This window comes from Dipteris shenzhenensis, chromosome 33 (assembly GCF_047967505.1).
Source record: "Dipteris shenzhenensis isolate YYH24624 ecotype China chromosome 33, Dip_SZ_1.0, whole genome shotgun sequence".
Classification (NCBI taxonomy): Eukaryota; Viridiplantae; Streptophyta; class Polypodiopsida; order Gleicheniales; family Dipteridaceae; genus Dipteris; species Dipteris shenzhenensis.
In genome coordinates this window covers 21,719,578-21,791,666 of record NC_141628.1, presented here as the reverse complement: position 1 = coordinate 21,791,666, position 72,089 = coordinate 21,719,578, and the positions used below count along the sequence as shown (strand labels likewise).

Sequence of the window (72,089 nt, the reverse complement as noted above, 5' to 3'; positions counted from 1 at the left end):
CCAAGGGAGTACCAAAAAGGGGAGGGGGGTTGACCATGGGCTCATGCCCTCAACCAACGCTAAGAGAGCAAAAAGTGGCTAAAGCCAGGTATGCATCTCTTTTACTGGGGACCTCTTCGCCCAAAGGTAGTTTCCTTCCTCTATGCTCCCTTCTTGCTAGACTTCACGTGGTTTGGTGGATCAAGAGTATCTTTGGAGACAAGGATCATCACTTTGGTAGAGGCAACATGTGAAGATAGTGGGAGAGAGGGAAGGAGTCTCACTTGAGGCTTTCTCACATGCACAATGGGGGAATACACACAAAGGTGAAGGCTGAAAATAGTTTTCCTCTTCTTAGTTGTGAAAGCCAAAAGAACTCTAGTACAAAGAAATAGAAGAACCCTATATGTGGGTCTCAAACCAAACTCAACTAACTAAGGTGGCTTACTAACTGAGCCACAAACTAGAGTAGATAAGGATAGCTGTCATCCAGCTATTATTTGTGGGCGGTGTACCAACCGCATCTCCAGCTAACAAGTCGGTGACATAAATACACAACGGTCACCCTGGCATATCGCGAGTGGAGCTCGATATCTCAACACTCCCCGTCGAGCTCAATCCCAATTCCTGCACACCAAGCAGGTCTCTGAACTTGCGCAACTTCTCTGCGCCCAATGCTTTCGTGAATATGTCAGCTACCTGTCAATCCTCTGTGCTGACATAAACTAGATCAATAAGACCTAGTAAAACCTTCTCCCGCACATAGTGATAATGCACCTCAATGTGCTTTGTTCTAGCATGAAAGACTAGGTCCTTTGCTAAGTGTATGCTGCTCATGTTGTCACAATAAATGACAACCGGCCCATCTGTAGATTGATGCATATCATAGAGTAGCTTATGCAACCAAGATACCTCACATGTAGCCATTGCTACACCCCTGTACTCAGCCTCTGTGCTTGACAAGGCAACTGTAGGTTGTTTCTTGCTGCTCCAAGTGACTGCAGCACTCCCAAAAGAGAACACATATCCACTGGTAGATCGTCTATCAGAAATACTACCAGCCCAATCAGCATCAGTGTATCCATGCAACTGTATCTGAACCCCAGCCTCATAAAATAGTCCATACTACAATGTGGACTTCACATACTTGAGTATGCGTCTAGCTGCATCCAAATGCGGTTTCCTTGGAGCCTGCATAAACTGACTTACCAACCCAACAGCATAGCTCAAATCTGGCCTGGTAATAGTCATGTAAATCAAACTTCCTACTATGCGTCTGTACATAGTAGGGTCTTCCAGAAGCTCACCTGCATCTACACTCAGCTTCACATTCTGCTCCAAAGGAACTGAAATAGGCTTACAGCCTGTCATCCCATATTTGGACAGCATGTCCAGTCCATACTGCCTCTACAAGAGCTGTATCCCACTTGGTGATCTAATCACCTCAATGCCCAAGAAATAACGCAGCTCTCCCAAATCCTTCATCTCAAACTTCTGCCTCAATAGCATTTTCACATGAAGGATATCTTCATCACTATCACCTGTGATGATCAAATCATCAACATAAATGACAAGCAGCATAATCCCTTTCTCTATTTTTCTCACATAGAGTGAGAAATCTGCCTTGGAAATCTGAAAGCCAATAGTGAGAAGATACTGTCCTATCTTGTCAGACCATGCTCTAGGTGGTTGCTTCAAGCCATACAAGGCTTTCTTCAACCTGCAAACAAACTAATATGAATAGCATGAACATAATCTGCTGGCTGCTCCATAAAGACCTCTTCTTGCAAATCACCATGCAAGAAGGCATTCTTTACATCCATCTGATGTAAAGACCATCCCTTTGATGCAGCCATAGCAATGGCTGCTCTTACAGTTGCCATCCTTGCAACCGGGCTGAAAGTTTCTTCATAATCAATGCCATATGTCTGTGCATACCCCTTGACAACTAATCTTGCCTTGTATCTATTCACAGAACCATCTGCATTGTGCTTGATCTTATAAACCCACTTATAGCCAATTGCATTCTTGTTTTTAGGCAAAGGTACCAATTCCCATGTAGCATTTGCATCCAAGGCATCATTTCTTCATCCATGGCTTTCTCCCATTTTTCATTTCCCATGGCTTGCTCAAAAGAAGTGGGTTCTGGTTCCTATATCACTTTGACCATATAGGCATAGTGAATGGCTGTAAATCCATCATATTTCAGCCTATCCACAGGATACCTAACCCTGGTAGACCTGCACAAAATAGGCTCACTTCCAGGTGCTCTCAAAACATCCCTGGTCTTCCTTACTCCAGGTGTAACAACAGAAGGAATACCCAACTCATCATCAATGCTCTGCTCTGAGCCACTGGATTCACCATCCACATAAGAGTGACCTGCATTCACATAAAACATGGGCTGATCTACCTTCTCTTTTCCTTTTCATGATACCTGCGTACCACTGTCTCAATTGCTTTGAGGAGATTCTCCTGATCTCAATCTACCTGTCCATGGCGAAGTATGTGAACCACTGCTAGAGGACACTGCAGGTCCACTGATATTTTGTGATTGCTGCTGTGAATGTTGTGCAGCATTACCATTTTGTGCATCTACATCAATCATCACATTTACTGGTTTATACCAGCTGCTCATCTCATCAAAAACAACATCTCTGCTCAGTGTGAACTTACGTGTAGAAGGGTTATAGCATCTATACCCTTTCTGCTGTAGAGAATAACCAATATAGACGCACTTCTCAGCCTTTGGATCCAACTTGGACCTCAACTCATCTGGCACATGAACATAGGCAATGCAACCAAAAATTTTCAAATGAGAAATGTCTGGTTTCCTACCAGTATACATCTCCTCTGGCGTCATGCCATGTATTGCTGCATTGGGAGTCCTGTTCATTATATAAACTGCTGTAGCAACTGCTTCAGCCCAATAATAATCTGGTAGATCTTTTTCATTTAGCATGGCCCGAGATACCTCTCCAATATGCCTGTTTTTCCTTTTTGCAATTCCATTTTGCTGTGGGGTATGGCTGCCTGAATATTGCTGCTTTATGCCATGCTCCTGCAGGAACCTTGCAAACTCATTTGAGAGATACTCTCCCCCTCCATCTGACCTTAGACATTTTATTTGCAGGCCTGTTTCTTTTTCAACCATAGCTTTAAAAGCTTTGAAGTGCCCAAACACTTCACTTTTCTTTTTCATAAAATACACCCAAAGTTTTCTACTAAAGTCATCAATAAATGTGACAAAATAGTGACACCCTCCAATAGATGCAGCTTTAGTAGTCCACACATCAGAGTGGATTAATTCCAATGGCTTTTTACTCTCTTGAACATGCTTAGGAAATGGTTTCCTTGCCTGTTTTCCAAATTGACGGGCTTCACACACCTTATGCGTTTCTGCAACCTTGAATTTAGGCAATCCTGCAACAATATTTTGGGCCTGCATTGATTTAAGTCGTTGTACATTAACATGACCAATGCGTTTATGCCAGATAGCAATATCTGCAACTACATCCGTCCCATGTGCAAACATTGCTGCACTCAATTCAGGCATGTCCGCATCCAGCATAAACATTCTGCCTTTCTTCTTTCCTTTTGCTATCAAGCGACCGTTATTTTTCATATCCTCAACAAAGCATCCATGAGGATTGAATCTGACCTGCAAGCCCTGCTCAACCATTTGACTAATAGAAACCAGGTTCTTGGTGATGTTCGGGACATGAAATACATCAGACAAGTATTTCTTTTTCCCATCCTGCATAGACAAAGGAATTTTGCCAATCTGCACAATAGGATGTGTAGTATCATCACCAGTCTCCACAAATCCTGGTTTTTCAATTTTCCTTGCATCCTGCATCCATTCAACATGACCTGTCATGTGCTTTGATGCACCTGAGTCAACATACCACACATCATTGCTTTCTTCTGCACTTGTCACAGAATTTGTCATATGCTGTACCATAAACAAATGCTCATTTCTGTCATCACCCTGTCTACTAGAGGATGCATAATTGCCTTGCTGCAATTTTCCATTCATAATGTCATTCTGCTTTTTGTAGCAGTCTTTAGCCATATGCCCCACTTTACCACAGTAGTAGCATTCAACATTGCTATTTGCATTTTGGCCGCTCTGCCATCCACCACGACCTCTTTGGCTCCCCTTACCTCTAGAGTTACCATGTCCTCCTACATAGGACTGGTTTTCTTGAGTTTGCTGCATATTCTGATTTCTACCACGGCCTCCAGATCGGCCTCCTCTACCTCTGCCTCTACCCCTTCCAGCATTTGAGTAGAAGACAGTTTCTTTTGAAGTTCCTCCTGAAGAAGATGCACCACCATCATTTCTCTACTCTTCAGAAATTAGAAGAGCAATCAACTTCTCAAAATCAGGAAATTTTTCACGGACGGCAATGGATGTCCGGAACTGTGCATAATCCTTTCCTAGACCATTGAAGGTCACAGAAACTAAATCGTCATCATCCACTGGCGACCCAATGGAAGCAAGTGCATCTGCAATTTTCTTCACCTTCATGTGGTAGTCATTGATGCTCATATTTTCTCTCTGCACATTGTGCAGCTCTTGCTTGAGTTGCATTTTCCTGGCTTGCGTATTTGTGCTGTACATTTTTGCCAAAGTATCCCATGCCTCCTTTGACGTACTTGCATCCTGAATATGCACAATCATGGAGTCCGAAATACTGATAGACAGCCAGTACATAACTTTCCTGGCTCTCTCATGCCATCCTTTAAATGCCTGTATTTCCTATTGATTGGGAACATTAGGAAGAACAGGTTCTTCTTCATTTCCTGTAATGAACTCCCAATAGCCTTTTCCCATAAGGAAATTCGTCATTCTAAACTTCCGTGCCTGGAAGTTGTTCTTGTCAAGCTTTTCAGTGACAATCTATGAAAGAGAATAAGATGCCATTTCAGAACACCGCAAAATATTCTGTCACCGCAAAAAACACAGCTTTTGCCTCACACGGGCAGATCTGCAAAACTGACGAAAGTGGTATTTCACCACACAGTCACTTCCTAGTGACGATTTTGCATCAACAGGCAACAAGCATGAATTTGCAACTCCCAATATCTCTGCACACAGGCATACGATGCAATTTCTGCGATAACTTTTCACCGACTAGCCGAGCAGTGGTCGCACAGCCAAAACAGGGCCTTTTTTTGAGTGCCTGCGAAGAACTTCCGCCTTCAAAACGGGCCCCGAGATGGCCTCGAATCAAAAAAATAAAGTCACTGAGGGCTTCGGCCTCTCCCGCAGCATATACTGCGCTCTCGCCACACCGCGAAGGGCGTCTCAATCTGAGACAATGCACTTCTGAGATTTGCTCCCAAACTCGAAATAGGAAAGCAACACTGGTCCTCTTACCAGGACACCGCGAACTTGGTTTGCTTTCTTGAGCTCCTTACCACGAACAAGGCTCTGATACCATGTGAAGATAGTGGGAGAGAGGGAAGGAGTCTCACTTGAGGCTTTCTCACATGCACAATGGGGAAATACACGCAAAGGTGGAGGCTGAAAACAATTTTCCTCTTCTTAGTTGTGAAAGCCAAAAGAACTCTAGTACAAAGAAATAGAAGAACCCTATATGTGGGTCTCAAACCAAACTCAACTAACTAAGGTGGCTTACTAACTGAGCCACAAACTAGAGTAGATAAGGATAGCTGTCATCTAGCTATTATTTGTGGGTGGTGTACCAACCGCATCTCCAGCTAACAAGTCGGTGACATAAATACACAACGGTCACCCTGGCATATCGCGAGTGGAGCTCGATATCTCAACACAACATAGCTATGCAACTGTGTCCTATCCAAAAGACATGTTCCAAAAGCTTGTTGATTGTGTGGCATTGGGTTCACAAACTCCATAGCTCATTCAAGCCCATCTAGGAGAGAAAAAGGAGCATGCATACATGGCAGGAGGTGGAGATTCTATATCTTGTTGCATGGAGAGTAAGGCCCCCATGGTGGGGAGAGGCCTTTCACTGCATGCATTCATGTAGAGTGTGACCGCTCACCTAAACAGTATCCACTCGCCTAGGTCCGCTCGCCTAAACTGTGGCTGCTCGCCTAAAAATTTTACCCATGATCTTGACAAGTACCTTAAAGGAGTAGGAAAAAAAATAGCCAGGGGAATTAATATTCACCTTCTGTGCCGACTCCAAGTAATACTCCCACACTAAAGCATATCCTCCTTGTAACTATTTTCCATTGAGCCCGACCTTCTCATTCTTCAGTCTCACATTAGTTGTCTAATCGAAATCTTTCGTCTCACATTAGTTGTCTAATCAAAATCTTCCAGTCTCACATTAGTTATCTAATTGAAATCTTTCGTCTCACATTATGGTCCTTGGCATGTCAAAGGACACTTTCTAGTCACATAGACGAGAAAACATTACCCAATTAAACTTTGGAGAAGATTAACAATTCAATAGATTACACACAAATTACATAGATTACATCTGAAAGCTCCTTTCCTTTAGATTTCATCTCAAGGTTCTCTATTTCATGATATTATAGAAGTTCAAGATAGGGAGGAGAAAACTCAAGGGGGTAACTCATAAATATGTGAGCGTAGCTCATGGGTTTAACATAAGGTAATTTTAAAATCCCCTTTTTACACATTTTTCACATAGAAAAGGGTAAAGGGGTATTCATAGATTGAATAGAAAAGGGTGTATTTTATTTATTATAAATTTATAGATAAGGGGTTTTACAAATAGGCCTTGAATGCACGTGAAATATAGGGTTTATACATAGTGACCCCCCTCGAGGGAGCAAACGATATGTTCGTACAAAAAATTAAAGGAAATGTATTTGCAAAAAATCAATAGTATAAAGAGTTGCCCACAATAGCAGACCTCATATTTCAAAGCTCCATTAAACCTTGCTTTTTTTAAAAGTTGCTTAAAATCTTTAGGACATATATAGTTTACTAACCTAATAATAGTGATATCCTCTCCTAGAGCTTGTAATCCACACAATAAAGAATGCTAAGCTATTCAGACATACATAGTCCAAGGAAGCTGGTGATGAAATTATGGCTCTGTAGCACAAGAGGCATGTTGCTGATGGAACTACAAATGAAGATTTGAACCAAAAACAAATGTAGATTAATGATCCCCCTCATAAAATATGTGCAATCTTTCTAAGGCACATAAAATTTTAGCCCACTTTTTTTCATTTCTTTCTTTTTGATGGCATGTTCAAGCAAACAACCAAATAGCATTGTCTAGTACTTACAAGTGGATGCCAACAAAAGCAAGGGGTTTTGACTACAAGTTGATTTGAGCAAAGCCCTAAAGAAATATTGTATTTTTTTCGAGCTCTAAAAGGAGAGTCATCACGGGAAAAGAAACGCCCATATCATGAGCAACCAAAGATCTTTATTGCTTGGGTTTCGTTTAAATTACAAGCACAAAATCTAAACAGACTTTATAATTACTCACACGCAAACAAGCAACATCATCCTAGGGAAACAGAATCACTTTGAAGTTTGTTACTCACATGAAGCGCACATGAACACAGACGTCACAGACAGAAGCTAGTAGGAACATCGTCCTAGGACGACAGAATCACATCGATAGACAGCACAAAGTATTGCGGGGGACGGAGTGCAGTTGTGGACAAGGTAGCCACGCCCCGGGCATTAGCGAAAGCGCCGGTACCGCCCACAATGGGGATGTCCCGGGTTGGCTGCGCCAGAGGCTCTGCACCCATGAAGCTGATGGAGGAGCCTTGGTGCTCGCCGGCATGGAAGAAGGCAGTGATCGCCCAGAAAGCGGTCACGCGGGTTCTGCCGCAATAGACGTAGAGGCCTTGAGCTGATCCAAGGCGAGGGGAGCTGATTGTAGGCCCGGTAGTGATGGGATCGTCGAAGACGAAGAGCTTGCCGAAAATGTTGGAGGTGCCCACGGTGGGGGAAGCAGGCGCGTCGACTGTGGCAGTGTCTATGGTGAAGTTATGGTTTTGGGAAACTTCGTGCAGATAGAAGCGGAAGGAGGGAGGAAGCTTTGCTGAGGATGAGGAGATGAAGAGCACACAGAGTGTGGCTACTGCTGCCACCGCCAGTGTAGTGCTGGGGGTAGAGTTCCTCATCGTTACAGTGAATGTATGTGCGGCTGCCTCTTAGCAAGTGAACAAGTGCTGCACTGGAGTTTTGTTAGCACTAAGAGGCAAGTGAACAAAGGCTGCAAACTCCCACATGTATATATAGAGCTTTGTTAGCAGTTCCTCCTTGGAGATAGTGCTATAGAAAGTCTTTTCTAAATTTGTAAAGTTTTTAAAAAATAATTAAGTCAAATTGCCATTTATGGAAATCATTCTACAAAAATAAAATCCATTGCCCAACTTCTTTAAAAATTCATTTGCTTTCTCTTTTACACTCAAAGGTGCTTGCTTCATCTTTATATTAGAGTTAGTGCCTACGCGCACTTGTGCACTCTTGTTTCCTCTTTATGCCATACAAATGCAAAGGCGATAGCTTCATTATGGGAAAAATAAAAAGCCTTTCTTTATTTGGAAGTGAAGCATGCCTCCCATGCTTTGATTTTGAAGAAAATATTCCTCTTTTGTAAGATCATCTCTCCTTCAACTCTAAACCAAAAGCATGGGTACATTCATGTTTCCTCTCCTAAGAAGTACAAGGTAAATTCCTTTTTGGTTTACTCTAATACCTTGTACTTCCTAGGAAGGAAGTACAAGGTAAATTCCTTTTTGGTTTAAGACAATATCTTTATACAATGAGCTTTTCATGAAGCACATAGATGTTGGATTTTAAAAACTGTAGATTTTCCAGAAGTTGGCATCAATATGGGAACATTCTAAAGATTCTTTTATCAATACTTTTATGAGCATATAGACAACCACATTCTAGGAAAATTGAAGGTGCACATGAATAAATTATCCTCCTAACATCTTCACCAAACTCAATTAAGAAAAAGTGTCTCGATCAACCTTAAGAGCATGTGATGGATAGATGTCATATAGGTTCCTAGTCTGAACATATAGTCATTCATAGGACACATTCTGAAAACTTACACGAATACTCTAGAGTTGTGATTCCATTATACTAAGCATGACAAATTTACTATAATCTCATTCAATTCTTTTAAGCATGATTTTAAGTTGATAATATGATTAATTGATCTAGTAAGCATTAATGATAATAAATCTTGATTTACAAGCATAAGTATGTGATGACTATTTGAGAATAAGCCTATATTTACAATATAATTTAGACATCGATAATTGATAATAAACCTCATGTTTTAGATAGATAAAAATACTTGAAATTCATAAGATGGAAGTACAAAAATCACAAAATTTGAAAAGTAAAAAAAAAAGGCTTAAATGTTAGTGGAGAATTGGTAGTTGAACCTACCAAGTGCACATAAAATAGCTCTAAAAGAAGAAATTCATAAAAACCTCTCCCACCCACCATGAGCCCAAAAATAAAGAGTATAGTGCTTTCATATTTTACACTTTCTAACATTATCAATGTCTATGGTTCCCACTAGCTACATGATCTCATCTATGACATGCATAGCTCCCACTAGCTACATGATCTCATCTATGACATCTATGATTCTAGCCCACTATTCCAACCATAGCTATTAATTATAAATTCACAATAGGACCTATAACCACTAATATGTCATACTAGGATATGTCACCATGGCCATTTATGACATATCTAAGACATAATTTTTATGAATCCCTTGTGCGATCTTCCATGAGTAATTATGTGATATCTAAGGCATAGATTTTATGAATCACTTGTGCAATGTTCCATGAGTAATTGTGGGATCAATTGAAACCTATCAAACATCCCCATGAATTTCTGTTTATGTTAAAATACAAAATGGTGTTACCTAGCTCTTCCACTATCATTAACATTTCAAATAAACAAAATGTAATGAATTGAGATTGCAATCATCCTAACACTAGGTATTAGCTAGTTTTTTATGCATATTTTGATGAAAATTATGTTGGAATTTTTGTCATTGCGTGGTGAAACATTGATGTGGCCATTGGAATGTCCGTCACATAAAAATCATGTTGGTATAGGCATCGGGTCTCGAGAGTATTGACAATATTTGGTAGTGTCAATATAGGCATCGACGGGCCCCAGGGTCATTGTTTGCTTAGGTGTAGCCATTTTTGGTGAGGTTCAGGGACTTTTCTATATATGGGTATCTTGCATGACCCATAACTCATGCATTGCTCAACGGAATTCGAAAAACTTTGCCTTCGAGTTGTAGTACACATTCCAAACTTAAACATGAGAGCAAAAAATTATGGAATAAGGATTTGAAACAAGACCGTTAAAGCATTACAAGTCCTATGTTGCATGTGAAGCATACATCCTAAAGACTATATGATATAACAATTTATTCAAAAACATCAAAATTTTGCTCTATGCATACATGCAACAAATGAATCATTCTAAAGTACACTATGTGAGCTTCTTCTCAACCCACAGACGCACCTAAATGAGATCATTATGCATGGGTTAATGGGCCTCCAATGTTGTGCTAAAGTGATACATATCCATTTGATAGCATGCTCCATAACTTTCTTTTGATTTGTTGAAAACCAAAACAGATTGAAAACTTGGAATCCAAACTATTGGGACTAGTGCATGGTGGTCTTAAAACATTGATAGTTGTTGGTATTGGTATTGGTGCAAAGATAATTTAATAAATCCAACACTATTTACAATTTTGAATTGTTTCTTTTCCATGCACTTGCTTGCTATATGGCTCATAAGCATGCTAAAGGTCATTACATTTAATAATACATAGCATCAAACTCGATAGCATGCCCTTTGGCCTATTTGTATTTTGAAGCATTTTAGGCCACATTGCACTTGTTTGGGATATCCAAGTCTACTGACGTGTATCGCCAGAGGGGGAAAAACCGATGGCTGAAATTTTGCTACTCCCACGCACCTCGATGTGACCTTGCACAGACTTTGGTTTGCTATTGTCTTCTTTTGGGTAAATTGTCTTCTATTCTTTGCTTGCCTCACCAGCTAGCTTCTCTGGGTCGATTTTGACTCATCTTGGCCATGGTATCAATTATAACATGCACCTTGCCATGGCTTGCAAGAGAAGAAGACAGAGGCTACGAGACAAAAAAGTCAAAAAGCCATGTCAAGGAATAAGGAATCGAGTGCGGGTCGAGGAAAGCATTGGCACTGTATCGAATCGACAATGGAATACACTTTTGCAACATCTGTGAAGGGAGAAACAACAAGAATAAAGAAGACTCTTTGCAGAGCAATAGCAAGAAGCAGTTGCAAATGCACACATTTGATCATTGCCATCGGAGCGAAGAACATGAGCTGTGGTGTCCCGATTGGTGGGAGCATTCGAGGCAACAACATCAAGCCATTCAGGTGATTACCAGAGTCTTGAGTCTTCACAAGCTTTAGCCTGCACCCTAAAGTTTGTAGAGTAACAACCCTACCAACACCTCGGGAGATGCACGCCCAAGAGGTGATGCTCTCTAACCTAAGAAATGGCCTACCGAAAGTGAAAGGGGTGCAGAGCTTAGATCAACTAGTTGCAAAGAGGGAGACATTAGCTATCATGTTGGTGTCCCTTGAAACAAAGGAGAAATGACTTGGGTGCACAACGCTTGAATGTAGAGCAAAAGCAATGCACGATCATCCCGATCTGAGAAGTTTGTGGGCTTCAACAGAATGCAAGAAAGGAGAGATAGCTTAAGTATGGAAGTCATTGCTATAGTGACGATGTTTTGGCACAAAAATACGAGAGTTTCTCCAAATAGAAAGGACATTTGTAAAAAGTAGACAAGACGCAAGGTGTTTCAGAAGCACATCATAGACACGCTGGATACAATGCATGTCAGTGGTGGTGCCTAAATTGGTCCCGTGGTTGTTTGTGATTGAGCTTTGGGATAGTTTACTTGTTTCATTTCTTAAACTAGGCTTGGACTAAATGTGATTGTCCTAAACCAGCCTGGTAGTTGGAACATCGTGCAATCATGGCTCGGTCAGTTCAATTGCCAGTTATGTGATTGTCCTGAACCAGTGTGGTTGAACATACATTAGTTATTGTCCAGCCTAGTGGCAAGGTTTAACATTTTGCAATTTACTAAACCAGCCCGGTGGTTGGAACATCATGCAACCATGGCTGCTTCACCTCAATCACTAGTTATGTGATTGTCCTGAACCAGTGTGTTTGAACAAACATTAGTTATTGACCAGTCCCGTGGTTGAAATTATTGTGTTTCTTAGTACTTAAATTCGTTAAATTTAATTTCCTGCTATTCGGGTCATATACCACTGTTAAATTGTGGAATTCAGAAATGAAAAGCAATATATTATAATTTTCTAATGGTGAAATTCAGAAATGAAAAACAATATACTTTTATTATCTAATATGTGAAGTTAAGACCGTCAATTTAAACCATCCCAGTGGTTGAAATTATGACCATCCTACTAAACTAGCCCGGTGGTTGACTATCCTAAACCAACCTAGTGATTGAAATCGTGACTGTCCTAAACCAACGCGGTGGTTGAAAATTATTTTTCTTCATTATATACTTTAATTAGACCTGTGCTTTGTATTCTTTTAGTAGTAGCAAAAAGGGGGCTCATTGTTTTGTTGTTTCCTCATGTTGGGTCACTAGACAGTTGTATCTCAAGTTTGTGGATCAAAATCTAGACATTTCAATTGGGCAGGGGAGCTTTGAGCACTGTAAGCCTTGGTACATCAAGAAACTCAAAGATAGGAATGTTTGTTCTTGTAAAACACACATAGAATTTAACCTGGCATGGAGAGCTATGAATGATTTGAGATCTGGTCATGTTGGAGCATTGCTCCATGGGGATCGATGCCCTTGCCTCCCTAATGAATGCATAGTCTGTAGGCCACCTAGATCCTCATCATGTGTTGTAAGGGAGGGCAGGTTTTGTAGCCTAAGGCCTCTGTGGGGGCCAGTGGTTTGTCTAAAGGGAGACCGTGAGTGGCACAGGATTGAATGCTCAATACATGCAAGCATTGCACTTTGAAGCTGAAGAAGAAGACATTCAATCTCTATCCAAATGCAATGAGGGAAGACAACCACGTTGCTCTAAAATGGAGGAGATTTGAAAATGTCAATGTAGAAGGATCCGATAAAAAGAGATGGTTACTGTCATATAAGAGCACCCAACCAAGGGAGCTTGTAGGTCATGTGGTTCAATCCATCCCAAAATATGTGCTTCACGATTTCAAGGCCAACTAGCAAGATAAGCAGTTCACAACGTGCCTTGCCAGTTTTCCATGTGACACTATTGTATTTGTAACGGTGATAGATTTTGTAGAAAATTATTCTTTTGAAGAACAAAATTGGATACAAAGTGCTCACTGGTACAACAAGAAAATAACAGTTCTGTGAAGATAATGGGAGAGAAGAAAGGAGTCTCACTTGCGGCTTTCTCACATACACAATGGGGGAATGCACACAAAGGTGGAGGCTGAAAATAGTTTTCCTCTTCTTAGTTGTGAAAGCCAAAAGAACTCTAGTATAAAGAAATAGAAGAACCCTATATATGGGTCTCAAACCAAACTCAGCTAACTAAGGTGGCATACTAACTGAGCCACGAACTAGAGTACATAAGGATAGCTGTCATCTAGCTATTATTCATGGGCAGTGTACCAATCGCATCTGCAGCTAACAAGTCGGTGACATAAATGCACAACAGTCACCCTGGCATATCACGAGTGGAGCTCGATATCTCAACACTCCCCCTCAAGCTCAATCCTAATTCCTGCACACCAAGCAGGTCTCTGAACTTGCGCAGCTTCTTTGTGCCCAATGCCTTCGTGAATATGTCAGCTACCTGATCCTCTGTGCTGACATAAACTAGATCAATAAGACCTAGTAAAACCTTCTCCCATACATAGTGATAATGCACGTCAATGTGCTTTGTTCTAGCATGATAGACTGGGTTATTTGCCAAGTGTATACTGCTCATGTTGTCACAATAAATGACAACTGGCCCATCTGTAGACTAATGCATATCATAAAGTGTTATTTGCCAAGTGTATACTGCTCATGTTGTCACAATAAATGACAACTGGCCCATCTGTAGACTAATGCATATCATAAAGTAGCTTATGCAACCAAGCTACCTCACATGCAGCCATTGATGCGCCCCTGCTGTGCTCGACAAGGCAACTGTAGGCTATTTCTTGTTGCTCCAAGTGAGTGCAGCACTCCCAAAAGAGAACACATATCCACTGGTAGATCATCTATCAGAAATACTACCAGCCCAATCAGCATCAGTGTATCCATGCAATTGTATCTCAACCCCAGTCTCATAAAATAGTCCATACTGCAATGTGGACTTCACATACCTGAGTATGCGTCTAGCCACATCCAAATGCAGTTTCCTTGGAGCCTGCAAAAACTGACTTACCAATCCAATGGCATAGCTCAAATCTGGCCTGGTAATAGTTATATAAATCAAACTTCCTACTATGCCTCTGTACATAGTAGGATCTTCCAGAAGCTCAACTGCATCTGCACTCAGCTTCATATTCTGCTCCAAAGGAACTGAAATAGACTTATAGCCTGCCATCCCATATTTGGACAGCATGTCCAATCCATACTGCCTCTACAAGAGCCGTATCCCACTTGGTGATCTAATCACCTCAATTCCCAAGAAATAACGCAGCTCTCCCAAATCCTTCATCTCAAACTTCTGCTTCAATAGCATTTTCACATGAAGGATATCTTCATCACTATCACCTGTGATGATCAAATCATCAACATAAATGACAAGCAGCATAATACCTTTCTCTGTTTTTCTCACATAAAGTGAGAAATCTGCCTTGGAAATCTGAAAGCCAACAGTGACAAGATATTGTCCTATCTTGTCAGGGACCATGCTCTAGGTGCTTGCTTCAAGCCATACAAGGCTTTCTTCAACCTGCAAACAAACTCAGGATGAACAACATGAACATAACCTGGTGGCTACTCCATAAAGACCTCTTCTTGCAAATCACCATGCAAGAAGGCATTATTTACATCCATCTGATGTAAAGACCGTCCCTTTGATGCAGCCATAGCAATGACTACTCTTACAATTGCCATCCTTGCAACCGGACTGAATGTTTCTTCATAATCAATGCCATATGTCTGTGCATACCCCTTGACAACTAATCTTGCCTTGTATCTATTCACAAAACCATCTGCATTGTGCTTCACCTTATAAACCCACTTACAGCCAATTGCATTCTTGTCTTTAGGCAAAGGCACCAATTCCCATGTAGCATTTGCTTCCAAGGCATCCATTTCTTCATCCATGGCTTTCTCCCATTTTTCTTTTCCCATGGCTTGCTCAAAAGAAGTGGGTTCTGGTTCCTGTATCACTTTGACCATATAGGCATAGTGAATGGCTGTAAATCCATCATATTTCAGCCTATCCACAGGATACCTAGCTTTGGTAGACTTGTGCAAAATAGGCTCACTTCTAGGTGCTCTCAAAACATCCCTGGTCTTCCTTACTCCAGGTGTAACAACAGAAGGAATACCCAACTCATCATCAATGCTCTGTTCTGAAAAAGTGGATTCACCATCCACATAAGAGTGACCTGCATTCACATCAAACATGGGCTGATCTACCTTCTCTTTTCTGCATACCACTATCTAGATTGCTTTGAGGAGATTCTCCTAATCTCAACCTGCCTGTCCATGGCGAAGTACGTGAACCACTGCTAGAGGACACTACAGGTCCACTAATATTTTTTGATTGCTGCTGTGAATTCTGTGTAGCATTACCATTTTGTGCATCTACATCATCAATCACATTTACTGGTTTATACCAGCTACTCATCTCATCAAAAACAACATCTCTGCTCATTGTAAACTTACAAGTAGAAGGGTTATAGCATCTATACCCTTTCTGCTATAGAGAATAACCAATAAAGATGCATTTCTCAGCTTTTGGATCCAACTTGGACCTCAACTCATCTGGCACATGAACATAGGCAATGCAACCAAAAATTTTCAAATGAGAAATATCTAGTTTCCTACCAGTATGCATCTCCTCTGGTGTCATGCCATGTATTGCTGCAGTGGGAGTCCTATTCATTATGTAAACTGTTGTAGCAACTGCTTCAGCCCAATAATAATCTGATAGGTCTTTTTCATTTAGCATGGCTCGAGATACCTCTCCAATATGCCTGTTTTTCCTTTCTGCAAGTCCATTTTGATGTGGGGTATGACTACATGAATATTGCTGCTTTATGCCATGCTCCTGTAGGAACCTTGCAAACGCATTTGAGAGGTACTCTCCCCCTCCATCTGACCTTAAGCATTTTATTTGCAGGCCTGTTTCTTTTTCAACCAAACACTTCACTTTCCTTTTTCATAAAATACACCCAAACTTTTCTGCTATAGTCATCAATAAAAGTGACAAAATAATGATAGCCTCCAATAGATGCATCTTTAGCAGTCCACACGTCAGAGTGGATTAATTCCAATGGCTTCTTACTCTCTTGAACATGTCTAGGAAATGGTTTCCTTGCCTGTTTTCCAAATTGACAGGCTTCACATACCTTATGCATTTCTGCAACCTTGAATTCAGGCAATCTTGCAACAAGATTTTGGGCCTGCATTGATTTAAGTCACTGTACATTAACATGACCAATGCGTTTATGCCAAATATCAATATCTGCGACTACACTGATCCCATGTGCAAACATAGCTGTACTCAATTCAGGCATGTCTGCATCCAATGTAAACATCCTGGCCTTCTTCTTTCCTTTTGCTATCAAGCGACCGTTATTTTTCATATCCTCAACAAAGCATCCATGAGGATTAAATCTGACCTGCAAGCCCTACTCAACCATTTGACCAACAGAAACTAGGTTCTTGGTGATATTCGGGACATGAAATACATCAGACAGGTATTTCTTTGTCCCATCCTGCATAGACAAAGGAATTTTACCAATCTGCACAACAGGATTTGCAGTATCATCACAGTCTCCACAAATCCTGGTCTTTCCATTTTCCTTGCATCCTGCATCCATTCTGCATGACCTGTCATGTGGTTTGATGCACTCGAGTCAATATACCACACATCATTGCTTTCTTCTGCACTTGTCACAGAATTGGTCATGTGTTGCACCATAAACAGATGCTCATTTCTGTCATCACCCTATCTACTAGAAGATGCATAATTCCCTTGCTGCAATTTTCCATTCATGATGTCATTCTGCTTTTTATAGCAATCTTTAGCCATATGACCCATTTTACCACAGTATTGGAATTCAACATTGCTGTTTGCATTTTGGCCTCTCTGCCATCAACCACGACCTCTTTGGCTCCCCCTGCCTCTAGAGTTACCACGTCCTCCTCCATAGGACTGGTTTTCTTGAGTTTGCTGCATATTTTGATTTCTGCCATGGCCTCCAGATCGGCCTGCTCTACCTCTGCCTCTACCTCTTCCAGCATTTGAGTAGAAGATAGTTTCTTTTGAAGTTCCTCCTGAAGAAGATGCACCACCATTTCTCTGCTCTTCAGAAATTAGAAGAGCAAACAACTCCTCAAAATTAGGAAATTTTTCACGGACGGCAATGGATGTCCGGAACTGTGCATAATCCTTTCCTAGACCATTCAAGGTCATAGAAACTAAATCATCATCTTCCACTGGCTACCCAATGGAAGCAAGTGCATCTGCAATTTTCTTCACCTTCATGTGGTAGTCATTCATCTAGGCTATTTCCCACATTTATTGCCATATGAAGCCTTGTAAAGCCTTTTGGGCTTTTTCCCACATTTATCGTATCAAGCGTTGTATATTGTACTTTACTTGTATGTATCTAAATTCTTCATTATCTTTTCTTGTAGGATTATGGAGCAATCAATTAATGTGGGGGCTATCTTAAATGACTCTGAGATCAGAGCATGGGTCTCTGATGTCACTTTGAATTTGAAAGGAAAGGAATATAGCCCCAATGGCTTTAGTAGGTGGACTCGATATCACATGGGCAGAAGAGCTTGGTTTCTTCATCAAAAGGAAAAGAGACTCTTTCTACTTATGTCAAAAAGGGAGTTCAATGATGTTGAAGATCCATGGGATGCTACTCTCTTCAAAAAAGATATGACTTCAAGCCTTGTAGTAGGCATAATGATAGAGCCAAAAGAGACTTTTATGGATATTTTTACAAAGAGTTCAGATCCTGAAGTTGGCGGTCTTCATTTTGTTGTGTCAAGGAGAGACTCAAAGACCTTTGTGATGCCTCCTCCTCAACCATCAAAGTTTCTAGAGCTACAAAGTGCATTGGAGGCTCTTGCATATACTTGGGAGCAATTTCCTAGTGTGGTGGCAAAAAGGATGCATGCAAAGATAATGTTTGAGTACTTTCAGGATGCACAATATGCTCCTCATATTCAAGGATCTTCACATGAAGGAGATCAAAAAGCTCAGACTTCGATGCGAGGACAAGAAGAACAGGCACACTATCACAAACATGTAGAACATGAGCGCAAACTTTTAGAGCAAGAAATGGTGGATGTAACTAAGGATGATGAAACACAAGCCTTGAGTGCATGGGAATTTAAAAAAATTGAAGAAGATCAAGGTCGATCCATTGTAGTTATGCTAGAAGCTCTTGCTAGCAAACCACGATGTGAAATGCAAAAGGCTAGTACTGCAAGAGCCACGGTTCCAAGCAGTAAAAAAAGGCATCGTCACACTGTAGAGAGATAATGTGGATGAAAAATGGTTAAAAGAAGAGAAAGATGAAGAAGACTTAGAACCCGAGGCTGAAGATGATCAGGATGAACTCACATCAATCAAAAATCTTAATCTGCGTCTTAATGAAGCAGTTACAGATGATGATGTGGGATATATCTGGGGCCAAAGGACGTGGTTTGTGAATGCCAAAGATGTGGAAGCTACAGCTGTCTTTACTAATAGCCGAAGCCTTGATATATCCTATGCACTACAAATATACGAGGCTTTGAGAGATGGTAAGAAACCTATGGCAAGCAATGTGGTCCTGCGCCCAATAATGTTTTGTCCAATCAAAAATAGTTTTCTGAATCAAATAACATTTACAGGGCCTACACATTTCGAGGAAACCTTCAGTCGATTCTTTAAAGACACTCTTAAAAATATTCCACATGAACAAGGCGTAGAGGCACAAGGTGAGAATATGCTAAAGGAAGCAAAGAAGGAATTCCTCCTTCATTGCAGATTCCAGCCCATTGATGGTCAACATTGGGCTTATGCTTGTAATCAGATCGCAAAGGAGGCAAAGGAGGCTCGGCGGGGTCACTCATCATATGTAACCCTATCACGTGAGTTCAACAGAAGGATATTTTTTATTTCTAAAATTTACAGAAATAAATATACATAAGGGACTATTTAAAATAGTTTTGAAAAAAATTTACAGATTTGTATAGAAAAGAGGTACATTTTATTAATGAAAAAATTTACAGATAAGGGATTTTAAATATAGGTCTTGAAGGCACGTGATATAGAGGGTTTATACATAGTGACCCCCCTGAGAAAGGAGGTCAAAAGACTCACTTCAAAACAATTTGCAAAGATAAGTTTATTCCATTATTATCCTGCAACAATCTGTATATTCAAGCATGAGATCAAGTATTTGATTGAGTTCGAAAGACTTAATCATTATGTCCATGGAAAGCGTAAGATATCCTCAACATCAGAGGTCTTACAGAAGGCAAGGGTTATATGGACAACATTTGGTTCTCCAAATCCTAATTTGAAGCGAAAGGTCACAAAAGCAGATGCCGACACACTCACGAACTTCTATACTTCTTTGAGTGCAGTTGTGCCTAGGGAAACTCAAGAGCGAGAAGAAAATATGACAAGCCTCAAGGTGGTGAGGGATAGATATGCCGACTACACTTCTATCATATTTCGTCCTATTGAAGTGTTCAATGAGATGCTTGAAACATGCATTGCTTGTGAGCATGGACAGTTGACCTATGAAGCTCCTTTGTTTATCTCTGGAAATTCAAAGGTAATGGATAAGAAGGAGTTGACGGCAAGGATGTGGAGGCCTATAAAGTACGTACCTGACAAGTATGCATCCATAGCAGCACAAAAAATTTTAAAGAAAGAATGGTTTTTTGGAAAAAAAGACAAAGACCACTACATGGAAGAAGCATCAATGTACAAGTGAGGCGTGATGCAGTGCATAGTGCCATTAAGTATTTGCTATCAGAGAAACAAATTCCACTTACTCATTGTAACATTGACTATAATGTGGTGAAGCATATAGCTTCTTTGTCAACACCCAAGGTAAAGCTATGGGCAAACAGGTGGATTAAAAAGGATGAAGATGGGTCAGAAATAGTAACCTCTTACATGAGAAAAGAAATCCCACAACAGGTGGTTGCATATGTGGAAAGATTAATCAGCGAGATAAGGATGCCGACAGATATGCACCAAAGCTTTCAACTCAATGTAGAGGTTATGGCAGAGTCTAGAAAGCTTGTGAACTTCAGGGGAGTCTCAGAAGATGACTTCATCAAGAATGAGTAAGTATCAACTCTAACCTTATTTTTACTATTTCTTTGGCAAGTTTGTGTAAAACAATAATCATTTTTATTCTGGTCATGTAGCTCACATTGGAGTCTGATCACCTGGGACCTTGAATTCAACCATTTGTGGTTTGTGAATTCAATGGAAGGCTATCATGCCAACTCCCCAAGGTAATTATTCTCTTAATATTTTTGTTACTTTCTTATTTTGTATCTTATGATCATGACATATTAATATATTTAATATGTCATGATGGACAGTGCTACATATCGGCTAGTATTTGCTATCTGAACAACCACGGAGCAACAAGACCAAGTAGAATTCAAAAGACATTTGCTAGTGGAGCAAAAAGATGGGCACAGCTGTGGGTGGAGAGTTGCCTACAACTGCATGTTGTTTCTTAGAGATATTTTTGATTTGGAGTTACCAATGAAAATGGAATCATATACAGAAGCCAATCTACTAGCATTTCGGGTTGAGAGTATTCAGCATCTAATTGCTACCATTGGGAAACAACCTGAAAATATGACTACATTGCAGCATGTATAAAACCTTATCTTTATACTTGTATTCTTGTTCAAGCCTTTAATTGGGATGTGTAAATCTCATAACTTTTTTATATTTTCCTCCAAGAGGAGAAGAGACTGAGTCTAGTGAAAGCATGCTATCTTTATACTTCTATGATTATTTAAACCTTTATTTTTATTTGGGATGTGTAAATCTCATAACTTTTAAAATTTTTCCTCCAAGAGGAGGAGAGACTCTCTAATGAAAGCATGTATGAAACCTTACTTTTTAAATTTTTGCTCCAAGAGGAGGAGAGACTCACTCTAATGAAAGCATGTATGAAACCTTATCTACTTGTTTAAGCCTTTATTTGGGATGTGTACATCGCATAACTTTTTTATATTTTTATAGCAGAAGGAGGATGTAGAAGACATAGCAAGTGAAGAAGAATACGATGTAGACTACTCTCTCAATAAGATGAGTCATGAAAATATGAATCTATTGGAGCAGATTGGAAGTTCATTCACCGCTATGTTGTTAATTCGACAACAACCTCATTTTTTTGAATTTGGTGAAGAAGAGATTTCAATCCTCTTGAATCCTAAGAAAGAGGTTAATGTCAAAGTCATTACAACCATCCTCAGGTTTGATGCAGCCTTTTCCTTGGCTTTATACTTTGCTTATTTTGATTAAACCCAAGAAGCTAATACTTTTTTTTTATATATAGTAATGTTATAGCAAATTTTCTGCAAAATATACAAAGCGTTTCATATATGCTCGATCCTCGTATTTCGGAAGTGCTTAGCAACAAAGAAGAAACCATAGAGGATGTTTGCAAGTGGTTGAAGCACGTTCCTATGAATGATGCACGAGTTATTTTTACAGATATTATGAGAAGTAAGCATCAAACCCTACTTGTTTTTTCTATTGCATTGCTAGAATTGTCTCAAACACAGTAATTATTCTTTATTGATAATGCAGCTCACATTGGAGTCTGGTAGTCGTGGACATCTTTACTAAGAAGTGCTTCTTTGCCAACTCAATGACATCCGTCCATGGCACTATGTTAGAGTAAGTATAGACTACACTTGTTGTCAGTTCTTGACATGTATATTGATATGCAATGCACATATTCACTATTGTTATATGTTTTGATGTGCAGATCAGCTCGAAAGTTAGTAGGTCCTATCAACACAATAATGTGGCAATGTGACTTGGCACAACAGATAGAGTATATAACATGTCAGGTATCACATCAAGAGAATAGCCACATCTATAATTGTGGATGGAGGGTGGGCTACAATTTCTTTTTGGTACTTGGTCAAATTTTTGAGATACAAAATGACACCACACTGTCAACATATATGGATTTGCATCTCTATGCATTTAAAACATGTACCATTCGAGCAATCATTAAGGGCGACATTATGGACCCTCCCACAAGGCAAATAGATAATGGCTCAGAGGAGTGCGAAATGAATGCCGTCAAAGAGTCAAAGGGGATAGAAGACCTCAACTCTACAAACATGGCTTCATTGGAAGAATTGGGAAGCTCTTTTAATGTTAGGGTTATAATTCAACATAGACCTCAGTATCTTGATGACCTGCAAATCCCAAATCCTTCATATCAAAGGCCTCATGCAACTTGGCCTTTAATGCATCTAGCTCATAAGTATTCTTGCTAGCCAATAGCATATCATCCACATATAGTGCCAAGATTATCAGCCTATTATCCTTAGCCCTTTTAGTCTAGAGGCTGTAATCAATTTCACTCCTTCTAAAACCCTGGGACCGAATGAAAGCATCAAACTTTTGATACCATTCTCTAGGTGCTTGTTAAGACCATAGAGACTCTTTTTCAGCTTGCAAACTAAATGCTCTTTGCCCTTTTCTTCAAAGCCTTCCGGCTGCACCATGTAAATTTCCTCATGCAAATCCCCATGCAAGAAAGCTGTCTTGACATCCATCTACATAAGCTCCATATCCTCTGATGCCACTAGTCCAAGCATGCATCTAAGTGTGGTCATCTTCACAACCAGAGAGAATATCTCATCAAAGTCCACACCCTTCTCTTGCTTGAACCCTTTAGCAACCAAACGGGCCTTGTACCTAGGCACATCATCACCTGTGACCTTCATTTTGTAGACCCATTTACATGGCAATGCTTTCTTTCCATGTGGCAAAGAAACCAAGTCCCAAGTCTTATTCTTCATAAGTGAACTCATCTCTGATTGCATAGCATACTCCCACTTGCGTTGATCTTCGCGCATCATAGCCTCTCTGTAGCAAGAAGGCTCCCTGCAATCAGTAAGCATCACATAGTCTATCCCTGGAACAAACTTATCAGGCGGTCTAGACACTCTAGATGATCTTCTCAAGGGCATTTCAGCTTGCTATCCCACCTGCATATCAGCCACACTTGGTTCATCATTTCCACCAATAGATGATCCATCATCTACCCTTGATTGTATACCTGTGGGAGTACTTGGTGGTACCATTTCTTGCACATTTGGTGCATGGACAGCTTGCTGTCTATCAACATATGCAGGTAGATTCACATCCTAGAAAGTGATTCTCCTCATTTCCACATCCCTCATGGGTGCCTTATGCATCTTCTTCTCATTGAAGACTACATCATGGCTGCATATGATCTTCTTTGCTTTTGGATCCCAGAGACGATAGCCCATCTCTCCACTTTCACCATAACCCAGGCCCATCTCTCCACTTTCACCATAACCCAGAAAGATGCATTTCCTAGACTTAGGATCTAGCTTCTTTCGAAGCCCTTTTGGCACATGTGCATATGCCTCACACCCAAATATACGCAAATGAGAGTAATAGGGCTTCTTGCCACTCCATGCCTCTTCAGGAATACCACCATCCAAACTCTTACTAGGTGATCTATTGATCACATGCACTGCAGTCTTCATTGCCTCAGCCCAAAACCACCAGAAAGACTTGCATTAGAAAGCATGCATTGCAACCTTTCTTGAATGGTACGGTTCATCTTTTCTGCAACTGGATTTTGCTCTGGAGTACGACGGGATGTGAGCTCCCTCTTAATCCCACGTGTATCACAGAAATGCTGAAAGTCATGAGAGAGATACTCTCCACCATTGTCAGTCCATAGGCATTTAAGCATTCTACCTGACTGATTATCAACCAAGGCCAGCCATTTCTAAAATACCTAGAACACATCACTCTTACGAGCTATAGCATAAGCCCACACTTTCCTAGTTGCATCATCAATGAATGTCACATAGTATTCAGCCCCGCCTAATGACCGTGTAGGCATGGGATCACATACATCTGAATGCACCAAGTCATGATTTTCAAACTCTTTCTTTCCCCTTCTTTTATGGGCTGATTTAGTCTGCTTCCCATAGAGACAGTGCTCACAAAATTCAAAATCAGAGAAACTCAAATGCGGTACATAACCCAAATGGCATAAGAGTTTCATTCCATTTTGGCTCATGTGCCCCAACCTGCAATGCCACAAAGAAGAGCTTTATTGCAACAACATGATCAAATACCCCTGATACATGTAAGGGATACAAAGTCCCACACTTGGCACCCCTGGCCAAAAGCATAGAGTATTGACATGTAAAAGCCACACTTGACCACCTTAAGTAGCATGCATGCACTAAGGGGAGGTGATGGAATGTAACTCACATCTGACCACCTTGCAGTAGCCAAAGGATTATGGCACCAAGGGGAGGTGTTGAGAGATATGGTGCCATGAGCACATAGATTAAAGGGCAAAGGTATGTGATAAGGAATGTATTAAAGTAGCCACCCTAGGATGTGGACTACAAGATGTGGAGATGTGGATTGAGGATATCCACAAGGAGAGATGTGGATGAGAGGATCCCACATGGTTGATTATTCAAAGGGCACTCTCTATATAAGAGGCCTGTCATGTATTATTGTAGATAGAACACAAATTGCAAGAGATATAGATTTGCTATCTCCCTCTCATGTCTTATTTAGTGTGCTTTGAGCCTCCGTAGTTCTTATGTTTATCTAGTTGCACTAGGTTTAGCGCGATCTTACATTCTTTAACATGGTATCAGAGCTAGTTAGCTAATCCTAGAATAGCTTATATTGAGAGTCCTAGAGAAATCTTTATCGTGCATTTCCATTCATCAGAGATTTTAGTTTTTGGCCACTCTTCTTCTTAGAGAGTTTGAGAGTGTGAAAGAGAGATTTGTTTCTTCTTCGTAAAGCAGAGAGAGAGAAAGATTCTTTGAGTTGTTCATTCAGTCAATGCTTCATTTTAGAGAGAGGGACTCTAGGCTACAACATATTCTGCCTCCTTCAAGCTCCTACGACCTGCAACACAACTCTAACTCACGTTAGACCGCAACAGCTCTTGGCGATGAGTCATAGCTTCTACATCTATGCAGATCTCCACAGCAGCTTCGAAGTCAGACTCCTCTACTCAGCAGCAGCAACAAACAAAGGCTTCAAGGGAATGACGAGCACAACAACCAATGCCTCTCGACATGCAACTCTCCAATTGGATGATCGTCGTTGACCTACGAGACCTTCTGCAGTAAGCAATAGTGCCACAACTCTATGGCCCAAACCAACGCTATTTGAAATCCAATCGGCATAGCGGGACTCAAACAAATCAAGCAACGTCTGGTACAACTCTTACAACATACTACGCGGCCACATCGGGGAGTGTCTGAAGGAGGCAGTTTCGGAGAGCTCAAGATGCGCTCTCTGAGTTGTAGTTTCTGATGAAGATAGAGAGGGAAGAGCAGGGATGATTTTGTTCAACTGCATCGGTCGTTTTTTGCTCAAAATTTGTAAGTTTGGAAATATCTTGCATGAGTCTCAACGATGGAGTTCTTGGGCCTACGTAAGGCTCACAGCTTCACAGACCAAGCAGTAATCCATACTGATGCGAAAGGCGCTAGCTGTGATAAAAGAGTTCACACCAAAGCTCTAGCCTCCCTCCTCGACCAACGCCTTCTATCTTCGTTGCTTTCAAGGTGGCTCCAACCCCTCTTGGTCTTTACACAGTTGCAGCACCTGTGCAGCCAGTTCTCTGCCTCATCGGGTGCGCAAACGGGTCTACAACAGCTTGACCACCCTCCTGCTTTACAAGCCTTGCAGCTAAGGCCATCCCACCGCCATCCGGTTAGGTTTTAGTTCAATATTGGTTAACTGCCACCTAAGCATGCACAATCAGTAGTGCCACCTAAGCACATAGCCCCTGCCAAGCACAGTTCGGAATTGCAGCATGTGAATGCCCGTTGTGCCACATCATCAAAGGCCCTCTTCTTCACAAAATCTTCAACAAGCCGTAACTCCCTATTTAGGAGGAATTTGCACACGCTCCAAAAAGGAAAAATGATCATCTTTTTGAGCTCTACGTGCTTGTCAAGTCAGGATCATTGTATGCAATTAGACACTGCCAATATTGAAAGAAATCAATTGATAAGACCTTTGCAACAAATGGAAAAGCAAAGCATGAATGCACACATCATTGTCATAAGCATGCCAAAAGCACAAGTGCATGAGATGACCATAGCACGAAGCATGGCATCCACACATAAAGCATCAAGGCACATGGAAGAACAAAGCATCATGCATCAAACTACGTCAAGCAAAGAAGCAAACGCCATCGACATGAAGCATTGAAAAGCAAAAACCTTGCCAACCTTGCCTATGTTTTGTAAATCAAACCCGACCACCTGAGAGTAGCCATGAAAGCACCCAGGGGAGGTATTGACATGTAAAAGCCACACTTGACCACCTTAAGTAGCATGCATGCACTAAGGGGAGGTGATGGAATGTAACTCACATCTGACCACCTTGCAGTAGCCAAAGGATTATGGCACCAAGGGGAGGTGTTGAGAGATATGGTGCCATGAGCACATAGATTAAAGGGCAAAGGTATGTGATAAGGAATGTATTAAAGTAGCCACCCTAGGATGTGGACTACAAGATGTGGAGATGTGGATTGAGGATATCCACAAGGAGAGATGTGGATGAGAGGATCCCACATGGTTGACTATTCAAAGGGCACTCTCTATATAAGAGGCCTATCATGTATTATTGTAGATAGAACACAAATTGCAAGAGATATAGATTTGCTATCTCCCTCTCATGTCTTATTTAGTGTGCTTTGAGCCTCCGTAGTTCTTATGTTTATCTAGTTGCACTAGGTTTAGCGCGATCTTACATTCTTTAACATAGAGCCCTTCTAAATTTTCCAACTCTAAAAGCCAAAAGTAGTGTGAAAACCAGCATCATCTAGCTGACCCACTGAAATAAGACTCTTGGTCAACTTAGGCACATGTCTCACATGTTTCAAAACAAATGCAGACCCATTTGCAAAAGAAAATTTTATGTCACCTACTCCCACTATGTCACATGCATAGTCATTTCCAAGATGCACACAACCTGTCTTTCCATTGTCATAAGTGGAGAACCATTCCCTATGGGGAGTAACATGGAATGAAGCACCAGAATCCAAAATCCAATCCTGGGAATATGCATCATCTGAAGTGGTAAGCAACTTTGCAGATAAACTAGACATGAAGAGAATGTCATTGTCACTATCATGTGTGACTGCATTGATCTCCTCGATCTTCACTTTTCCTTTGTCCTCCCTTGGACTCTCTTCCTTTTTATTTGCACCCCAATTTGCATTCTTTTTCTTATCCTTTTGCTCTCTTTTCAGCTTGTAGCAATCCTTTTTCATATGGCCCTTCTTGCCACAGTGGTAACACTCAATGTTTCGTGCCTTGGATTTGCTACGAGACTTCCCTCTTTCTTGGGACTTCCCCCTGAACTGTGGTCTGCCCCTTTGCACATTTAAAGCTGCATCCTGCTTGTTGCCTTCCATAGACTTCTGTCTAATCTCCTCGGCCAACAAGCTACCCACAACATCATCAAATTTCAGTACTCCACCAGGTGCGGAGTTACTGACCACTGTACGGAAGGTATCCCATGAGGATGGCAATGAACATAAGAGAAATATTGCCTTAGTCTCCGCATCAAAATTCATCTTCTGAGCCTAAAGCTGGCTGAAAATAATATTGAATTCATTCAAGTGAGAAGCAATGGAGACCCCTTCCTTCATCTCTAGCTCAAACAACCTCTTCATGAGGTAAACTTTATTAGAGGCAGTTTCCTTTTCATAAGTGGCACACAGTTTCTTCCACAAATCTTCCATAGTCTGCTCATTTACTATTGTGAAATAAACTGACTCTGCAAGATGAAGTCTAATAGTAGATTTTGCTAATGCATCCAACTCATTCCAATCATCCTCAGACATATTTGCAGGCTTAGCTTCAATCCCTGCCAGGGGTTTAATCTACTTCTTTTGAATAAGCACATCCCTTATTTGTTCTTTCCACAAAGAAAAGTTTATCCCATCAAACTTTTTAATGCTGAAAAACTCCTTTTCAGACATGGAATAGGATGCCATGATGCAAATAAAGAAAAATCCCAAATACTAGTGCCTATAAGAGAGAATCACACCAAATACCAGGTGCACCCAAATGTGTATGCCACAATAGAGTGAAATATCACCAAAACTCAAAGCTCAAAGCATCAAAAGATGCATCTGACTCATGTGCATATACTATGCATCCATATGAGCAAATCTGGCCCAAAAGAAAATGCCAACTGCAATGGCAATCCAAAATGCCAATAAGTGCCAAATGACTCAAGCATAAACACCGTCCACTGGCATATGCATCAATAATATCTCATCCAAGAGAGCATAGCACTATCAGTGCATCACTTGCAATGTGTCAAAGCTGTCCCTCAGCATAAAATAGCATCCATGTGCAAAGCGTCCATAAAAAATAGCATCCCACAAGGCAATTTGGGCCTATCAACGCATCCAATAAGGACCGCAATGCATCCAAATGGCCTATAAATCATCCACTGCAACCCAATGCACACCACAAATGAGCGCACACTGCTCAAACTACAACTAGAGTGATCTGCATAAGGTATGCTCAAGAAATCATAGTCCCACGGTAATGACCACTATTGAAAATAGAACCTGAGATGCCTCAAAACATAGGCACCATTGCATAATCGGACTCAGCAAGAAAATTTGCAAATCTCTCTCTTCTGCCGGAACTCCAAAATCCCAACTGATGAGTGAGAAATGGGAGTCAACACTTATCCACTGCCATGTGGCATAAATCTAAGGTTTCAAAACCTTAGAATGAAAAATACATAACAGAGAGACGAAATCGAATACACAGAGATCTATCTGAAAATCCTCCACCAAATTGTGTAAGAACTGATAGGTAGGGGTTTTCGGCATCTGGAATGCAATGGCACAAATGGTCTTGGAAACCGTGGTCTCAATCACTGGGTCCAACACACGGACTGAAAAAAGTTTTTGAAAACAGAGCTGTTTGTAAACTCGATTGAAGTGCGAATGATGAGCAACATAGAAGTTTCAGGACCTCCTGAGTCCACCAGAACTGACAGATCTGCAAATGGTTGCTCCAAACTTGAGTTCCAACTCCCGGGCAAAAAACGCAGAAACTGACACAGTGAGTCAGAAATCCAATGAAATGATCCTAGATTCAAGAATGAAGGTATTTCCAAGCTCCTGAAGTGAAGTGGATAGCAAAAGCAAGCAATACTTGCCTCTACAAGTCAATACAGAGTCTCTGTCATCGAACAAAACAAGGAAAAAGCTCAAAAAATGACTTTTTCTTTGAAAACACTTAACAGGCTCTCAAAACCACTTCGCAAAGCCAAAGTGACTTTTCCAAAGGTTCCTCCAAGGTCTCTGCACACTCGGATGCAAGTAAAGTCACCCACAAAGCTTCCCACAGAGCTTCTCCTTCCTCCCACAGAGCTGCTGAGCTTCAAGCATTCATGCACGCTCAGCTAGATCACCCGGGCTTTGATACGAGTTGAGAGTGCTCTCAACGGAAGCAGGAACGGAAGAGGGAGAGAGAGAAACAGAGAGCCACACAAGTTTTGGTGGGTGCAAAACCACCCTATTCTTCTTTTTCATTCATTTATATATGTGTTTGAGTATTGTACATAACCGGGGTAAAGGCACAGTGACCTTTAACCCCCACAATCTTGTCACTATTGGCTTTCAAATTTCCAAGGCAAATTTCTCACTTTATGTGAGAAAAATAGAGAAAGGCATTATGCTGCTTGTCATTTATGTTGATGATTTGATCATCACAGGAGATAGTGATGAAGATATCCTTCATGTGAAAATGCTATTGAAGCAGAAGTTTGAGATGAAGGATTTGGGAAAGCTGCGTTATTTCTTAGGAATTTAGGTGATTAGATCCACAAGTGGGATATGGCTCTTATAGAGGCAGTATGGATTGGACATGTTGTCCAAATATGGGATGACAGGCTCTAAGCCTATTTCAATTCCTTTGGAGCAGAATGTGAAGTTGAGCACAGATGCATGTGAGCTTCTAGAAGACCCTACTATGTACAGACGCATAGTAAGAAGTTTGATTTATATGACTATTACCAGGCCAGATTTGAGCTATGCTGTTGGGTTGGTAAGTCAGTTTATGAAGGCTCCAAGGAAATCGCATTTGGATGCGGCTAGATGCATACTGAGGTATTTGAAGTCCACATTGTAGTATGGACTATTTTATGAGACTGGGGTTCAGATACACTTGCATGGATACACTGATGCTGATATGTGTTCTCTTTTGGGAGTATTTATGATAGACAATCTACCAGTGGATATGTATTCTCTTTTGGGAGTGCTGCAGTCAGTTGGAGTAGCAAGAAACAGCCTACAATTGCCTTGTCGAGCATAGAGGCTAAATACAGGGGTGCAGCAATGGTTGCATGTGAGGTAGCTTGGTTGCATAAGCTACTTTATGATATGCATCAATCTATAGATGGGCCAGTTGTCATTTATTATGATAACATGAGTAGTATACACTTGGCAAATAACCCAGTCTATCATGCTAGAACAAAGCACATTAAGGTGCATTATCACTATGTGTAGGAGAAGGTTCTAGTCGGTTTTATTGTAGTTTATGTCAGGATAGAGGATCAGCTAGCTGACATATTCACGAAGGCATTGGGCATAGAGAAGCTGCGCAAGTTCAGAGACTTGCTAGGTCTTATTGATCTAGTTTATGTCAGCACAGAGGATCACGTAGCTGACATATTCACGAAGGCATTGGGCACAAAGAAGCTGCGCAAGTTCAGAGACCTGCTTGGTGTGCAGGAATTAGGATTGAGCTCGAGGGGGAGTGTTGAGATATCGAGCTCCACTCGTGATATGCCAGGGTGACCATTGTGCATTTATGTCACCGACTTGTTAGTCACAGATGCGGTTGGTACACCGCCCATGAATAATAGCTGGATTATAGCTATCCTTATGTACTCTAGTTAGTAGTTAGTATGCCACCTTAGTTAGCTAAGTTTGGTTTGAGACCCACATATAGGGTTCACCTATTCCTTTTGTACTTAAAGAGAGATTTTTTTGGCTTTTACAACTAAGAAGAGGAAAACTGTTTTCAGTCTCCACCTTTGTGTGTATTCCCCCATTGTGTATGTGAGAAAGCTACAATTGGGACTCCTTACTTCAACACCTATTTCATTAATTTTAGACTAGTGCACTATCCAAATTCATTTTGTGAGATAATTTTGGATAAAGCATTTAAAAAAAAGAGGCTCTTATAAAACAAAACTTTGAGTCAAAAAGTAAGATTTTAAAAAATCAAATTAGAAAAAATGACGTGACTTCTTTATGCACATGACATGACACTCTTGTCGTCTACACCCGAGGGGCTCCAGCGATACATGGAGGCACTGCAGGCTTTTTGTTTATGCCATGATTTGGAGATCAACCTTGGCAAGACCAAGGTCATGATCTCTAACACGTCTCGAGCAAACATGTAACGGAAGTAGTTTACTTTTAGCTTCGGTGGGTCACCTGTTGAGATCGTATCCTCATACACTTACTTGGGGGTCAGCTTCTCCGACCTGATCTTCACGATGAGACAGTGATGCAAGCCAAACTGAGCAGGGGATACGCCTCACTGGCTCGGCTAGAGAGACAATGCTTCCACTTCCACTTCCACTTCCAGGACCCTCGAACTAAGGCTCTTCTCTTCGACTCCTTGGTCCGACCAGTCGGTATGTATGGCAGCCCTTGTTGGGGGCCTGACATGTCAGAGATAGAGTGGACACGGGCGGAGCACCTGCAGATCCTTATGCTCTCACGGATGATCCGGTGTAATCTTGACCCTGTGAGGCGTTTTGCCCAGTGGGTCCTGTTCCTTTTTATGAATAAAAACTACTCTACCTCCTACTATCCATCTGTGTTTGGGTTCTGAGGTTGAGTGTTGAGGTGTGGTTATTCAATGTTCTCTTCTCCCTATACTTGTTTTCTTGATACGCAGGTGGTTACGGGGGCTCTCCTCAGATCCAAGGCTCCCTCTTGGATTGAGGAAGGGGCTCCTCATTCGACAGCTCGTTTGGATTAGAGTTGGGGATGCTCGGTGCTTAGAAATCTGCGCTCAGGGAGTTTGCTCGCCGATGCAGAGAGTAGTGAGCCCTAACCATTGAGCCATTTGGTCCAGGCTCCCATGGAGGTCTAAAGACCCTCCTTAGCATCTCCTATGCAAAAGCTCAGAGCCCGATTCGCTTGGACACGACGAAGAAGTAGCTGATTGAGACCGCGCGACCATGGACAAAAACCGACGGAAACTGCAATCTTGTCACGTCCTAGTCTTGGAGGCTTAGTGAAGTAGTTCTGAGGCTCCACGGATCAAGCCCTCTGGAAAAAAGGGTCGCCCTGCCATCACGATCACAGGGCCGGGCATTGCAGTATACAGGAAGAACGGAGCCAACGGAACCTTCACTGGTTGATGGACTTCAATGACAGAATTCTGCAGAAGGACTTCTACCGGCCCATTCGATCTTTTGAGCGGCTCATTGTCAGCGTCCGCTTTTCACCAAGCTCCCATCAATTCCTTGGAGGTTTGCGACACCATAGTTCAATTATTCGACATATGCATGGAGGCGGAGAGGCTATCATAGCCTCGAGACCAAAAACTAGTATATAAGCTTATGGTGGAGATGGAATCCCAAGCATGGCCACGGCCCCGGTGGTAAGCCAGGCCGTGAAGTATCTCATCTTATTGCGCAGAGGTTGGGGGTTCGATGACCGAGACGACGAGGTTGCCGATCCCCTTTTGTTTCTCCAACGAGTACAAGCTATAAGTCGGTGGTACAACTTGGTTACACTAACCAAGAACTAGCCCGATGGTTGGCGCTTCAAGACTCGAGAAAGTTATCACCTAAATGGCCTGATGTTGCCACCTCGAATGCTCCCACCAATCATGATAGCACAACTCACATTCTTCGCTGTTCTACGTGCCTCCCTTGAGTTACTAAACTTGCAAACCATCTATGGATGGAGCTTTTTCATTTCTAGGTATGTGAGATCAAAGGAAATAGATCCCACCACGCTTGAGAATGCTCGAGTTATGTCAGTGGATGGATTTGACCAAAGGGTAGAGGCACGGCAGGTACAGCGCACACGTGGCAGACAGTAAAGTAGCACGTAGTCAGTGTCAGTGCTAGTCAATGCAATCATTTAGAGGAGCAGTCACTGTCAGTGCCTAAGGAGCAGTCATATAGAGGAGAAGTCGTTCAGAGGCCAGTGGAGCAGTTTAGTGGCAGTTGACAGAGGAGTAGTTCAGTCGTTCGACCAGGTGGCGGCTAACAGCGGGGGAGTGGGCGTAGAGAGACCACTAGGTGGTGCAATGCGGGAGCGGGGCGCAAAGAGACCGCTAGGTGGCGCAATCCCAAACAATGCAGCGAGGGATCGGGGCGCAGAGACCGCCCTGTGGCACCATCCCAAACAGTGGGGCAAAAAGACAAGAGAGAATAGAGAACAAAAAGAGGAAAATGAGAGAGAACAAAGAGAGATGAGAGAGATGAGACAAAGAAAGAGAGAGTGGGGGGGGAGAAATCTAAAATAAATATATAAATATACAAAGAAATAAAGAGAGGGGAGAGAGTGACAAAGAGAGAGAGAGAGAGGGGGGGAAGGTAAAATATATACATCAAATATATAGAACTAAACATATAAAAATATAAATATAATAGATTATATTAATCTTACAAGTACAATATAAATATAAATACATAAAATAACAAATATAGAGCAAATATATATTAATGAATATATAAATATACAAATCTATGAATAAATATACAAATAAATAAAGAGAGAGGAGACAGTGACAAAGAGAGAGAGAGAGAGAGAGAGAGAGAGAGAGAGGGGGGGGGGGGGGGGAAATATATATACATCAAATATATAGAACTAAATATAAAAATATAAATATAATAGATTATATTAATCTTAGAAATACAATATAAATATAAATACATAAAATAACAAATATATATCAATGTAGATAAATAAAAATATATTTAAATAGATAAATGTATACTTAAATATAAATATAAATAAATAACAAATAAACATATATATATATCTAAATCTATATATATATATAAAGATAGAGAGAGAGAGAGAGAGAGAGAGAGAGGGGGGGGAGAAAAATAAAATAAATAAATATATATATATAATCTAAATAAATAAATATACAAATTAAAAAATAACTATCTTCTATTTCCATTTCGATACATGCCATTTCTTTCCTCAACCCACAATCTTTTCCTTCTGGTCTTAGAAATCATGAGATTAGTCATTGATTATTGAATTAAAAAATATATCTATCTTGCCTTAGTGAAAATTTGTTTTGAGCTATAGTTTCATTATAGAAACCATTTCAAAAATCAATTTGCCATTGCGCAACATGCATTTCATAGCCTGTGACCTTATTTACCCTTAAATACTTTTTCTTATTCTTAAGTACTACTTTTCTATTAAAAATCATGAGATAATTGAGATTTTCATTTGAATATCATTTTGACATCATGCATTGTACTTTTAGTTGACAGTTTTATTTAAAGTCAATTTGACATATTTTTTTTCATTACACGTTTGGCAATTCAAGGATTGTCCTTAGAAATGGATGTATAGAATAAATAATATATCATTTTACAGATAAGATGAACATAGTTACCCTATAAAATAAATTTACAAGCTTGCTATGTATGTAAAGATATTGGTTCAATATTTTCAATGATCATTGTACTTTTAATATTACAAAAGCTCTCCTACATCGAGTATAGAATGTTCTTGCTTATTTCTTAAATAAACAACTCATTTCCATGTAGACAATTACAATGATTACACACGAAAAGATACATTCTTCCTACTTTCCTAGAAAAGGACCTCATTTCTTATGTAGGAAATGTAGAATGCAATTCACATTTGCTAGATAGCATTATCTAGGAAAGGTAATTCTCTATATAGAGAAAACTCAAAATCTAGTTCTTTTTCCATATTAAAACTCACATTTCTTAGATAGCACGATGGGGCTATTATATAGAACATTCCCTAAATAAAAACTAGAAATTCCCTAAATAAAGACTATAATGAATAGGAAATATGCTTTAGAGAATGGTGAAAAGTTACATACTCGATTGCCGTCTATGTTGGGATATATTCTCAAAGCGTATTCCAAAGAGGCGGAAAGTTCAACATGTAGAGGTTTCCATTTTGTGTGGGTAGGACAAGTGGAAGCAACGGGGGGAGGCCGGCAACAATGTAATGAGATCCAGCAACGATTTGTTATGTACATATAATACATCAATGGACTCTTATTAATCCCCTTCATCCGTTCTTCAGGACGGCCAAAGATCGGTCCAACCTTGTGGTAATCAGCCCTGTCCCGATCAGTTTTGCCTCATAGATTGTATTCACTTTGCTTCGTGTGTGCGTTTGCATGTCATGATTGATCGTGGGGAGTTCCATTTCCCATAACTTGCATTGCACATTTCGAAAGTTTTTCGTGATTCATCATCATCCAACTTTTTTCTTGTCTTGCCGACGTCGATTAACGTCCACTCATGGAGCTTAGCCCAGTACATTAAACATTAATCCACATTTTGCAGTTGTGCCCATCGAAATACAGCACCGAGCCATCATGGGACACGCTACTTTCTTCTCCACACTATGGTTGCTATCACCAGCCCTTGCGTTCTTGTTTGCTGTAGCTGATAGCTCCGCCAGCACGCAGGTGACTTTTGATTGACGTTTATCCATACGCATATTCAATGTTCTGCCGTAAGGCTAATTTGACAAACCCAAACTTGCTCGCAGCAATTAGTCTCAGTGTTTTGGCCTGCAACTGAAATGTTTGCGGGAACCTACGTAATTTCCATTTTCCATTCTGCCTGGTTTGTGGATTGATATCGCCACAGACGTACGTCGTGCACCTGGGAGCAAAGACCCATGAGTACGATACCGAAGCAATGATCGCTCAGCATCACGACATCCTTCGATCTGCAATGGGAAGGTGAAATAAAATTGATCCCCTTCAATATATCTACATCTTCCTCTATGTTAGAATGTCGCTTAGGAATTCGAAGCTTGTCAATGGACAGTTTGTTGATTCAGTGTCTGTGTTTGCGCAGTATCGAGGCTGCCCAGCGCGCAATTACGTATCACTATACAAGAAGCTTCCAGGGGTTTGCTGCCCAACTCCATCCGAACCATGCAGCATCCTTATCGAGTAAATTTTCCTAATACCGGCGACATCTTGCCCTGTCCCCCTCCGCCCTCCCCCTAACTCTTCAAACCTGCTCACTCGTCCGTTTTGTTTCTCATATAGAGCTGCCCGGTGTGGTATCGATATTCGCGAGCAGAAGTCACAAAGTCCACACAACCAGATCGTGGGACTTCTTGGGTTTGACCGAAGCGTACAGCTTGTCAATAGCAAGCAATATGGCCGGCAGCAGCAATTCATCAGAGGCGGATGTGATCATCGGAATGCTTGATAGCGGTAAAGCAGTTTCTGGCACTTCTTTACTTCCTTTGTGTCGTAGTACTAGCTTTCGATCCAATATAGTAGCTAGTACTATCCAATATAGTATTGTTGACATCCATTGCTATGCAGGAATTTGGCCCGAATCTGAGAGTTTCAACGATGCTGGCATGCCTCCAGTACCGCCAAGCTGGAAAGGAGAATGCGTCGTATCAGATTCGTTTTCCTTATCGAACTGCAATAGGTAGAGCGATTTGTGTTCAGTGCATCAATCCGTGCAATTTCTTTGCGTAGAAGAAATATGAATGTATTTCGATCCCGGAAACATGTTCCCTCGTGATCATCGGCGTTCGATTTGCAGAAAGATCATCGGCGCCCGATTCTATTCCAAAGGCTGGGAAGCAGACAACGGTCCTCTCAATGCAACCGGCAAAACGTTCTTCAGATCACCCAGGGATGCTTTTGGACATGGTACGCACACTGCGTCGACAGCCGCTGGAGCGATCGTCCAAGGGGCGAGCCTCTTGGATATGGGGACGGGCAATGTTAGAGGCGGAGCTCCGAATGCTCGGCTGGCGATTTACAAAGTTTGCTGGTTCGGCGAGTGCTCAGATGCCGACATGCTTGCCGCTTTCGATGATGCTATCTCCGATGGCGTACACCTTCTCTCGTTGTCGATTGGCGGGACTCCCCCAGAATCCATCTTATTCAACGGTGCCATTTCGGTGGGGTCCTTTTTCGCTGCATCGAAAGGAATTTTTGTGTCGTGTTCAGCTGGTAATTCAGGCCTTCCGTCAACGGCTGTCAATCTTGCGCCGTGGATCATGACAGTGGGAGCGAGCTCGATAGATCGCGAATTTGATTCGGATGTTGTACTCGGCAATGGGATGAGATTAAAGGTAATTAAATTGGTGCAGTAAAATCGAAACTGTGATTAGCGAAGCTGTTTGCTACAGTTGATCACGACATTAACACCATTGAATCTAGCGGGAAGACTGACCAGAGAGAACCGTCATGGTGAATTCAGGGGCAATCTCTAAATGAGTTCGATATGAAGAACGAAATGAAAGGTCTGGTGATGGGAGCTGCGGCTGGCCTTGCAGGAATTCCGGAGGCTAATGCAAGGTTTGTATCGGCAGCAGGGATGTGATCGGGAACAATCTCTCGTCAAGAATCACTATCATGTCTAAGGATCTAAATGCGGGGTGGTATTATGTTTGCAGTTTCTGCCATGAAAACGCCCTAGACCCCGCAGTCGTGAGCGGGAAGATCGTGGTTTGCATGCAACCCCCAGACCCACTCGACAGTTTTGTTAATAAGAGCATAGAAGTTGAACGAGCGGGAGGGAAGGGCATGATTCTCATCGACGAGCTCGTCAAAGATATAGGCCTTGGGCTTTTCTTTCTGCCTAGCACCATCATTGGGCAGACTGAGGGACTCAACCTTACTGCCTACTTAAATTCAACCATGTGAGTTCATCCGGGGCAGTTCTTAGATTGTTTACACATAATTTGAGCAATGCTTCAACTTTTCTTTAGATTCCAAAATCGAATCATCTAGCATATAATTTAGAACAGATTCAAATAGCTCAGTTTCAGCTTCAATGCTTTCTTGACATTTCAGGTCTCCCACTGCTACCATTATGAAAACCAGCACGCTCTTGCCTACCAAACCCGCACCCCAGATGGCGGTCTTCTCCTCTCAAGGACCCAGCACCCTTGCTCCAGATATTCTCAAGGTGATCATCCATCTTCCCATTACGCACATATCTTCTTGTTTATTATCATCCAAGCTACTTAATCTAATATGCTTCATCCATGTAGCCCGACATTACAGCCCCTGGAGTGAGCATTCTTGCTGCTTGGGCTCCTGTGGCTCTGAATGCTGACAAAGAAGTGAATTATAATATCATCTCTGGCACCTCGATGGCATGTCCTCACGTTACTGGACTAGCAGCTTTGATAAAAGCAAAGTTTCCATCTTGGAGCCCATTTGCAATCAAGTCAGCGATCATGACAACAGGTACCTTTATAAGCTTCCTAGAAGCATCTGCCAAAGCCTGTGGAGGATATATATTATCTAGATTCCTTGAAATCACTCTCGACTTCCGTCCATGCCCTTGCTGATATAATATATACTCGTTCTTGGATTCCGCCAAATTTCGAGTTTCTCCTATAATTCGACGAACCTATAACAATTCCACGTTTTATATGGAAGCTTATTACTCGTCTCCATATTTGAAACTTTCTCATCAATTATATTTTCTGATGCCTATGTTTCACCTCTTTGCTGAACAGCTACTACGATGGACAAATCTGGGTTACCCATCACCACATCACCAGAAGCAACTTTAGCTGGTCCCTTTAATTACGGAGCAGGTCAAATAAACCCACTAAAGGCATTGGACCCGGGACTTGTCTATGATGCCGACTTTGATGATCTTATCGATTTCGTTTGCCGAGACGGGATAAAATCCAAGCAGCTGCAGAAATTGTTAGGCAACAAGACTATTAACTGCCCTAGCGATCCTCGAGAAATATTCAATCTTAACTACCCCTCCATAGCTGTTGCAGAGCTCAAAGGACTTGTATCAATATTCAGAACGCTAACGAACGTTGGGAGCCCCGCGACATACGAGGCAAAGGTGACACTATCATCTCCAGCCGTGCAGGTGGTGCTGGTGCCCTCCAAATTGGAATTCAAAGAGGTGGGGGAGAAATTGAAGTTTGCCATGCAACTCAAGGTGACTGGTCCCATGTCTGGTCAACTTGTGTTGGGATCACTAAGTTGGAGTGATGGCTACCATTTTGTGGTGAGTCCCATTGTTGTAAATGCAACCATGGATGGGCACTAAAACAAGGTGCTTGATCACTCGGGAGCTTCGGTTTTTGCTGGGACATCAAATGCATTCAACAAAATGGGTTTTAACTATCCCTTATCCGTCATATATGTACATTTTTTACACCTCCTCAAGATACTAAAACCCCTTCCGAAGAACCTAAGTGCTATCTTACATATTGCTTAGTGACCTCTCAGAGGATGATCACCTAATCGCCACACAAAAATATAATCCCTATCCTCTTCCTACATGGCAAGTTCATACCCTAGACTTTTAACACTAAGTTGCGCTTTTATACTCTTCTTCAATAGCCAATTAGAAATATTACTCCTGTGATAAGATGATGCCCTAGTAGCTTCCCCTAGGGAAAGTCAAGCTTTTAACCATATTGCATTTCAAAAAGTCCTTGTCTCCAAGAATCCTTGCTCTAACAATAGACGGTATTCATTAGAACTCATGATTAAGTTCTTACAATAGACACAAACTTTAAATAAGAAACATTATAGCACAATTTGATATTTGACTCACCATAGATCACTATATCATGTGCAAATATTGCTAACTTTATTATAAGAGTGCATCATAACATCATTTTGATATTTGATGCCCAGCTATAGATTCATTATATATCATGTGAATATCAATCAAACCTTTTGATAAGATTAATGCAGCATAGCACAAATATGATATTCGATGCTAGAGAAGTGCACCTAAAAATATGTAACCATTATGACATGGGTTCATCAACAAGCTGTACATAAGGGGTTTCTTAATTCAAAAAATCAAATAGTCAATTTTTTAATAAAGGAAACACAATGTAGGCCTTGCATGTAAGTAGGACTTTAAATATTCCCCCTTCATCGCATATTGCATGCAATTTTTTATAGCAATGCACCCCCAATATCGATTCATCATGGATGAATACCATGTGAGTAATATTTCCAAAAATAATGCAAGGTATAAAGTGGTACCTCATGTTCAAGATTTGAAACAATCATAAATAGAACAAAAAGACTAATTGTTATTAATATGCTATTTGTGCAAAATATTTCAAGAAGACACATACCATAAGATGGTAACTGAAATAAGAATAACATATCATATGAGCAAAGCTCCTTAGAGATGCTCTAAGGTACAAATTGGGACTCCTTTCTCTTTTCAATAGTGATCTATATTAGAGACTAAAAGAATTAAAATAAAAATTATCTGCCCTTACAACAAGAAGTGGAATATCTAAGTCCTCTCTTTTTATCCCATGAAGATTTTTACTATATTTATAATTTTAAAAAAATTATATTTAATGTATCAAGTCTCAATATATCATATCAGCAAAACATATAGGCTATAATAGATAATCTAAGTTTAAAAGTGGGTCTTTATTAAAATTTCATTAGTATTGGTTGTTTTCTTCACTCGAACATTGAGCTCTTCTCATACACACATTGTACATATTGATACACATCTCTCTCATGACATATATTCTATGGGGATATCGACTATTCACATGTTTTTATAGTGAGAAAACCTATAAATGAGGCCTACTTAACAAACTCTAGCATGAAACCTTGCAAAAATTCAATTGTGTACAAACTAGTCATCATGTTGATAGACATATAATGTCAAATTCTAGTGTCCCTAAATAACTCACATAACAAGACAAAGCATCCACAGACGTGCACACAGACGCATTTATTGAACTTAAAAAAAACTTACGAGCGCGTCTATTTGCATGTCTATTTGCGTGTCTAGAGACCCACATCTAACAGCACGTCTATATAGCAGACAGACGTGCGTATAGATGCACATATAGACGCATAAATAGATGCTCTACTAAAAATATTAAAAAACAGATAGACGCATCGTTAAACACATGTATAGACGCATTTATAACACAACAACACAAAGCAACTATAGATGCGCTTGATAGACGCGCAAAATAGCGGGCACGTCTATAGGCGTTGCTTGAATAGAGAAATTACGAGCGTGTCTAATAGTGCGTCTAATAGCTCATCTATTTGCACGTGTATTAACACGTCTATTTGTGCATCTACACTGAGAAAATACGGGCCCGTCTAACATTGCATTTCTCAACGTGCCTATTTATGCGTGTATTAGCGCGTCTATTAGTGCATTTACACTGGGAATTAGACGCGTATTTAGACGCATATTTAGATGCAAAACAGAGAATACAGAAAGTGAGATTTTGGTGTACATCATTGCTTTCCAAACATTGCCCATGATTACCAAAGCACATAATTTTAACAAAAACATCAATGCTTTTTTGCAAGCCCACATATACAAGAATTAAGTGAGGTGAGGAGAATGAGCCAATATGTAAAATAGTTTTGCCAATATCAATGATGGGCTATGGTTCAATCTCATCCTCAATGAGATTAACCCTTGCCAAACTATCTACTTCAAAATCCAAACAAGTGTTTAGATCTACAAATACATTCAACCCACTACTACTTGTGCTACTCATGTGCTCATAACCAGGTTCTTGGTGATGTTCGGGACATGAAATACATCAGGCAGGTATTTCTTTTTTCCATCCTACATGACATCACCATAAATGACAAGTGCCATGACACTTGTGGAGTCCATTTCGGAGTCAATACTTAGTCAAATAGAGATCTATTAGTGTAGCTAGCTAGAATAAAATTTTTGACTGGTCAAACCTTTGGGATGGTCAAGGTTTTACCATATTTTGATTATTTCCCCCAGATCGAACAATCTGAAGTTGGAGGGTGCAATTGAGGCTATAGATAAGGGCATTCAAGGGGCTTTTAGAAACAAATGAAAGGCCTAACATCAGAGAAGATCCTCAAGAGAGGATAGGCAAAAAAATTGTCTGTGGGAATCTCGCCTTTTTCGACTGGTCTTTTGCCCTATTCTCAGTATTTTTTGGACCATTGTCCACCAAAATTCATCAGCACCTTCCCAAGAGTGTTGCCCAACACGCCCTCAAAGTAATTGACGAGATATGGCTCCGAAAGGCTGAATTGCATGAAATTTCCATGAGCAGTTTGAGTGTTGGCACAGGAAGGAAAGGCCTCATTGTGCAGATCCCAATGGTGAAGACATGCGCCTTAACTAGATAAAGCTACCACATGAAGCGCTCTAAAAATTAACGGTTAGATGTTGAGAAATGGCACCTCCAATGGTCAGGCCATAAGAGAGCTCAAACGAAATGAAGGTGATGAACAATATGAAATCTTGGGCTCTAGGTGACTCTAGGAGCTAGGTAGGATTGACCTTGCTCTGATACCAAATGTAAAAGAGTGTAGGATAGAAGAGATACATCATGGCACAAAGAGTGAGAGCATAAGTGAGGCAAAATCCATTGTATTAGAATGAAGGAATGACCTCCATTTTATAAAAAGAGAGGATGGTGTAGGCACCTCCCCTATATCAGTGGCAATCAGCCCCTACATTAGTGGGACTAGCCCAAATCAAAGGAACCTCCCATGTGGGGGCCTTTGGCTTACATCATCACTTAGGTCACACACTAGAAACATCATAGCACTAGATGTGCCTCTACAACACACACACACAGACACACACATGTGACTCCCCTAGATGCACACATGCACCATAGAGCAAGCCCTTAACCATAGTTATCCCAACACTTACCCTTTCAATAAATGTGCAGGTGTGTTTTTTGTGGGCTTGGATTTTCTCAAGAGACTATTGATGTGCTTTTTGCACCATGCTTGCACACATACCACATCATGTGTGCAGCATTCCATTTTTATGAGAACTTGCAATGTATTCATTCATCCTGCAATGTATTGGTGTCAAATGCATGATTGGCTACCATGGGCTTTGACAAAGCAGGTATATTTTCTTCACTCTTTTATTCTTATTACTTATTACTCAATAGAGTAATAAAATATTGTACATGCTCAACATTTGAAGGCAGTTATTTAGTACTAAATAGTACTGTTTATGTGATTTAGCAATATTTAGGATTTAGAATTGTTTGGCATTTAGCAATGTTTAACATTTTGCACTATCTAGACTTTAGTACTATTTAGCATTTAGTAGTATTCATCACTATTTAGCATTCAGTAGTACTATTTAGCACTATCTAGCACTGCTAGTACTATGTGTTTCAGCACTATTTAGCATTTAACACTATTTGGCATTTAGTAGTATTTGTCATTTAGTAATATTCAGCACTATTTAGCATCAAGTACTATTTAGCATTTAGGATTGTTCAGCATTTAGTAATATTAGCACTACGCAGCATTTAGTACTAAAAGCATAAGCATTTAGTACTATTTAGCACTATTTAGCACTGCTAGTATAGTTGTGTTTCAGCACTATCTAGCATTACTAGTACTGTGTATTTAGTACTAAAAGGATAGCTAAAAATACTAAATACTACTAAGCATTTAGTTCTAGTTAGCATTTAGTACTATTTAGCAATATATAGCACTGCTAGTACTATGTGTTTCAACACTATTTAACATTTAACACTATTTGGCATTTAGTAGTACTTGGAATATAGTACTATTTAGCATTTAGGACTGTTCAACATTTAGTAATATTAGCACCACCTAGCATGTAGTACTATATATATCATTTAGTACTAAAAGGATAGCCTAAAAGGCTAAATACTACTAAGCATTTAGTACCATTCAGCACTATCTAGCATTTAGTACTATTTAGTACTATTTAGTATTTAGTACTATTTAGTTTTTAGAACTATAATTTAGTATTTAGTACTATTCATCATTTAGTACTATTCAGCATTCAGTACTATTTAGCATTTAATACTATTTATCATCTACTCTTCAGCACTCTAAGTTAGCAGTTAGTACTATTTAATATGTAGCATTTAGTACTATTTAGTAGTATCAGTAGTATTTAGCACTAGTTAGCACTAGTTAGCACTTAGTACTATTTAGTATCAGTAGTATTTAGCAGTATTTGGTACTATTTAGTATCAGTAGTATTTAGTAGTATTTAGCACTAGTTAGCACTTAGTACTATTTAGTATTAGTAGTATTTAATACCTTAGTTAGCACTTAGTATTATGTAGCAGTATTAGGATTAGCATTAGTACTGTTTAGTACTTAGCAGTATTAGTAGTATTTAGTACTATGTAGCAGTACTTAGCAGTAGTAGTAGTATTTAGCACTATTAGTAGCACTTAGCACTTAGTGCTATTTAGTACCAACACATCTGGACTCCAACACAACCAATGGAAATATGGCCCTTAAGGGGTCCCCATCAGTCACAAGGGCTGTGTTGGAATATGTCCCTTGCCCCTAAAGGGGACCCCTCAAGGGCCATATTTCCTTCACAAATAGGTAAAGACACTGAAATACCATGTCCAAAAAAGTTGCAGACTAGTAGAAAGCAAGCTAAAGCTGTTGAAATTGAGAAATGTGAAACTCCTAACATTTCAAATGTGTTCATAGACACCAAGAAAGAACAACAGGTAGAGGGGCATGCCTTGTGTGGAAAAGAAGACAATGAACAACTATTCGATGGAAGTCGTTTGGAAGATGACAACTCCTTGGAGGATGTTGGGAATCAAGAATATGACAAGGATGAAATGTTGGACAAAGTTAAAAAGCAGCAGGCAGTGGCACAGGGGGACCTGAAAGTTGCAGAGGAGAGAGGTAGGACTTTTTTTTTTCCTATGTGGCCAAAAGAGGGTATTTATTTTTATAAGTTCCTATTTTATCTATTTCATTTATTCCTATTTTATATATTGCATCTATTCATGTATTATATATTTTTCAGCAGATGAAAGTTTGCCAGTTAAGGAAGCTCTTACTAAGACGAAGTGCCACATACAACACAAGAAGAAATATGATGTGCGGTCATTGTACAGAAGCAAGAATATAGAGGAAAAGAAGGGTATGTATTTTTTGTGAAGATGCATATTTATAGTCTTTTGTGTACAGCACCTCAAATGCATTTATGATCTGACTTTATTTCTTTGTAGACAATCTAACTAGAGACATCGAAGACGGTCAACACTTGGTGGATGAAGATGATCTGCTGAACTTGGATGAAGAAAATCTGCAGCAACCAGACAGGAAGAAGCAATAGCAAGATTGCTTCTTCCTGTCTGGACATGGATGAAGATGATCTGCTGAACTTGGATGAAGAAAATCTGCAGCAACCAGACAGGAAGAAGCAATAGCAAGATTGGACATGTAGGACTTGCTGGGAAACCACAACAAGGACGAAGACATAGGTGGTGGTGGGGAGTTGACTGGAAAGAACAACAAGGGTGAACACAGAGATATGAAAAGCTCGACACAGATAGCAGTGAGAGGGTCATTGAGACAGCTGAGATTATATTAGGGCTTACAGCTTTGATGGAGAGCAAATGGAGGATGACACAATACTAGGTAGCCTTCCCCCTACAGGGACAAAGAAGAGGAAATTTAGTTAAATAGTTACTAAGTCATACTTGATTGATCCTAGCAAATGCCCAACCCCAAATGTTAGGACCAGATCGTCTATGAAATGACATTGTATGAGAGCTAGTCTCGCAAGTTTTAAATGAAACTCTTTTTGCAATTTATCTTCTTGTTTTTTTTACAATTTATCTTCTTTTTTTTTTAATGAAATTATTTTTGCAAATTATCTTCCTTGTTTCTTTAATGAAATTCTTTTTGCAATTCATCAACTCAAATATGATGGATTTGTATATGTGTTATTGTTGCTTCTAGGTGACTTTGAACATGTCCTGCCTCAAAAAAAGTTGTTAATCCTTGATTTAAATGGAATATTGTTAAAGAGGTGGTGGCAGACTGCTCCTGAAATGGCCCAAGGTGGTGATGTTCATTAGGCAACCATGTCATCTCTTTGCGGCCACAATTGATCAATTTCATAAAATCTTTGTCGGAGAATTTTGAGATCACTACATGGAGTAGTATGGCAAGGAGAAATGTCAGTCCCATAGTGTCTTTGATAGAAAGAAAATTGGGATATAATAAGTTTAGGGAGTTCAAGTTCCTATTCAACTTTGCACAGGAGGATTGTTGTACAAGGGAAGAATTCCGCCACCCAACGCGAGTGGATGAGTTGTGTTTGCTTAAGCCATTTAGTACATTGGCTGTGCATGACATTGACTATGATCCCATGAACACACTCCTGGTTGATGACACTCCTTTGAAAGAAGCATTAAATCTAGCCGATTCTTGCATAACTCCTTTCGCCTATGACGGAGATCCTAATGATGATGAGCTATCAGATCAGTTGCTCCCATACTTATTGGATTTAGCGAGACCTTACAGATGTAGGGTACGGCCCAAAAGAAATAGCAACTTTGGATGTCTGAGACTAACCAAATAGTACTAAGTAGTATGATATGACAATAGTACAATGGTTCTCTCTCTCTCTCTCTCTCTCTCTCTTCTCTCTCTATCTCTCTCTCTCTCAATCTCTTCTCTCTCAATTAACAGTAGATGAGTTACTTAAGATAGTAGTACATAGTACTAAATAGTACTAACCAAATAGTAATAAGTAGTATGATATGATAGTAGAACAAACTTAATATGGACTACAAAATTAACTACAATAATACACAATCACTAAAAAATAGGGCTAATAGTATGATATGATAGCAGTACCTAAATAATAATAATATAATAGTACACAATTAAAACTAATTGTATTGAAAACTATTATAGTTCCTCACTGTGGAGCATCCTCGATGGAAACAAGATGTCTTTGTATTACAAAAAGTAGCCCCCAAAGGGGCAGCTAAAAATACAAAATGTGTGCAAAAATATGTAAGAGCCATTGCAAAAATACATGCTCAGCAACAGTTCTTATAGAGAAATGTTTGCCAAGATTCATTCGTGCACCTCCTAGGGTATACGATAGACCGTTCTTTGTCCTTTAACATTATGCTTTGCTTGCAACATTTGGAACTTTATCGCCAACACCACATCAACATGCATTATAGCGGGAGGTGCATCTTTTAGTAATACATAATTGCTTTTGCATTTTGGGATTTTTGCATAAGAGATTCCAGAAGCCACTTGATCCCCAATGTTGAATTCATTGCCCCAGCCATCCGTCTCTTGCTCTATGAGGACTGTTTTTTATTTTGAGCATAGCACCACATAATAATCCTCATTATCTTCGTTTGTAGGGGACCGTAGTACTGCAAAATGGTCATCCATTTGAAGCATGTCAACCAGCTGGTCTCTATCCATCGCATATGTTACAGATTCCTTCTCCATGTCTGATGCAGTCTGTCCATTGATGGGCTCCAACTTGTTCAAGGTCCATGGACTTGCATGAGATAAATTGGTGCACTTATCCCATGTTTCATCCATGCAGAATGAACAAAAGCATGAAAAATGTCTAAACAAGGCTTGTGTGGGATCTTTGTTATCAAAACCCAATATGCAGTGTGTTGAACGACTTCCTTTGATGGTCTAGCGGTTCCATGCTTTAGACCTATCAACATCACCAACCTTTACTTCTACGAAGAGACTTTGTTTATAATCATCTCCCATCTTCCATGCCAACCATTCCACAACATCGTGTGCATCTTGTAGCTTTGCACCATTTACATCCAATTGCTCACTGGTTAGTGCATGCTTTATGACTGCACCAACCCCATCATGTTCTCCCTTGCCATGACCACTTTTGAAAAAGTTCCACATCATCTGAATGCCAGTCAAAGAGCAATACCTAGCATAACAAACAACAGATATATTGCATTTTAAAATATGCGACATCTTCAACGTGATGTAGAAAATAAGGGGGTAGTGTCCAATGGCTTACCTTGCAACAAAGTAAAATGGGCGAGCGGCCTTGAACTGAGATGCTACCCCATCTGACCAAACCCAGTATCTTTTAAACTTAAAGCCTTTAAACACCAACCATTTCAGATGGTGGAGCATAAAGCAATGAGCACTACACAAATAGTGTGTCATGTTCTTTGTCATCTGAAATGTAAAAGATGGATTGCTTTTTTATCTCGCTCATCTCCTTCCAATAGCAAATATCAACCAAGATGGTCACTTGGTCATTATGCCAATGCATTGATTGAACCTCATTCTACACTTGAAATGTATAGTTCTCTGCAAAGTCAACAACTTAAAGCACCACATCATCAGGAAAATTTGTGGTGCACTCTTTGAATTGAGAGTGTTGCCAGTAACTATGGAAGTTGTGAGTGATAAACACATTTAAGTGTTGCAAGTATTGAGGGATGATGATGGATGGAAGAGTTTCCTTGTATAGAATTTTATTATTTTCTTTGCATCACCTTTTCACGTATCCTCGATGACATATTCATACGTATTCCATCTTATCAATGCACCATTTGCATCATCCAACTCACATGGGCAAAACAACGGTTGTGGGCACTTGTCACATTTGCGCAATAAGCATTCAAGCTTGTGCCATTCAGCATCCTCTTCTTTTGGACATACTGCCGAACGCCACATTTTAGACACAAAAGAACAACTGCTCATGTGGGAAACACATGTGTCCTCCCCTTTGGGCCTACAAACCTTGCATAAGCAATCATACATATCTCCATGCAACAATGTGCTATTCTGCCTCATGGAATTCACTACTAATCGGAACAAGTCTATTCTTGTATGGTAAATACAACAACAAGTATTCCTTTCCTTTAGTTTTTTAATGAAATAGGGCTTCAGATTCTAAAAAGAACGGAAACCAATATCTATGGAAGGATGCTCCTCCTTGAGATAAAGGAAAAATTCTGCCTACAAAATCAATCAACCATCAGTATTATTTAAACCTAGACAGCAAACCAAAAAACTATAAGTTATTTAAAACTTAGAGTGCCATCATTATTTTTCTAAGTTCTATCACTCAATTACTAAGGCTTAATTGCTACTAGTAGTGCCAAATATCAATAAGAGCTAGATAGTACTAAATGCTAAATAGTACTAGGTGCTAAGTATTGTTGTAAATTCTAGATAGTACCAAATAGTAAATGCTAGATAGTACTAAATATGTTTACATAGTACTAAGTGCTAAATATTTTACTAAATGCTAGATAGTACTAAGTGCGAATATTACTAACTGCTAGTTTAGTACTATTAGTAAGTGCTAATATTACTACACACTATTCAAAATTTTTGGACTTGTGTAAAGTCCAATTTGAGAAATGGACTAAAAAACAGTCCAAAATTTTTGAATATACTAGTAATGTTGTTTTTTGAACTAGATTTGCCAACTCAAAACAAAAGATTTGATGATTAAGTACTAAGAACATCAATGCATAACCAAATCTCTTACAAAGGTGGTCTACATAAACATCTTCATAACTTCACAAAAATCTCTTACAAAGTGGTCTACACAAACATCTTCATAACTTCTTGTGAATTGAGCTACTATCACCTAAGAACATCAATAGATGACCAATTCTCTTAGAAAGGTGGTGTAAATAAGCACCTTTATGTATAAGTGGTGTGCACACACCTTTATGACCATTTCTTTTATAAAGGTGGTGTACATAAAGCCCTTAGAAAGGTAGTGTAGATAAATCCTTTTATGTGTAAGTGGTGTACATATACACCACACTTGGTATTAAAAAACACCCTTAACTATAAAAATACATTTGACATAAAGTTTAAAATACACCATTAAGTATAAAATGGCCCTCATAAACAATCTTTATACACAATAATGAGAGTAAAGAAAACAAAAAAGTAGTAAACTTTTTATTAGATATTCGCTTTACATAGAAGTTCAAAACTTGTGATTACAAAGCCGTCAGCCATCATGTTACTCAGTACCAATGTCCTCAATGCCAAGCCCTTGACTACCAGGGTCCTGACTAACAGGCTGCTCTAAGACTGGAGTCTCAGTAGCAAGGTCCTCAGTATTTTGCTCTTCAGTTCCAAGCACCTAACTAGTGGGCTGCTCTAGAGTCTCATGACCAAGTTCTTGGTGAGTAGGGACCTGGCTACTAGGTTCCTGACTAGTAGGCTGCTCTGGAGTCTGTAAGGTCATGGTTGACTCAGGGGGGTCACTCGTCATATGTAACCCTGTCACGTGAGTTCAACAGATGGGTTTTTATTAATTCAATTACTTACAGATTTATATATACATAAGGAAGTAGTTTAATACCCAAAGGTTAATATACAGAAGGGCGTTTTATATTAAAAATTTTCTAGAAGCTTGCATCATGTGACATGGATATTTGCGTAGAGTGGCTTATGTCATGGGACATTTTGAAATGCTATTACTAGCATTTTCCTTTTGAAATGAGTAAGCACTCCTCTTGCATTTTCTTGAATTCTAGAGAATTCTAAAAACCTTTTCTCTCTTTATTGCTCTTTTTGTCCTTTGCATTAGGATGAGATTAGGATACCATGCTTTCTTGAATTCTAGAGAATTCTAAAAACATTTTCTCTCTTTATTGCTCTTTTTGGCCTTTGCATTAGGATGAGATTATGATGCTATGATTTTCTCTCTTTATTGCTCTTTTTCGGCCTTTTCATTAGGATGAGATTAGGATGCTATGCTTTCTTGCATACATTGATCTCTAATCTTGATGAACACCATTAATTTTAAATTTGTTTTTTGAAGTTTTTTTATCTCGTTACTCTCTTTTTTTTTCTTTCTATCCACAGAGGGATTGCATTGAATCAATGGTGGAGGAGTATTTTTGAAGTTGATGCCTCTTATATTTGATTTTCTTTAGTTCTACTCAGTCTATTTAGCACTGCCTTTGTAAAGATCCTTCAGGCTCTCAAACAATTGATCTATTATTTAAAAAAGGATAGATAGTGGAGATCCACTTCTATAATTAAATCAACCACAATGTTCTGACATAAGATTCCGATTAACACAATGTATAGTAATAATGAAACTAGCATAATTTAACAAGTAGCTAACCTAATGTACACAGGGTCGAGGGGCACAAGGAAACTTTTTTGAGCCACCTCCCTTTCACCATAGCTAGGAATCTTGGTGGATAGCAGGGCAACCACATGGCTAGGCAAGTTGAAGCAATGGATGAGGAGAGGTCGGTGTAGGGCAGAGAGCAAATGCTCGCCAGGAGGGCTACTATTTCCATGAGGCAAGGGGAGGCACAAGGCATTGCTAGGAGGACTCGAACAGAGTGGGGCAAAGGAGGCCAAGGGGCATCCATCATGGTTATATGCCTATGAAAGGGGAAAATAATTTTCACAAATATTTGGTGTGCGTGGAAACTATGTAAAATATGCATTGGTCCACTGTACTTTTGGCCATCAATCTGCTATTGCCTCGTCAAGATTTTTAATTCTTGACATTGATTCCACCCATTACAAGCTATGGATCTTATGGGGTGGAATCTACATTTGCTAAATGCCTACATCTCCATCCTCTTCCCTCTATTGTCTCTACACCAATGACAATGCGACTCTTGTGTTCAGAATCTATCTGCCATCATCGATCACGAAGTTTCATTTCTTTGGCTAGTCCCTAGCACCCATTGCTCTACAAGAGACCTTTGTCTCACCCTGTCCTACTCCTTCCCCTCCTCCTCTTTTGTAGTGTGCCTCGTCCCCGACCTAGCGTAGAGCAATGAGAGGGAGCTTGATCTGCTCTTGGCTAGAGAGGTAGCCACTGTTGCAAGGCTCAATGTTGCCTCATTTGGAGCCTTGATGCTTCCCTGATGGGCATCACAGCAATATCTACTAACTCAAATCATTAGTCATGCCTTTTAATAGAACACCATTGTAACACATAAAATGAAGCATACTAACCAAAACATCCTAAATGACATGCCAAAATCCCTTATAAAATTCAATAATGATGCCATCTTGTTTTAGAATGTTCTCACAAGTCCTCTCCCATTCACTATCAACCATAGGGGAAGAATTGTCAAGGATGCAATCGCAAAATCAATCCAACCATGATGTTTAGGTTGTGCAAGCTCTCTATAGGTTGTGAAGGTGATAGCTCATGCAATCTTATCTTAATCTTGCTAAATCTTAGGAAGATGGAAGAGGATTAGGAGGGGATCTCAAAAGCAATAGCCCATTAAAGGCGCCAGCTCCTTCTCCCCCATCCTCCACGATCCCCTCTTGCTAAATCAACACCCTCTCAGTTCTTCATCTTCCTCGCCATCTCCTTCCCCTCTTGTAGCCCCCATCAACAGCCCAAAAGCGGAAGAGCTTCAAGATTGGCATGGCAGTCGGGAGCAGAAAACTAGGTCTATAAATTCTGGCAAAAAGTTTTGACGGTTCGCTCACCGAGTTATTTGTCCACATAGTAAATCATGAATGGTCTTCGCTTCACCTTAATCTTGCACTTAGGTATTAAAATAACATGCGGTCTTTCTTACTTTCTCATCCGTTTGAAGGACCTGTGCAGATTATTTGACTACGTGATTGACATGCTCGGAAGCGGCGTGCAATGGTCATGGTATATAGCACAATTTGCCAGAAAACATAGTAGGCTTGTTTGATGCAGATTTCTGTTTTCACTGGTTTGAATGGTGCGCTCGAAGGCCACCTCATGATTTCTTCTTATCCGAATCTGCGCCTGGTACGTCATTGTCCTTTACAGTCTTTTATGCCCAGCGTCCCCATTTTTCTTCAAAATGAGGCTAGCTGCTACCTCCTAGTTGTTGTTCCAGTTTTCTGTATTGAGAACCATTGCTTCATTTTCCAAACTTCAGACCGCCGGGCTCTCTCTGGAGCTAGCTGGTGGCTCCTTAAGCTGTTTGATGCAATCTGGGTCTATTGATTTTGGAAGAACTGTTGGTCGATGAGATTTTGATGCATTGGTAAAAGGGAAGATATTCTTTGCTGGAATTCGTCAGTTAGAGCAGAAGATTTCCCAACACGTTCAGGCAGTAGCTCAGACAAGGCCATGTCTGTCGTCTGCTTGAATCGTCTGCTTGAATCGTCTGCTTGAATCATGGGCCGAGGTGCAGCGGATAGAAGTGCCCAGATAATGGATCGACGGGATACGGAGGCAGTACCAAGAAGGCCTCCCAATGTGGAAGGGACCAGGCATCTTAGTGCATACAGAAGGGATAACAGCATGCAAAGGCGCGCTGAAGCAGAAGAAGAGGCAACTAACATTGATCTCGACCCAGTGAAGATGCTCGAGAAGGGTTTGCCAGGGACTTTCCAAGCTATTATCAAGGACGTAATTCCTGTGGGTTATTTTCTAACTATGCCTAATGGCAGAGAAGCTTACCTTCTAGCTACAGACTTAGGTTTTATGGGTGGTGTGGTCATTCTAGAGAGGTTGTACAAGGTAGGGCAAGAACTAACTGTTTGAATCACAAAGGTGACACCGAAACGTGATATATTGAGAAGACTTCTCCTCTATGTGTGTGAGAGAGAACTAGTATTTGTATATTGACTGCAAGCATAAAACAAGGAGAGAGCTTCGACTAAAGACAATGAAGCTGAGGCCAACTAAAAAGCCAAAGCAACAAAGGTCAACTAGCTGGCCAAACCATCTCCAATACATTGGTAGCTTCCAAATCTATCTTTGACGACTAGCGTAGTAGCAATGACCTCTCCAACTACTCTTAGTAGCGCCTATGACCTACAATGAGCCTAGGCTCTCGGCAACTTCTGTGACCTACCTAGTCTTCAAGCTGCAACAACTACAAGAGACTCTATCACACCTCCATGACTAACTTCACCGCCAACCTCCACGGACTCCAACGACTAGTAGATGATGGTGCTCCACCCTAGCTCACAATAGCTCCATCTACAAAGCAAGCTCCAGCCCATGAGTCTTGTTTTCTTCTTGACATCTCTAGTTTCTGAGGGAAGGAGCTACTCTTCTACTTTGTTTCGTTGTAGATTCACCCTTTGGAGTCGCTGCGAGGGGTTAGCTCTCCTTCACCTTCATCCTGAGACTTATTCTTTTCTTTCCCTATTTTCAGCAAGCCTTGGTAGGCAGTGGTTAGCAAGTGAGGTTTGACTGGTCGGTCTTCATGCCCGATTAGTTTGTTTTCTTAGTGCAACCTAACTAGGAATGGCAAAATTGCATGATCTGTCTTTGAAACTCTACAATTAGAAAGCCCCAAATTCTTAACTGGATGCTTTTTCTATCGACAAGCATATGCTAAGGGAGGGAGACATTAGGTGAGATGACCGCCAAAATTGGGCTGGAGCTCAAAGAATATGCAGTAGACAAGTGCAATGGTGCTTGGGAGAATTGGCAAACAATGGAATTCATAGAAAAGAGAGGAGCATGCTAGGAACACAAGCTTATCTTGAAATTGCTGGAGACTACATCGACATCTTCTTATCTCCACATTTGAATCTTGTGGATCGAGTCTATCTTGCGGGCAAAGTCTCTTTTTTCTTTCAAATTTGGAGGTCTTGGATTGTTCATCATGCCAACTATACGTTGAATAGAAACTTCATAACTAAGGAAGCTTTCTTAGATGTGCAACTCTCATGCCATTTTGTGGTCCTACTGATCAAGTACTTTAGAGAATTTTATCCAGGCCTAAGGTGTCCTTTACATCTTACAGGTTCAGATGCAGTTGAAATCTTCTTCAGCAAGATTGGAAGCATGGTGGGACAAGAACGCGCTTATGACTTGATGGATATGCTACATAGTGCAGGTAGTATGAATAGGCTTGCACACTTTGAATGCAAACAAGATAGTCCTCTATTTACAAGGGCACATAAGAAGAAAGAACATGTCTGGAGAGAATTGAATCTCAAAGAGAACATGCGAGAAGCTAATCTAGGGGACTATGAGTGTTTGTCAACTGATGATAAAATCATCGAAGAATTGAAGAAGGGACTAAAAAGTGCTCAAGAAAGGTGTGAAAGTTTGCATATGAAGCCAAAGGGTGAGAATATGAAGTGGTGGATGGAACCTTGGTCAAATGGATTTGCAGATGCATATTCACAAGAATCTGATTCTGAAGAAGAAGACCAATGTCAAGCAAATCATGTGTCAGAAATAGATGATAATGACAACGATGCCTCCATAAGTGAAATCAAACATGTGGTGGATTCTCTCCTAGATGAACAAGAAGCAGTGAGCCCAATTGTTACCATTGATGGTAAAACTCTCTTCAAGTCCACATTGGTAAGCCAACTTAATGGAAATCCCACACTCTCTAAAGATAGACTCACAAGGGTTCGCCAAGGAGTATACTACTCTAAGGAAGATATACCTCTTGCTACATCAAATGAGAACCTATTTGGATTGTGCCATATTCTTTCATGAAGAACACAAAACAAGGAAAAGCAAAAGGAAATGCAATCCAAGATCTTTGCAAAAAAAGAAAACACAAGCTATATGGTACCTTGGATGAGTTCAAAAAATGAGAAGAAAGGTTGGTGGGGGGTATGTGGAATATAAAAGAGGGTTCAACCTTTCAGATAGACATTTTGGAGTAGAAGTCTAGCTTGGGTGGTATCAAAAGGCAAAAGGTTCAAGATGCTTCACATATGACCTTACAGACCTTGACATGATAAATATTGAGAGCATAATTGCATTGGCAAACCTCACCTATGAGGGTAATAGCAATAAGTATACTTTAGATGAGAATGATTGGAATGTATTCAATGACTTTGTAAAGGGGCATTAAACGCACTTGGTAGGGGCTTCTTTGTAATCTTTCTAATATGATAAATGCTTTATTACGATTATTACTATGCGCTGAGTTTAGTTTGACTTGTCTTGATGGATTTTTTAAATTATTTTTTTGCAGGATCTTGAATCACAGAAGTGGATGATTTGCAACCGCCTGGGTACTTTTGTTTATATGAATGCCATTAAGCAAGTTTGAAAATGCTATTTTGGCATCGGGTACAACAAGATGTTGTATGAATGTAGCCTCTATGGTTTTAATACCATGGTTTGATATGACTTAGTAGATGTTTGTATTTGGCAAGAAATAAATATTATATGAATGCTTTGTAAAATTGGCTAATCTATCATCCCTTCTCCTAGCTGAATCACCCATACATATGGTTTTGTAAAAAATGGAAAGATATAAAGCATTTATAAAAGCTCCCAATCTTTCATGTAGTATTTTTATAAAGGTTGTTTCTTGAGCTCTTTACGTGTTTCAAGTGACTTTGCACAATTCTTTGCTCTTGGTGTATGGCACACATGATTTGTCTTGTTTGATATTTGTTCCTCTTAATTTTTGCACAATAGTCTTTATTCTTTGTTTCTCTTGCCTTATGGCATCATCAAGACACAAACCCATCTTAAACTTATGCATTGCCCATTATTGCAGTCGGTACCTCAATTTTTTGTGTGTAGATTCAAATAATGCAGGTGATGTAGAGATCTTGCATTCTAAATATCTCATCCTGCCTAAAGGGACTCCAAAAGTAGTAGTGTATGACTCACATAAGGACTTTTAAAATTCCTCTAGGAAAATAAATATACTTACAGAAGGGGATTTATAAAATTTCCCAAAATTTACAGAGGGGATACTAGGAAATACTACAAATAGGTTACATAGGGATTTAGAAAAGAACCCTTGAACGCACGTGATATAGACATATTACACTAAGTGACCCCCCCGAGATGGTTGAAGAACCATCTATGCCTCCTGGTCATGCTTTGCCTCATTCATACCTTCTTTGAGTAAGGCTTCCTTGCTTGATCCACTTGCCTGTCCTTCACCCAAGATCAAGGGTGCCTTCCCCACTTTTAATTTCAAGGGAAGTGCTTCCACCTCTTTAGCCTTACCTTTTCCTGTGACGTGCTGTACTACTGTAACTTCTTGTTGCCGCGAGCCTTCCTGTATGATGAGTGGAACCTCCTTGACTCTAGTTGACAATTGATCACCCTTATTCTTTGTGCGGATTTCTTCTTGCCGTAAGTCATCGAATGCAGAGCTTTCATCCTCATCATCACCTGAGCTAGAATCATCACCCTCAGACTCACTACCCTCTTCTTTGACATTTTCCTCTTCAAAGAAGGTAGTGCAACTGTAATATGTGTCAAAAAACTCAATTTGATGGGGGGTATCAATGACATTTACATTTCTACCTTGGCGTAGCAATTTCTTAGCAACAAAACCCATTCGATACAATGCTACTTCCCACCCATCATTCAATAAATTCTTTGTCATCTCTAGTATCATATCAGGATCCATCAGCTTTCTATAATCCACCATTGCTGCATCAAGCTTAACCTTATTGTCCTCAAAGTAATGAAGCTCAAGAGTCTTTAAAGGAATTTGGATTAGATTGCCACCACCCATGGATAAGAAGCACATCAAGAAAGGCTGCAAGACTTGAATGGCAGTGCCTTCCAAGACAGTCATATGATTACATAGGACTATACCATGGTATACTTTTGAAAGTAAATACCCAAATGTAGATGTCAAACTCGCATTCAAGGCATCCCTTTGTGATTCTGTCACGAACAAGACCAACGTTGATCTTTTCTTATCTGCCATAGGACCTTCTATGATAAACCGCACAAGTTCAACTATCCGTGACACTGCAAGGTCTTGCAATTCATCTATGAAAAATACGCATGGCTTCTCCCAAGCATGACCGCTCATTGTTATGAAATGCTCTATATCAATGCCATTGATGTGTGCAAATTTTGTATCATTCTCTGATAGCAGGATATCATAGGAGAAGCTGAATGGAGAACCATCATCTAAACCACCAATTGCTCTAGCTTAGGTAGTGGACTGCAAGGCCTTTTTCTTGATGTCCATATATTCTGTCTCAACAACCTTTGGCATTTTAGCTCTTAGATCCTTTGTTGGTGTGGCATCTGCATCCATTGAAGCTAACCACTTTCTAGCCCATGTCTTATCAAGGAGTTGACCTAGGCTAAGTGCTTTCTTCTTATCCACATCAATTGGCTTGCCAGCTAACTCATCATCAGATTTCAATAAAAATAATAGTGCCGAGAGAGCAGCCTCACTTTGAATCATTCGGGTGACCACTTCATCCAAGTTGCTATGCTTGCTCTTCTTTCCAAAGAAGTAGTCTCCACTTAGGATCTTCTTGCATACTTCTTCTGTTATTGCATCTGGAACAAACCTTAATGCTCTCCACTAAACAATAGACATCGGTTTCTTTATTTCTTTCCTCTGAGTTGTAATGTGCTCTGGTGCTTCAAAGGATATCTTCCCTGTTTCATATGCTTGGCAAACATCCACGATGCTCTAAAACACTGAGTCCTCGTGGAAGACAATGCAAGTAACATCCCTATATCTTGCAACGGCGGTGTTCAAATCCTTTGCCTCAACCTTATTACTTGGTATGCCTTGTGTATTGCTTACAACACCTTTCAAACATCTATAGAACCGAGTCCTCTTTGCCATGTACTCAGATGTAGGTCTCCTGCCCTTCACTGTTTGTGGCTTTCCATAGCCCATCCATAACTCCCTTGCCTTTATCAAAATCTCAGAAAGAGAAGAGCTTTTTTTCAACCTAAATGGAGCAAAATTCAGCCTTTTTGATTCTAGAATGTACTTCAAGTCATCGTTAAATATGCATATATGACAAATGACCCGTTGAAACTTTTCCATCCACTCAATCTGTGGCAAGTTTCCTTTCTTCCCTCATCAAGGGCGATCCTGCAAGCTTCACAAAAGTGTTGCCCATCAATGGGCTCAAACCTGCATCTTTCCAAGAATCTATTCTTTGCCAACATGTATCTCTTCTCGATGTCAGTCCCATATCGGCTTTGGTACAAAGCCTCTCCATGAACAAAGTCACTCCTTCTAAAGTTCTCAAAAGCATTAAGAAAGTCCACGCGCTTTTGAAATGTGACATCAGGCAATGTAGGATCATCTTCTTGAAGTCTCTTAAACGCCATAGGATGAAGAGTGATATTAGTGGCAACTAGAGTTCTTGTTTTCCTCGTATCTTCATACAATTTGCGTGCAAATGTCTTATCTAGCTTTCTTTGATTTGTGAACAATGAAGCTCGATCAATAAGCATTGTGGCCATGCTGAATTGTGAAAATCCCTAAATGTATCCCTCATCCTCTGGAGGATGTAAGTCTGCCACACTTATAGAAAAGTCTTTGAGACTTGTATCTTCTTCTTGCGGATTCTCCTCTTCATCGCTATCCAATTTTTCGCCTAGTTTTAAATAGCTTGCACTTGAACGATTTGCACGTGGAGTAGGAGTTATTTTTGCTCTCTTTCTGGGAATAGCTATAGAACTTGAATCTGCTCCACGATCACTCCTTCTTGTTCCTGTAGTTGCAACAGTCGATGGTGTAGGTATAGTTGGAGATATTGTAGTTACACTTGCCAGAGTTACCGTCGTTATCTCCACAGATATTGGCGGTACTTGAGGGTTATATGTTATAGATGGCGTACTTACTGTTGGGGTTATATGTTATAGATGGTGTACTTACTGTTGCACTTACTACTGCTGAAGGTACAACACCACCACTTGGAAATGCATCCCACATTTTCTTCAATGCTTCTAAGGCACTAAGTAATTCTTGGGATCCCTCAATTGAATCTGGTAAGGGCTTCAAGAAGTGCTTGTGAGTAACTCGTAACTTGTAAACCACCTCGTCATTCTTTTCTTTGCACACAACTTCTATCAAATTGTTTTCTTTAATGTTGATGTTTGAGACCATGCCACCATTTCTTACTGCCTCTGTAGAATATTTCACACTTGATATATTCTCTGCAATGATCACCAAAAAATACTTTGATTTGCGCTCCATAAAATACCAAGCATGTTCAAGGTATTTGAAAGACACCTTAGAACCAAAACTGGAAGCCATAATTTTTTGAAAAATAATCAAAAATAAAAAATGAGAATTACAATGATTTTCAAACTCAAAATATTAAATAAATTTTTAATTAAATATTATTTTAAGTTTTATTTATTTTTAATTTTTAAAATAACATAATTTTTTTCTGTTTTAATTATTTTATTTTAATTAATTAGTTTATGTTTATATTTAAAATTTAATTTAATTTTTTAATTTTTCTTAAGTTTTATTTATTTTAACTTTTTTATTTGTTAAAAATAAATTAAGTTAATTAATTTTTTTCCCTTCCCCGTGCCCCTCCCCTTCCCCTCCCCTCCCCGTCCCCCTTCCCCCTATTGCGTGGGCAACAAGTGAGGGGTTAATCCCCCTCCCCTCCCTCATCCCCGCCCCTTCCCCTGCCCCTCCCCTTCCCAACCCCCCCAACCTCCCCTCCCCTCCCCCCAACCTCCCTGCCCCCGCCCCCGCCCCTTTCCCTCCTGCTCTCACGCCTCCCCCTGTTGCGTGTGCAATAAGTGGGTGGGGGGAATTTTCCCCTTAACCCCCCTCCCCTCCCTTCCCCCTCACGCCTTCCCTGCCCCTTACCCTCCCGCGCCCTCGCCCCCCTCCCTCTTGTTGCGCATGCAACAGGTGGGGGTCCCCCCACCTGTTGTGTGTGCAATAGGTGGATGGGGGGGTTAACCCCCCACCCCGGCCGCTCCCCCTCCCCCGCGCCCTTGCCCCCCCTCCCCGCGCCCCCCTCCCTTCCACCTCCCCGTGCCCCTTGCCCTCTCCCCTCCCCCCTGTTGCATGCGCAACAGGTGGGGAGGGCCCCCCTCCCCACGTAATAGCTGGGGGGGGCCCCCCTCCCCCGCGCCCCTCCCCTCCCCCCCTCCCTGTCGGTGGGGGGGGCCCCCCCGCCCCCACCCCCTCCCCCTGCCCCTCTCGACGGGAGGGGGGGGAAGGGGGCGGGGGAGGGGGGGTAGGGCCAGGGGCGCGGGGGAGGGGCGCAGGGGAGGGAAAGGGGCGGGGGGAGGGGGAGGGTGCGGGGAGCGGGGGAGGGGGCGGGGCGAGGAGGGGGAGGGGGAGGGGGGGCCCCTGTTGCGCACGCAACAGGTGGGGGGGATCCCCCCTGCTCCCCCTCCCCTTGCACGCCCCGCCCCCTCCCCCTCCCTCTGCCCCCTCCCCCTCCCCTCGCCCCCGCCCCCTCCCCTTCCCCTTCCCCGACCGCTGCCCCTCCCCTCCCTCGCCTCGCCCCCCCTCCCCCTCCCCTCGCCCCTGTCCCCGCCCCGCCCCTACCCTACTCCCTTCCCCTCCCCCGTGCCCCTCCCCTCCCCCCCATCCCCGTCGGCTCGACGAGGAGGGGGGGTCCCCCTGGTGTGCACGCAACAGGTGGGAGGGGATCCCCCCTGCTCCCCCTCCCCTCCCCCACCCCGCCCCCTCCCCCTCCCCTCCCCCTCCCCCCGCCCCTGCCCCCTCCCCTCCCCCGCCCCGTCCCCTCCCCCTCCCCTCACCCCCTTCCCTTCCCCTCCCCCATGCCCCTCCCCTCCCCCCCCTCCCCGTAAGCTCGACGGGGAGGGGGGGGAGGGGGAGGGGAAGGGGGCGGGCACGGGGGAGGGGGAGCGGGGGCACGGGGGAGGGAAAGGGGGCAGGGTGGGGTGGGGGAGGAGCAAGGGGGAGGGGAAGGGGGCGGAGCAGGGGCAGGGGAGGGGGGGGAAGGGAGGGACGGTGGGGGAGGGGCCGCGGGGAGGGGGGGGAAGAGAGGGACGGTGGGGATGGAGGGGCCTGCGGGGAGGCGGAGGGAGAGGAAGGAAGGGGGAAGGGCCGGTGGGGAGGGAGAGGAGGGGAAGCGAAAGGGAAGGCAGGGAGGAGAGGGGAAGGAAGGGAGGAGAGGGGAAGGGGGAGGCGAGGGGAAGGGAGGGGAGGAGAGGAAGCCGAAGGAGGGAGGGAGGGAAAGGGAGGGGGAGGGGAGGGCAAGGGAGGGGAGGGGAGGGAGGGGAGAGAGGAAGCAGGAGAAGAGGGGATGGGAGGGACGCATTAGGAAAAAAGGGAGCTCATTTTGGGGCCTTTTACAGTTTGGAAAAATAAGCTCTCAACCAATCAATAGAAGGCCAACGTAACGTTGAAAATTCACGAAAATAAGAGAAAATAGAAAAAAGAAACAATACTTTATGTAAGTACAAGCATGCTACATTAATGAGGAGATTGGTTTTTTATTCGTAGAAGATCTTTGGACAAGAAGATAGAATCTAAACTGACATTTTATCTGACAAGATCCTTCCCGCTTCCACCTTCCTTTGAATTTTCAAATATTGTGCCGCCTTTCGTGCGAAAGGTCTACCATTCTACACCATTGCCTCATTGTGCAACTGCCTTCCTTTTCCAAAACTGCTCCCTTGATCCTGTTTGGCGTAGAGTAAGATGTTTCTCGTCAACTGTCTGTTTGCCCACTTTCTCTTTCTTGAAACTTCAAATTGTTATCTTAGTTACATTACTTTGCTATTCTTACAGATTCAGAAAATCTCCATGGTGAACCAAAACCACGGCCGTTCTTGTGCAAGACGCTCTGTGGATGATAATGCTACGAAGGCAGAATTATACCAAACATCCTTACCCCGTCGACCTGCTTCTTCTATTTCGTCGGTAGAGAATTCAAGTACAGTCAAAACAGAAGGAACTTGGGAAAGGTTTAGTGTTTCGAAAGGAGCATGGGTGCTCATGCAACCTAGCAAAAGAAAAAGACCCCAGACAAAAAACATTTTCTTGGCATCGTGGAAGGGAAGAGTACGAGATTTTAAAATCACCAAAGGGAAGATATCCGTGAAAGAAGTTTTGATTCAGCACGTGTACATGCATAAAGAACTTGTCTTGCGAGACTATCCAAAAAATCTTCCGCAACACAGACCTAATTGTATATTTTTCTATTGTGGTTTTTTCCTTCATGAGGTGTATGGATTTTTAAGATGAAGCTTTCTCTCTTAACTTATTGACATTCTTGTGTTGTTTTATTTCAGATTTATATCCTTCATCGTATGAGACATGGCAAAACATCGATTGTATTCTGGGATTTATAGATGTTCTGCATGGATCGATAGGAGAACAACAATACCAAGGTCGATGTGCAACAGAGCTAGCTCAATCGGGTATATTTTTTACTGATCATTTTTATCAGTTGCTGGACAAAGCTAACACACATGGTGTATTAATAAAACAAGACCTTCCGGCGTGGAATTCGGTGGATTGGCCTCACCCACATTCTAGTGTTACAGAGGCATATAGGGCGAAGCTTTTTACAGAAGTACAGAAAGCTCTGAGGCCCAATATTGCCACTAGGATAGTAAAAATTTCTTTGTGCATGCCTCTCACAGTTTTTGTAGACTTGTTTAATACCTTTCCAGTAAAGGTTTCAAAAACAATGCTCACAGTTAAAGCAACAAATTCGGCATGCATGCCACAATTTTTGGATAAAGGTTGGGATAAGAAGACATGTAGTTCAGTGTTTTGTGAGGTGGTCCAACCTTCTATGCAACTGAAGTACATGGTTGCATCACAAAATTTTATTTTCTCTTTTTATTACAAGCGCAGTCGAATGCTAGGTTCAAAGCTTGTCCCAATGGACCAAGATGAAGAGTCGTTTGGTGCACAAAATAAACTTATTGATATTGATGTTCTTGAGAATGGTGATGTGGTAGCCAGTATCTTGTTAAGAGAATGTTGCTCCCTAGCTCAATTACGCAGTGACATTCTGTTTGAGACTGAAGGTTCTATCTCAAACGACTTTTTATTTATCTACAAGAACAGAAAGGTACACCATCTGATTTATCCTAGTCTCTATAAGCATTGCTATTAGTTTAATTTACCACTCTAATTCATATTGCTTTTTTGCAGTTACTCAGAAGAAGAGAGAGCTCAGTTAAATGCAAAGACATAGAAAATTTTAAAATTGAGATCACACATACTCCATAAAGAAAGGTTTTGTATTCAATCAAGTAAGATTTTGTACAGAATTGTTTAGCTGAATCTGTAGAACATATTTCTAACATCCATTTTCTATTTATGTACAGTTTCATCCAGAGGCTGCTCTACATTTTCTGGAGGATCTTCTCTCTGCTGCTCCATCCTGTCCGTGCTCCATCCTGTCTCCTGCACTGCCCCAGAAGCCTCTCTTTGCTGCTTCTCCACCTTCTCCTCAACATCAGCAGCAAGTCTTTGCTCCTATGTCTGCTCCTCCTCAGCACTCTGTGATTGCTCCTGTGGCTTCTGGTCCTCAACATCAGGTGCTTCATATGTGGGATCAAGGTGTATGACACCTTCTTGTACTTTAGAGCTTTCACCCAGCTCCACAGTAGCTGCTACAATAGGTTTGGGGGAGGCATAGCTCAAAAACCTCAAAATTGTATGAGCTCTAAAATTATGTACATAGTTGGGGCTGAAGCTATCCTCTTTCATCTGCAATGGCAGAGGATAATTTAGAACACTTTGTATCATTATGAATTATATTCAAGCTAAATGAAAAGTATTTTTCCTTACCAGATCTGGCTGTTCCTTTTCAAAGTAGCTTGAAAGTATATATTTTGCATTGATCAGCACCCTCCATCCACAACTACTTGAATCATTTTGTTGTGGTGTCTGTACAGTTAGAAAAAAATGTTAGAAACTGTGAGCATCAGCACAAAACAAAATTATTCAATAAGTTCAAAGACATAGCATTTAATAGACTTTTTACCTCTAGACTTAATGGCTCTATTGAATCCAACAGAGAGACATTTGGAGGACAATGATCCAATGCATCTAATAGCCTTCTAATACAACTGCAATATGTATAATTTAGTTAGTATGGTATCAAAATAATGAAGTTTTGAGTTCAGAAAGCACACACAGTACTTACAATTTCAGCTCTCTGTGTGTGTTTTTTAGAGAGTTGAATAGAAAGCACTGCTTCTGCTGGATGTCAATAGACACAAAACTCCAGTGGTCACTGCATAAGGAAAAAAGCATAAGCAAATGAAAGGCTACAAGAGTTCCCAATATTAAAGAAGAATCTTAAAAGAAGTAGTCACCCACATACCTGCTATGATATGGAAGTAGCAAAATGTCAATTACTTCAAAATTGCAGTGTTTGAACCAGCTGGAAATACTCATGGGAGTCTCTTTTGCATCTCTTAATCTAGAAGAAATGGCTGGATCAACAATATGGACTGTATGTTGTACAGAGGGATAAAGCCAGCTTCTCATCATGCTGCATAGGATCAGAACATAATTAGGGTAGGTTATAAAAGAGTTACAAGGAGGATTGATTTGCAAAAAATGTAAAATTTAAAGACACTTACTAGAGCATTGCAAGAATGATAGTATCTGAGCAATACTCATTCTTGTTAGCCAATGCTGCTAAGCATTGTTTTGTCAAATCAAAATCATTGACTGAAACTTCATCCTCAATATGTACAACTACATCAGGGCCCAGCTCCTTCAACCTTCTATGTATGTGTAGCTCCTTCTTTCCAATTTCCACATCTATCACAGATTTTGTTTCTTTTACTTGCTGCTTCAGTGAGTCCTCATAAGCAGCCTTCCCTCTGGTGTTCTTTGAGTGTGTTACCTCAACAACCTTTACCTCATCAACCTTGACCTTCCTTGTAGGTGGAATTAGCAATATATCTCTCATTTTGATGTCCTGCCATTCCACAGGATGAACCAGCTTGTCATATCTCCATCTCACTCTGGACAAAGTGTTGAAATCTTTGGCCATCAAAGTCACCCTGTGAGCATGGGCTGCTACAAGCATTGCATCCTCAAAATATTTCTCCAGGTAATCCTCTGCCATTTCCTGCAAGGAAAGAATGGCAGTTCTATTCCACCTGAACCCAAGGTTCCAACTGTCACAAATTTCTCTCACCAGTCTTTGAAAGGGTGCTTTGGGTATTGCAAAACCTATGGCTTTCTGTTGCCTCCTTATTTCCCTAAGCACACCTGCACCCTTATTCAATCTTTTGGCCTTTTCCTGCCCTTCCTGCCATGTGAAGCTCTTCCCTTTGGAGGCACACTAAACTTCTTGGAACCTGTCCCAGCTGCTGTTGCTGCAAGACCTGGTCCTTTGCCAACTTGCCTTGCAGTTGATTTGGTTCTTGCCATCACTCTGAAAAACTGCATACAAAGGATTGGAAAGAGATCAAAGACATGAAGAACATGTTCTAACAAAGAAAAGGCAATCACAGGGGTGGTAGAAGCCAAATAGAGAAATTTGCAATAAAATGCGATATGAGCAGTTTGGAATTTCAAACAGGTCCACATCGCATTTTGCTGCAAATTTTTTAAATGAAATGCTGGTACACTCCTACAGTGATTTCTATGTTTCTCCAACCAAATACAGTATGAATGGAGGTCATGCAAGAAGATCACATGCAAATATCACACTTGAAGATCTGCATTCCTTCAGTGATTTCTCTGTCTTGGTTTGAGCCTATGCATTTCCATACAGGATGTAATTTTTCTATTTTAGGCAAGAAGATTGCAGAGACTAAGGGGAGTCACAAAACCGGACATGTTCTCATTAAGAAAAGGCAATCACAGAGGTGGAAGAAGCCAAATAAACAAATTTGCAATAAAATGCGATATGAGCAGTTTGGAATTTCAAACAGGTCCACATCGCATTTTGCTGCAAATTTCTGAAATGACATGCTGGTGAACTTCTACAGTGATTTCTTTGTCTCTCCAGCCAAATACAGTATGAATGGAGTTTATGCAAGAAGACTACAGCTATGGAAGTCAAAAAACCAGAACATGTTCTCACAAAGAGAAGGCAATCACAGGGGTGGAAGAAGCCAAATAGAGAAATTTGCAATAAAATGCGATATGAGCAGTTTGGAATTTCAAACAGGTCCACATCGCATTTTGCTGCAAATTTTCTAAATGACATGCTGGTGCACTCCTACAGTGATTTCTATGTTTCTCCAACCAAATACAGTATGAATGGAGGTTATGCAAGAAGATCACATGCAAATATCACACTTGAAGATCTGCTTTCCTACAGTGATTTCTTTGTCTTGGTTTGAGTCTATGCATTTCCATACAGTATGTATTTTTTCTATTTTAGGCAAAAAGATTGCAGAGACTAAGGGGAGAACCCATTGTTCCTGACCTGGAGTCTATCTGTGGATGTGCTGTGCTGCTGAGGAGTAATCTGTGCTGAGGATGATTCTGTGCTGCTGGACAAGATGCTGATGCTGCAGAGTATGGAGGTAGGGAGGCAAGAGAGCAGAGACTGGAGGGCAAGAGTTCTAAAACAGGATACCACAAAGAAGTGCAAAATGAATTAAAGAATCACTAAATCCCACACGTGTGGAATCTAGTCGTTTTTCACACGTGTGGATGGGACCCAGATCTCTTGGAGTTTGAAATCTGGCACGTGTGAAAGTACACTTTATTCCTTGGAACTTGTGCCATTCATTATTTCATCATGAATACCACAACCACTTTTCCCTCCCCTGGATTCCAATCTCTCATCCCTGCCACGACTCTCTCCTGATCCTTTCTCTCTGATTCTTTCCTACCCAGCACACTCCATCCAGACTGCAACCTGCCTGAAGACAGTACTGCCAGATCTCCAGGTTACCTAGAGTGCAAGGTTCAAGCTAGAGAAAGAGCAGGAGATTTACCAGTGCAACTCAATCAGCATGGAAAAGGAAAAAAAAGGTCAGAGTTCTAGTTTGGTTTCAATGTTTTTCAACATTTATTTCTTCCATCCGTTGGATTTTTTATGTCCCAATGTCTTCACTCAGCTCCATCCTTCTTCCACAATGTGGTAAATCACCCAGAAATTAGATTGTAGGTTGATATGAACAGAAACAAGAAATTTGCAACAAAATGCGAGGAGAGTGGTTTGGAATTCTCTAAACAGCCCATATCGCATTTTGCTGCAAATTCCTGTTGTGGACTCCTTGCTCATGAAAATTTTCATTCATTCCATTTTTTCTCTTGCATATGAGAGCATAGTGTCCAGGAATCACTGAAATGAAGCAAGTGCTTGATTTGACATGCACATGAACAGAACTTGAGAATTTGCAACAAAATGCGAGGAGAGTGGTTTATAGTTCTCTAAACAGCCCATATCGCATTTTGCTGCAAATTCCTATTGTTGACACATTCCTCATGAATAGTATCACTCATTCCATTATTTCTCTTGCATATGAGATCATAGTGTCCAGGAATCACTGAGATGAACCAAGTTCTTGATTTGACATGCACATGACCAGAATTTGAGAATTTGCAACAAAATGCGAGGAGAGTGGTTTACAATTCTCTAAACAGCCCATATCGCATTTTGCTGCAAATTCCTGTGTATTATTTGTTTCTCACTTCTACCTCATTAATTTGCTACCTTTAGCCCTGTGGAGATCTTCCTTGATGATGAGAAATGTTTTTGTTTTGGAACAGCTGGCTCCCAGGCCCCACCTTTCAAGAGGAAGCTGGACTTTTCTGCTGCTATAATAAAACCTCAGCAATCACCAAGTGAGTGATGAGATGTCATGAAGGAATTATCTGGTGATATACAATGCATTCACTGATTACATATGTCAGCATATAGAATCCATAGTATATAAGTTTTTGAACAGGCAAAAAGAAGAGGCTGGAGCAGAGTGCTGATTCTTCCATCAAAAAACAAATGGAACCAGAAGAGGACAGTTCTCCAGATTTGCTCCTATTTGAGTTTCTTCACAAATGCAAGGCTCAGAGTAACTTCCATTTATACCACAGTATTTTCAACATGGAGTTCTCAATGAGCTCTGTACTGGAGCAACACAAAGATTTTCTTTCAGACTATTGGGATGCCTTCAAAGAACTGACAGAGGCAGGAAGAATTGTGGGAGGTGAAAAGGTTTTTGTGCACATTAATCATATTGTCTCCAATGACAGGCTGAGGTACCATGTGAGCAGAAGATTTGACAGCCTGCCTGATCACTATAAATTCAACTGTACTTTGCACACCAGAAAGTGCAGAGTGCTGGAGGAGAGCATGGCATTTCTCATGTACATTGTCTTCAGTCAGGAGTCTTTGGATGAACAAGGGCAGGAAACAGAAGAAGAAGACACATCTGAAGCTTCTGAAAAGGAGGATGTTTCTTTGGGCTCTGAAATGGCAGAGCAAGAAGAAGATATCAACCTTCAGGATGAGGGGCTGCAAGTGGCTGCTCTTGACCTTGTTCAACTGAGGAATAAAACTCTGAGGGGAGCAGAGCCAGTTGAAGATTTTGATGTTCAGAGCAGCAACTATGCAGTGCCCATGCTTCCAGGTGTGTTGATTGGTGGAAAGGATTATGTTTTCCTCCATGATATAGAGTGTATGTTTGATTTGAGGGAGGACTATGCCATTTCCCTTATTGCCCAGGCTTCAAGGCTTGACAAGGAGGTTGGCATAGAGGATGACCAATCACTTCTGGCTTTGGAAACAATGTTTGATCCTGTAGAGGCCCTTTCATTTTGTTTCAAAGAGGCTGAAAAGTTCCAAGAGCCAGATGAAGCTGCCTTCCAGCTCACACAGGAAGCTATGAATCTCTCAGCTCTATACACAGAAAAGACTACAGAAAAGGCTGTACAAGAAGGGAGAGGGATAAATCTTTGGAAAGATGAACTGCTTGTTGCTGATGAAAATGAGAAGGTACTTCAAATCATATACTTTGACTTCTGCTTAACTTTAGTTTTGTAGGTTGTGTATTGTCTCACTCCAATCCTTTGATATGTTGCAGCTACAAATTGAGGATGACACATTCCTCCAGAGATCAAGTGGAAGCAGGCAGGTTGGGTTTCGCAAAATGTCAGGCCTAGCTCATTATATTCATGATCTAGGCAGTGCCAAGATCTTGATTTACCATAGGCAGTTGAGCAACAATGGAGAAGCCATTGTTTACTTCCTAAAATGTTTGTCCAGGGCTTTAGGTGGACATGCTCTTTCATGGCAAAAGGAAAAGATCATTTTGATAGAGAGGTTGTCTGCCATAGATATATTTGGAGATTATGTGAATAAGCAGGCCTCTAGGGCCGCTTACTTTTTGTCTTACACTTCTTATGCATTAGCATGTGGTGTTAAGGACCCCAAATATCTGGAGGGCTATGGAAAACACCAGCTTGTAAGGTTTCGAGAGCCACCCATGATTGCATCAGGCCACACAGTCCAAGAAGAGGAACAGGTGGAGAGAGCTGAAGAAAAGGATAAAGAGACAGTCGACATCAAGCCAATAAAGAAGAAAAAGACTCCAATCAAGATCAAAAAGAGAGTTCCGATGAACAGCAGGCCCTGGGAGAAATAGGATTTAGTCATCGAATATAGCACAAACATTATATTAAATTTGAACTGATTTGTATAAAGTCTTTGATATCTGGTATGATCTTGTATAAATGATTAATAAGTTGATGATGAAATGATTTGTACATTTACATAGAGTGGTGTCGTTAAATATTAAATGAACAATATATTGAAATTGTAAACAAATTGTATTAAGTTCAGATCATATGTTTCACATTGAAATTTTTTTCATGCATAACACCAAGAGTCACTTGTTCCACTAAAAAAATTTCTATTGAATGAGTTTGAAAACATGTGGACATAACCCCAATAAGTTACAAATGAGTCCTATTCATGTTTACTTGTCCATTTATGGTTTCTAAATATCTTCGATTCCCTCCACTGTCTATGTCTCTCTGCTGCAATTGAATTGTCTAGAGCTTGTCTTCGTCTTTGCTTTTGGGCTAGAAGAAAAGCAAGCTTGATTTTGGAGCTAGCAACTTTTCTTTTAGCATGCAGCCTTTGTAGTATGCCTCAGTAAAACCATTGGAAGACTTCCTTCAGACTATTCACCTTCTGACTCCCTCCATAGTGTTATGTGTGTCTAAAAAATGCATTACGTGCCATGTAGTGAGACTTCTCCATGCCTTGGGTAGACCAAATAGCTGGGCATCCATACTTTTTGACAAAATAGGGAAGGTGGTTGTATATGATATGCTGTAAGACATAAGAATGCATAGTAAGTAATAAAAAAAAGAGGATCACACTTAAGTAAAAGAAAAAGACAGAACCTTACCATGTAGTGAGTTATATTGCAGGCTGTCCACGCGTCTTTCATTGACTTCCCAAAATGTTTAATTGCCTCCTCAAAGTTCTTGTAATCACTCTTTGTCCATGTTACTTTGTCACAGAACATGAAGAGTTGATCAAGAGACCTCCACACCTCTGCCTTCCTATTTCGTGCTTCCCCATCTGCCTCATGATCTTTCACAGCATTATGGACTTGCTTCCACAATCCATAATTAATCTTTGAAACTGCTCTACCTTGCCTTACTTGCTTACTGTGTTTGGGTCGAGACAAGAATCTTCTTGCCTTAACACCACCAATAGAGGGCTTGATTGGTACCTCCTTGCCATTAAAATCCTTTGTGATTTGAACATCTCCTCCATGCAGACCTATATCGGATAACACTTTTTCCAATGCTTGAAGAGCATCCTTTCTATTTTTTTCGGGACGGAGTTTCCAAGCAAATCCAATATATAAAAATACCAATTTCTCAATAATTCGACATAGACCATGCAATGTGCAGATGTGAACCTTACATAGTGGAATGTCCAGAATGGCCTTGAAGTCAGGGTCAACTTTATCTCTATTAGGT

General features: G+C 40.9%; 2 protein-coding genes across 2 annotated transcripts; one reads left to right on the top strand and one right to left on the bottom strand.

Annotated features, from left to right (window-relative positions):
* Window positions 1–7,557: 7,557 nt before the first annotated feature.
* On the bottom strand, window positions 7,558–8,094 carry LOC147879827 (disease resistance response protein 206-like). The gene has a single exon (XM_087371611.1). The coding sequence runs from the start codon at window positions 8,092–8,094 to the stop codon at window positions 7,558–7,560; it is 537 nt and encodes a 178-aa protein (XP_087227737.1).
* A 25,035-nt stretch (window positions 8,095–33,129) lies between these two features.
* LOC147879826 (subtilisin-like serine-protease S) lies at window positions 33,130–53,510 on the top strand. Its single transcript, XM_087371610.1, has 14 exons — window positions 33,130–33,259; window positions 36,071–36,195; window positions 36,380–36,474; window positions 36,593–36,690; window positions 36,790–36,960; window positions 37,075–37,186; window positions 37,304–37,841; window positions 37,970–38,067; window positions 38,166–38,411; window positions 38,566–38,680; window positions 38,766–38,964; window positions 39,240–39,754; window positions 53,210–53,284; window positions 53,418–53,510. Exons 1-14 carry the CDS (start codon window positions 33,130–33,132, stop codon window positions 53,508–53,510), a joined length of 2,610 nt encoding a protein of 869 aa, XP_087227736.1.
* The last annotated feature ends 18,579 nt before the right edge of the window (window positions 53,511–72,089 follow it).

Excerpts from the sequence above, each read along its gene's own strand:
- LOC147879827 (XM_087371611.1), bottom strand. The coding sequence starts at position 8,094 with ATGAGGAACTCTACCCCCAGCACTACACTGGCGGTGGCAGCAGTAGCC.
- LOC147879826 (XM_087371610.1), top strand. The coding sequence starts at position 33,130 with ATGGCCACGGCCCCGGTGGTAAGCCAGGCCGTGAAGTATCTCATCTTA. Across the intron at positions 38,068-38,165 it reads ATTCCGGAGGCTAATGCAAG|TTTCTGCCATGAAAACGCCC; the intron begins GTTTGTATCGGC and ends TTATGTTTGCAG. Across the intron at positions 38,681-38,765 it reads TTGCTCCAGATATTCTCAAG|CCCGACATTACAGCCCCTGG; the intron begins GTGATCATCCAT and ends TCATCCATGTAG.